At 41.1% G+C, this 72,089-nt stretch overlaps 1 protein-coding gene across 11 annotated transcripts; it reads right to left on the bottom strand.

Annotated features, from left to right (window-relative positions):
- Nucleotides 1-41,484: 41,484 nt before the first annotated feature.
- LOC148037889 (UDP-galactose/UDP-glucose transporter 7-like) lies at nucleotides 41,485-70,754 on the bottom strand. Of its 11 annotated transcripts, none has more exons than XM_087676857.1 (5): nucleotides 70,460-70,754; nucleotides 70,226-70,367; nucleotides 42,811-43,249; nucleotides 42,004-42,714; nucleotides 41,485-41,898 (listed from the first exon to the last, which is right to left on the bottom strand). In XM_087676857.1, exons 3-5 carry the CDS (start codon nucleotides 42,964-42,966, stop codon nucleotides 41,701-41,703), a joined length of 1,065 nt encoding a protein of 354 aa, XP_087532983.1. In that variant the 5' UTR covers nucleotides 42,967-43,249; nucleotides 70,226-70,367; nucleotides 70,460-70,754; the 3' UTR covers nucleotides 41,485-41,700. The 11 variants fall into 11 exon arrangements, with proteins under 11 accessions (XP_087532983.1, XP_087532984.1, XP_087532990.1 ...); XM_087676858.1 differs by lacking the exon at nucleotides 70,226-70,367 and having other exon boundaries at nucleotides 42,811-42,941; nucleotides 43,070-43,249; nucleotides 70,424-70,753; XM_087676864.1 differs by lacking the exon at nucleotides 70,226-70,367 and having other exon boundaries at nucleotides 42,004-42,731; nucleotides 42,811-42,941; nucleotides 43,154-43,249; nucleotides 70,424-70,753.
- Nucleotides 70,755-72,089: the final 1,335 nt, after the last annotated feature.

Here is a 72,089-nt window from a genome sequence, read left to right as displayed (position 1 = left end):
CAAATTTAATATATTTGGAAACATATCATTTCAAGGAATTATTTGCAAGTAAAAAACCAATCTACATCAAACTCATTTTTACAAAATCCACTCACACATGGACATACATAATTAATGATAGAATTTTAGTATCCATAATATTAAGTAATCCATAAAAAGATATGATAGTCTCACACTCAAGAGTACTATAGTCCTTCAACAACCTTTCATGCATAGGGTCAAGGACTAAGATTTTCATACAATGCATTATCAAATTATTCACAATTTTCTTTTCAAGACATCTCCATGGCTCTTTAGCATAAGCAAATTTACATTTCAATACACAACATTAGTTAATTTTTTTTCTATATTTTATACAATTTTTAAACCAAGAAATATATCACCCTTGAGGAGACTTTGTGATGCATATATGTCTCCTTTTTTTTTCCATACTTAAGTACATAGAATAATTAGTTATTAAACCACACATCATAATCATATCCAAATAATCCATTTAAAAGCAACGACTTGAATCTAAATCCTTTTGTAAGATAGTGATAATGCAAGTTTGGACTATATTTTATCACGCATCAATGACTTGCATATTTGTATTGTACAATTTTGCCAACTAGCCTCCTTTATTTCAAAGTTAGTTATAGTTTCAAGACATCACAATCTAATTCTTCTCGCAAGCACTTAATCTTATTTTGCACTTTTGTAAAAATCTAATAAAGTTGAATATATAAGCAACACAGTGAATTCATGTTAACATAAGTTACACTTTCTTAAGAAGCATACAAATAATTTCTTGTTTTATCAACATCAATGGCATATCTATCATAACCAAAATCCATCAAACTATATATATCTAGCTTTGCACTACCTTTCTATGGCATATACATCGATCTAACCTATCATTTGACCTCATCATCCCATAAAAGATAGGGCATTATCTACATCGATTTTCTAAATAAGTTTGCAACAAGTGTATCCATGGAAAAAATAGGGTCCTAGAAGGAGCATGCGTGCAAGATCTTGCAAGTGCAATTCACACTAGAAGATGACATTGCAATTTGCATGATGAGAACAATCTTTAGCTGTGTTGTATTTATTAGTGGTTGAGCATAGGTATGAAAAGTCTTCGCATGATCTCTTGGATAAGATACTTGTAATCTCACTTTACCCTCATCTCATTCACTTATCCACTATTCATTGTAAATATCACATCCAATCTATCATCAAATCCCATATTTCAATTGAGTGCTTTATTTATGACATATACACAATATTTTGCTTGCATTTTATTATCTTCTTGCAAGCTTTCATTTGATTCATGGTATTAGAGCTCTCTAGTTTTTAGGAATAAACACTTCTCTCTAGCATTTTCTTTTTCTCCTTGAGCTAGTGAACTTGTGATCTAGACATTTAGTGACATGAATGGCTCTAAATTTTACCTCTATTGTAGTCTCTCTTTCTTATCACATCAAGGTTACTGCTTCCAACTAATAAGTGTAGAATTGTAAACAAAGATACCAAATCACAGTAGCATGAACTCACCACTTTATATCATCCAAAACAAAATGTAATTGCTAAATGAAAAATCATATTTTATGAAATGCTACTCAAGTTATCTTGGCTATTGCAAATCTACCATATCATATTTGACAAAAAGCTATTGGCTTAGCTGTCCATCTTCAAGATAAGCTATTCTCCAACATAATCCACTTGAAGGTTTTGGATAGCCCAGCACATGTCATGCAAAAAGACTGGCAAACCCTCAACTAATCCCTTCCAAGAAGCCCATTTGATTGAGTCAAAATTAATGTGGCCATAATGGGCATGCCAAAAGGGCTCAAGTTTTGAAGATGAGAGAGTGGAGAAAGGGATGTGAGCTTACTGAGCTCACCCTTTATATGGAACATAGAACAACTCGTGATACAATATCCTCCATGTGGATCCCCCTCTATGTAAGGTCATGTACTGGTATAAGATTGAAACCCAAGTTAGGAACATGAAATACTTCAATTAATAAACTAATTGTGACTATGCTCCCTAGTGTCACGGAGGTGTTGTATCCAATTGCAACAAAATGTCATATAAGAAGACAATCAGTTATCCACAAGTGAAGGCTTCTTTGAAGAAGCAAGAGAGGATTCATCCATCTCATGGAGATGCACAAAAACTAACCATTGTCATGGATGATATAGCCTCAATGCCAAGAAGAGAAATTAGAGATAAGAGAAGAGTGCATAAGAGAGAGAAAGAGTGATAGAAAGAGAAATATTAGAAAGACATGAGAGAAGTGAGAGAAGCCATGAAAGCTGTGAGAGAGAAGGAAAGATAAAGAGATTATAATTTTTATTAATGAATTGATAAAAATTTATGTCTCAACACCTTACATACCTATACTAGTGTGAATGTATATTATTTAATAAACCACACTAAAATGATGTCTCTTCCTAGTTTCTTACATTGCATCCCTACCCTAAGGTTTTTGCCCACAAAAACAAATTAGAAAGTTATTACAATGGCTAAGGATATGGATATAACAAAGTACTACTCTATTTTACAGCCATACAAATGATAGAAAATGGATAGGAAAATTAAATCTTTGATTGAGATGAAGATGTAAATAAAAGTCTCTACAATGTACAATATCTAATGTCTTCAAGAGAGAGTTTAAGTCTTCAAAACTTCAATAAAAGGTCCCTACACTCAATAGACATCTTACTGTAATAACAGATCCTACTGATGGACAAAAACAGTCATAACTCCTCAAAGAGTAGTCCAAACAGGGCGTGCCAAACATCAATACAAAGCTCTCAAATAGTGCTTTGATCCCTATGTAAGTGGCACTTTGCTGAAAATAGGACAGAATAAAACCTATTCTAAAACAAACTATTATCTAGGTCTTATCCACAACCAATGTAGCCCACCAACTAGAGTTATGCTTCAGCTAAAGCATCCTAAAGATAGGGAAACTCATCTAGAATATAATCACGCCTCCAAAAATCCTCTTTAAGTGGTAATCATCTCCATTTAATCAAGTACTCAATGATGGACCTAGAGCAAAGCCTCTTCTCACACTATTCTATGATCTCCTTAGGGATGTACTATATGAGACCTTCATTAATGGGAGGCCGCTCATCTATTCTATCAACCTGGGTACCATAAAATGGTTTGAGCTAACTAATATGAGACATATTGTGAATCATAGTAGAAGAGGGTAGTTCTAATCTATATGCCAAGTCTTCTATGCACTTTAGAATCTTGTATAGTCTATAAAACCTATGAGTAAGCTTCTTGTTGTAACCATCTTTCAAGGTAGAACAGCGAGACTTAAGTAATTTCAACAAAACCAACTCTCTTCTTTTATATTTAATCAAGTGCATTGATTGATCAAAATGAGAAAATTGAAAATGGAGAATGGGCTAAAAATGAAGAATGGACTGAGGCTTTGATTAATTTAAAGAGGCATCAATCTCTAATCTATGGTGTACTGGCTCTAGGGCTCTAGGTGAGAGCCTCCTATGCTCATCAAACCACCCTCACAACCTCACGACCAAGAGCTTTTGGAGGCTATATAGTAATTTAGCTAAATCATGTGTTTGTATCAATTTGTAGTCCAACAATTTTTTCCATCCCAACTCCAATAGAGGGTGTATCCCACACATACAAAAATCCATAGGAGTATCCCAACTCCAACAGAGGGAGTATCTCACACATACAATTATTTAGTTATTTTAATATTAATTACTAGTTTTTTTATATCTAGAATTTTGAAGCTTATATGGATTATGCTTCAACGTTATATTCAATACAACTCCATAAGAACACCATTTTGAACCATAAAAATCCACAAAATTATCATTTTTCTATTAAATTTCATATTATGGATTTTATCATTTAGATTTTTATTGTGTGAATTATTAAAAATTACTAATTATTCTATAATTTTAAACATATTCAAGCATATTCAACCAGTTCTAATCATTTTTCACGACAAGAATGAAAGATTCATCATAAAAATTCAATAAAAGACGCTTACGCTATAATTTGCATATGCATGCATCATACTTCAAAAATGAGAAACCGCTGATGCTCTTTTATAGCCCCACTAATGTCTCCTTTTTGCACTTTCTTGATATGTCCCTTGTATCTTATCAAATGGACACCCATTCCCCCTCTTTCTCTCAACCCATATGAACCATCTTTATGGCAAGAGAGAAATATTGAAATCTAAACTTTTCATTACTTGCATTAAATCTTGCATGGTTTGGAGTGAATTAGAGCAAAGAATCGCATCATCTCAATCCCAATATGTAGAAGAATGGTTTGAAAATTTGTAAAAATCTATTTTTTGATGGATTGAGAGGTTGCCAAAAAAATGCTTCTCCCCCTCTTCATCATGTTTTTTTATTGCATGCTTCTTTTAATCAAGCTTAAGCTCTTAACTTACAAAAAAATCACTTTACTCTTTTGTGTTTACACTATCCCACAAGTAGTTTGAGTGCGAAGGAAGGAGCAAACGACCTCGGATTTGCAATTCGATTGGACGGATGACTTTCTTGCATCAAAATCTATTATTTTGACCTTTGTTACTTGCTTTCTGACTTTGGGATCCAGTAGCTGCTTCATAATGCCAAACCTTGCTACCATTAAATAGGGGGTTAAATGGACTCAGATCAATGAAGAACACTTGCGTTGGAATCCCAGCGTCAATATGAATCTTAAAAAACTCTTCCTCCTTGATCTATAATTGTTTTATTTTTCACCAAAATGTATCTTTTATACCTCTCTCACCAGTGTTATGCTCTAAATTTAACTCTAAAATTCAATTCTCATTGGAAACTACGGAATAGGGTGTCTCATCCCATCGAACCCACAAACTAATCTGCACAGAAATAAACCATAAAGAGCAACAAGCTACTACAAATAAATATGCACAATAGAGCACAAATGCAGCTCTCACCCTACCCCTTGACAAAAATCAAAGCATGAAGTCCATGAGGGATAGGCCTAGTATAGTTCGATAGAGATTCAAAGGTAACCGCTAACCAACTACTCCAATATGACGACTCGGCTAAAAGAGCTATCAAATGAGTCATCCTAAGTGGTGGTCTAACCAATCTACCTAACCTAGGACAACTGGACTAGGAACTTCTACTACTGGGTAAGGACTACTATAGCATGATTGATTGAAAATTATATGTTTTTTCATCTTATCACCTTTTTGAGTACTCTATAGTCAAACATGTAAAATGGAGGGAGCTAAACGTATTGTGACCTAAGGAGAATATGGCATTGGTCTTAAATCTAGTCTCGATACCCAATAACCTACCAAGCTCTCACGAGGCGACACTAAATCCTTTTTCCTTCAATTTTTGCTCTAGCCATCATTATTTGTTTTTATTTTTTTTAATACCACCCCCAAGAAAACAAGGATCGGCTCCAAGTCAGTTGACTCATCCCCGAGAACTTACCAGGCTTTCATAAGGCAATGATTATCTACTCTTGGAATTTTTCTTCCCTTATTTGCTTATTTTAGGGGTTAGAACCCTTTTTATACAGCTTTGTATCTTATGTATTTCAAATATATTCATTGTTTTTTCTCTTTTATTTGGCAAGCTTTCCTATCTACCTCAAAGTAATAGTGATTCTTAAAAACAACTACCTAGCAAGCTAACAGAACACGGTCACTAGGACTACCCTTAAAAACAACTCTTAGAATGCCTAATAATGTCTTTATAGGAGATGGACAACTGCTCAAACCTCCCTATATACACCTAACCCAGCCTTGGGACTTCGTTCCCTAAATGCCAACTCCCAACAAAAGAAAAATACTCCACGTACATATACACATACAACATAGAGAGAAAGAACTCATAAAGAAATGATATCACATAGACTTAGCCAGAAGAAGCTTTTGTATAGCAAGAGACTCCCTTCAAGTGTTCCATCGAATCTGACAATAATGTAGCATTAAAACAAAAAACCATTAATGGCACCCACTCAAAACAAATAAATAGCCCTCTTGGCCTAATAAGGTACACCATTTCACTGTAAAATAAACGGCTCTCTTGGCCTAACCAAATGTAACCATAAAGCACACCATTCAGCAACTTATTGCTGAAAGCAAACACTTGGTCCCCACATAAATCCTACTGAAGCACAAAACTAAACCGAGAGGATGGGCCGCTCATGCTATATACGAAATGCATCAAATAGTTAGCTCACCCCCTTGCATAAATGGCAAGGGGGTGTCCGACGAAGATACCGTTGAACGATCCAATGCATCCATGACAGAATAGGAATATGGTCAAATGCTACTTGGCTCATAACCCATACTAACCATCCACCGCTAGAACAAGACATGTTAGCAAGCAATCTCCATAGTAGCCCTAGACTAACATCATGAGACAATTGTAAAAACCCCTCAGGACCACAATTAAGAAAGACATCTTCAACCAAGGCATAGTTAGCCAAGGAGTTTGCAAAGTGATTCCACTATTGATCTGTCTCAAAGATCTTAAGAGTATCTGAGGTTGCACGATGGTACATCCTTAGATCAAAAGGCTTACATCATCTCACTTTTTGTCAAACAAGATAGCTATCTTCATTCATGGGAATAGTATGCATAGCTAGACTAGGAGGAATGCCCCTTAGCTCATCATAGTTCCAAGCAAAAATATCACAGAATTCTTAGATCAAGGACACATAGTCCTTCCTTTCTTTTGAACTGAGCATAGGTCCTTACTTAATCAATCGTGGCTCATTCAATGTACTAAGATCTAGCTTAACCACATCCGTATCTTTTATTCTGTCTCAAGCTTCTATCAGTTCATTCAAAGTCGCTTGGTAGACATCTTCTATAGTGAGCCACTCTCTTGATTCATCGTATAATGAAGTCTCACTACCAAAAGGATCCTCTAATGCATCTAACTCTCTCGAAGATAAGGGTATTCTCTCACTTTAAGGAGATTTAGGATATACATCCACTATTCTGTGTCTAGCATCTCTACTAAAAATTAGATGACAAGCAGGTATATCAACATGATAGTCGGATTGCAGGATCCATGTCCTTCCTAATAACACTTGATAGCTTAGTTGTCTTGTAAACATAATAACCCTAAAGTACAAAATACATTCCACATTAGCAACAGTTACATGGACTTTGGTAATGCAACCTTCCAGTTGCCTTAAATCATCAACCATCCAGAGAATTATGGAGGTATCCTTTTGGATTTCCAGTCCCAGCCTTTCCATCAATTTTGAACTCATAATATTGATGAAGGATCTTGTATCTACAATGGCATAATCCACTAATATGCTATCAATATATGCTGCTATCCTTGGGCAATGCTTTTCACCATATTCAAATCAATCATCTCCCACATGCGCTATTCCCAAGGATTTGATGATGATATACCCAGTGTGATCTTCTTAAACTCTTTACACACTCTTAGAGATAACTTGATCAGTTTTGTAGGAGATTCACATCAGGCTTTACCTTGCAAAGAGAATTGGCTAAGTCAAATTCATGATAATTAGCAATGGTTCTCTTCTTCCGCCAGACAATTCTTTCTCTTGGTCACTGATGAACAGGCTCAGGTACCTCTTTCTTGGCTTTTACCTTCTTCTTTGTAGCTCCTTATTGGAATAAGATTTTCCATTAGCAACTTTTAGAGGATTGGCTTCCACATCAAGGTTAAGGACTTTGCGTGTCCTTATCATCATGTTTAGGGTTTGCCTCAATAGGTTTTACGTTATCCCTATCACCTTCTTTAACCTTCTGTCATCTTGTAACGGCTCGTAAATTGGAAGCCTCAATGGTGTTGACACGCATATCTTCAATAAGTCTAACATTACTACCACTAGGCAGTTCTTCTATGATAGATTTTTCTCTCTACAATATTTGATTTGGTCACTCATCCTATTGAAGGTTATTTCCTTATGCTCGATGATTAATCGGACCTTGCTACCTACTCCTTTGCTAAAGCGAGTTGATCTTACTCCAAAAACTACTAGCTAGATGGCCAAACCTCCTACATATGTTGTATTTAACATTGACGAAGTTTCCCGAAGAGTGTTGACCACCATATCACTTACAACTAAATCTTGATGGACCATCCTCTTCAAGACATTGACTTCCTATTAAGTTTTATTGCTTCTTTAGGAAATTAACATGTATAGCTATTTGTCTATAATGTTTAATTATTATATCAGTATAATGCTTCATCATGTCCTTGACTTCCCCAAGAACATTTGACACACTAGACTCATAACTATGATCATCTGCTTTCTATTCAATTGGTCTAACTACTTGATTAGGGATCGACCATTGATTAGTTGGCATAACATTAGAGTTTGTCATTTAGCATTCATTATTTAGTGAAACCATTTGGCTAGCCATTGACATAGCAATATTAGAAGGAGCTAACAGCATGGACACATTCTACATTGTACTTCCTATTCCGTTTGAATTGGTCATAAGTATACTAGTCACACCTTGACTTCCACTAATTAATGTCAAATTATTTCCATGACCTAGACTTAAATTTAGGTTAGTCCTAAATGTGTAGGCCACTTGTAAGTGCAACTCTATCTCCAATGCTCATGTAATAGTAGTGTCTATATCAACAAGCGCAACACCACTCAATTGAACTTGGATATTGAAGTCTAATCCATATAAAAAGTATTGTAGTTGTCCAACCAATGGAATAGAAATAAAGATATACAATTTGTGAAACACATGCTTTAAATACTTGGCATAAGCTTAAGCATTCTCATGAGGCTCTTGATGTGTTACATTCAAAACACGTAGCCAATATTGACCACCTCTCTCAAGGGAAAACTCTCTTTGGAGGGCTATAAAGAATCAGTAGATCATGGTTATGGTCTCGACTTCCAAGCCATGATACCACATTGTAACTCTTCCTTTAAAATTCATGTTGAAAAAAATCATGAAATGACATTTGTCCTAAATTCAACAATTGAACATTAATTTATGAAACTCACTGATATGGAGCTCCACATCTTCCTCTGCTAACCCATTAAAAATGGGTAGAGGAAAACCTAGGGCTAACAAATCCAATATTCATGTAGGTATTGCAATGGATCGCACCATAACGATGACTGAATTTGCTACATGGATCTGTATCGATGGAACTACACTCCCACTCAAAGTAGGCTGACTTATTGAGGTAAGAGGCACACTAGAGCTTCCCTCTTTCCCTAACCAGTTGGCTCAGATAATAGAGTTAACAAGACCTCGCTTTCTCAAGGATATCAGACTCTTATGCTTAAAAGAATACCTCCTAAGGATCTCAACTCATCGTAAAGCCCTTTCATATCTTTCTTGATGTTGGACCTTGATAATGTCTGATAAGAAATAACGGATATATTTTAATGCTCTTTTGTATACACTGAGCAATTGGTCCCTATTAACCAATATTCAAAAAACCACCACTTATATCAATGGCTCCCAACAAACGCATCACTTGCCTGGGACCTTAAATGGACCCGATACTAGCTTTAGGGCTCTAGCCAAATCTCCTATGCTCATCAAATCACATTCATGGCCTTGCGACCAAGAGTATTTAGAGGCTATATACTAATCTAGCTAAATCATGAGTTTGTATCAATTTTTAGTCCAATGATTTTTTCCATCCCAACTCCAACAACAGAGGGAGTATCTCACACATATAGGTGACTAACACCTTGATTTACATATATACAAAGCACCCCCCCCCCCCCCTAGTTGATCCCCATGTGGCTCCTAAGGTAGTCCTACACCTTGGGGATTGGCCCCAAGATGCACCCTCTAAACATAAAGCACAATTGTAACATTGTCCACTCTCTTCCAAGAGATAATTTTGTTTCCTCACTTAATCAATCCCCAAAGAAAATCATAATATCCTAAATCTTAGGGATTCTCATACTCTCATCATTGGTCAACAGTTTTAACAACCAATTGCAATACATCCAAAAGAATTCTTCTTTCTTGATACCATATTTAAGAATGCAAATGCAAGGTGTAATGCCATATAGTACTCATACAAATTAACCACAAATCAATCAATGTATCATGTGCAAAATATTATTTCAATGATTTTTCTTTCTAACAAATTCATGCATTGCTTAGAAATAATACCAAACTAATCCATACCATTGTCTCTTTAAAAATATAAAACAAATCTTATATGCTTCATTTCAATGCACAAGCACTCATATTTCTATGTAAAATTTTTAACGTTTTTGCTTCTTTATGTATTCATTTATTATGTAGGATGTTTCCTTTATTTCATGATATTTTTTTCATAAAAACACCCTCTAAACAGTCACTTTAATACACAAATGGATGTAGACTTAAGCAAACCTCATACTCTACAATCATTATACATTCACGGACCTTCCTCTAATTTTTAGTAATTTTTTTCACCTTCAAACTAACTTTTTTATCCCAAAAAATTATTCTTTATAATTTATATTATTTATTTTAAGATTAATTACTATTTTTTATATTTATACATTTATAAAGCTTATGTGAATTATGATTCAGCATTATATTCAATATAACTCCATAGAAACATCATTTAAACCATAAAAATTCATAAAATTATTATTTCTAATTAAATCTCACATTGCAAATTTTATGCTTTTGATTTTCATTATGTACATTATTAAGAATTATTGATTATTTTATAATTTTAAAGATATTCAAGTCTATTCAACCATTTCTAATCATTTTTCATGGCAAGAACGAAATATTCATCATAGAAATTCAATAAAAGATGCTTACATTATAATCTAAATATGCACGTGTCATATTTCAAAAATGAAAACCCGTTGATGCTTCCTTGATCCATCCCTCGTATCTCGACACAAAAACAAGCATCCATTTTCCCTCATCCTCTCAACCCATATAAACCATGTTTATGGCGAGAGAGAAAGAGGAGAGAGAAAGACTAAAATCTAAACTTTTCATTCCTTTCATCAAATCTTGTATAGTCTCGAGCAACAAATCTTGTATAGTCTCGAGCAAATCCAAGCAAAGAATTGCAACATCTCAACCCCAAGATGTAGGAGGATGATTTGAACAGTTGCAACAAATCCATTTTTTGATGGATTGAGAGGTCACCAAAAAAATGACACCCCCCCTCTTTGTCATTTTTTAATTGCATACTTCTTTTAATCAATCTTAAGCTCTTAACTTTAAAAAACCAATTTACTCTTTCGCATTCACACTATCTTGCAAGTGGTTTCAGATTGGATGAAGAAGCAAATGACATCGGATTCACGATCCGACTGGATGGGTGGCTTCTTGCCATCGAAAACTATTACCTTGGCCTATATCACTTGCTTTGTGGCTTTTGAATCTAGTAGCTGCTTCATAGCACCAAACCTTGTGACCATTAAATGGGAGGTTAAATGGACCCCAATCGATGAACAGACACTTGCATTGGATTCCCTGTGTCGAAATACATCTGAAAGAACTCCAGCTCCTTGATCTATGATCGTTTCATTTTTTGCTAAAGACACCTCTTTTATGGCTCTCAAACCACTTTTGCGCTTTAAAATTCAACTCTCTCAATCACTTATTCTTTGCATTTATATCATCTTACTACTATATTATTTTGGTTGTAGGTTCGAAAAGCCCCAAACCTCCAGAGGGCTTCCCGAACCTACAACCTTTTCCAAACCTCCTTTTTTAATTAAAACCCCTTCCCCTCCCCTTTCTCTCACGTGACATCTCTCCTTTTCTCTTCCCCCTCCCATTTTTAATTAAAAGCCCCTCTCCCCCCCCCCCCCTCTATCTCATTGTAAGGCCTAGGCTCTCTCTCTCTCTCTCTCTCTCTCTCTCTCTCTCTCTCTCTCTCTCTCTCTCTCTCTCTCTCTCTCTCTCTCAAAAATTAAAACCCCCTCCCCTCTCTCACGTATAATCTCTGTCTTTCTTTTCCCCCTCCCCTTATAATTAAATTCCTCCCCCCTCCTCCCTCTCTCTCTCATATATACTAGGTTCTCTCTCTCTCTCTCTCTCTCTCTCTCTCTCTCTCTCTCTCTCTCTCTCTCTCTCTCTCTTCTTTAATTAAATCAAACTTTTTTTAATGAAATTTTTCTTTGTGTGTATGTGTGTGTGTGTGTGTGTGTGTGTTAGGTTAAACTTATTAATTTAACCTTTTCTTTTAATTAAAATTTTTTAAAGATTTTTTAATTAAAAAAAGAAGAGAGAGAGAGAAGAAAAAGAAGAAGAAGAAGGATTTAAAAAGAGGGAGAGGGGGGGAAAGAGGAAAGATTATAATCTTTTTTAAATTAAATATTTTTCTTCCTCCCCCTCTCTCTCTCATGTGTAGGGCCTATGCTCTCTCTCTCTCTCTCTCTCTCTCTCTCTCTCTCTCTCTCTCTCTCTCTCTCTCTCTCTCTCTCTCTCTCTCTCTCTCTCTCTCTCGTTAAACTTTTATTTTAATTAAACATTTTTTGGACATAGTTTTTCACACACTTTGAGAGGGAGATAAAAGAAGAAGAACAAGGAGAAGGATTTAAAAAAAGAAGAAGAAAAAATAGAAAAAGACGCAGAGAGGGAGGGAAAGAAAAAGAGAATAGTCTTTTTTTTTATTAACCCTTGTTTTATATAGTTTTTGACTTAGAGAGAGAGAGACTCAGAGAGGAAATATATAATTTGAAAGAGAGAGAGAATAGGGGGAGAGAATGGAAAAGAGAGAAAAGAGAAAAATAGAGAGAGAGAAAGGAGAGAATATAGAGAGAAAAGAGAGCGAGAGAAAAAAACTTGAAAGAGAAAGAGAGAGGAAAAGAAAAATGAGAGCGAGAGAGAGAGAGAAAGAGAGAGAAACTGAGAGAAAGATACAAAGAGAGAAAAATAGAAACAAGGGAAGAGAGAATGAGAACATAGAGAAAGAGAATTCTGGAGAGAGAAAGTATAAAATTTAAGAGAGAGAGAGAGAGGGGGGGAGGGGGAGGGGGAAAGGAAAAGAGGGGGGAGAAGAAAAAGGAGAGAGAGACAGAGAGAAAAAAAGCGGGGAGAGAAGAAAAGAAGAGAGAGAAAAGAAGAAGAGAGAATTTAAACAAAGAGAGAGAGAGAGAATTATAGAGAGAGGAAAGATGAAATTTAAAAGAAAACAAAAGAAAAAACAATTAAGAGAGAAGAAGAGAAAAAGGAAAAAAAGAGAAGAGGGAGAGAGAAGGAAAATAGAGGAGGGGGAAGAAAGAGAAGAAAAGCAAGAGAGAGAGAGAGAGAGAGAGAGAGAGAGAGAGAAGAAGAAGAAGAAGAAGAAGAAGAAGAAGAAGAAAGAGAAAAAGAGGAAGAGAGATAGGGGAAAAAGGAAAGAGAAATGTCATTTTAAATTTAAATATTTTTTGAGAAAGGGGAAGGGATAGAGGAGAGAGAAAGAGAGAGAGAGAGAGAGAGAGAGAGAGGGAAAATATCAAATTTAAAAGAGAGAGAGAGAGAATGAAAAAAACAAAATTAGGAGAAAGGGAATGAGAAGAAAATGGGGCAGAGAGAGAGAGAGACGAGAAGAGAAGAGAGAATATGAACTTAAAGAGAGAGAATTATATATAGGGAAAAGATAAACTGGTTATAGATTTGGAAAGCCTTGAACCTCCAAAGGGCTTCTTGAACTTACAACCTTTTCCAAATCTCCCTTTTTTAATTAAACCCCCCTCCCCTCCCCTTTCTCTCACGTGTAATCTCTCCTTTTCTATTCCCCCTCCCATTTTTTATTAAAAGCCCCTCCCCCTCTCTTTCTCTCTCATTATAGGGCCTAGGTTCTCTCTCTCTCTTAGGTTAAACTTTTTAATTTAAACTTTAATTTTAATTAAACATTTTTAAAAGTTTTTTTTTAATTTAAAGAAGAAGAAGAAAAGAGAGAGAGAGAGAGAATAATAATAATAATAATAAAATATGGAGAGGGGGGAAAGAGGAAAGAGAATAATATTTTTTAATTAATTTTTTTTCTTCCTCTCTCTCTCTCTCTCTCATTAAAATTTTATTTTAATTAAACATTTTTTTGACATAGTTTCTCACACACTTTGAGAGGGAGATAGAAGAAGAAGAACAACAAGGAGAACGATTAAAAAAAGAAAAAGAAGAAGAAAGAGAAAAATACGGAGAGAGGGAGGGAAGAGAAAAGAGAATAGTCTTTTTTTAATTAACCCTTCTTTATATATTGTTTACTTATAGAGAGAGGAGAGAGAGATGGATAGAGAGAAAATATATAATTTGAAAAAGATAAAATAGAGGGAGAGAATGGAAGAGAGAGAGAGAGAGAGAGAGAGATAGGAAAAAAAAAAGGAAAAGAGGGGGGAGAAGAAAAGGAAGAGAGAGATAGAGAGAAGAAAAGCAGGGAGAGAAGAAAAGGAGAGAGAGAAAAGAAGAAGAGAGAGAATGTAAACAAAGAGAGAGAGAGAGAGAGAGAGAATTATAGAGAAAGGAATTATGACATTTAAAAGAAAGAGAAAATAAAAAAATTGAAGAGAATAAAGAGAGAAGAAGAGAAAAAAGAAAAAATAAGAAGAGGGAGAGAGAAGGAAAAGAGAGGAGGAGGAAGAGAGAGTAGAAAAGCACGGGGGAGAGAGAGAGAGAGAGAGAGAGAGAACAAGAAGAAGAAGAAAGAGAAAAAGAGGAAGAGAGATAGGGAAAAGAGGAAAGATGAAAGTCTTTTTTAAATTTAAATATTTTTTGAGAGAGAGGATGGGAGAGAGAAGGACAGAGGGGGGAAGAGAGAGAGAGAGGAAAAAGATTAAATTTAAAAGAGAGAGAGGGAGAGAAGAAAAAAAGGAAATTTAAGAGAAAGGGGAGGAGAAGAAAAGGGGACAGAGAGAGGAGAAGAAGAGAGAGAATATGAACATAAAGAGAGAGAATTATATATAGGAAAAAGATAAAATTTACATACTTTAAGAGAGACTAAGGGGGGGGAAAGAAAATGAAAGAAGAAGAAGAAGGAGAAGAAGGGGGAGAGAGAGAGAGAGTATATGGAGAGAGAATTATAGAGAGAGGAAATATAAAATTAAAGAGAGAGAGAAAGAGAAGGAAAAATAGAGAAAGAGAGGAGAGAGAGAGAGAGAGAGAGAAGAAGAAGAAGAAGAAGAAGAGAGAATATAAACATAGAGAGAGGAAAGATAAAATTTAAAAGAGAGCGAGAGAGAGAGAGAGAAGAAAAATTTTAAAAAGAGAATGAAGAGACAGAAGAAAAAAAAAGAAAAAAAGAGGAGAGGGAGAGAGAAGGAAAAGAGAGGAGAGAGCAGGGAGAATAAAAGGAGAGAGAGAGAGAGGAAAAGCAGGGAGAGAAAAAAAGGAGAGAGAAAGAACTAGGAGAGGAGAAAAATAAACTAAAATAGAAGGTAGAGAGAGAGAGAGAGAGAGAGAGAATTAGACATAGGAATTGGGGGAGAAGAGATAGAGAGAGAGAGAGAGGGTGAAGAAAATATTGAAAAATAGAGAGGGAAAAGAGGAGAGAGAAATATTAGAAATGGATTGTTGAGTGAAATTGGCGTGCATTAACACGGCAACTTCGCTTGCCGCTTCGGGGCATTAAAACTGTTCACGAAGCTAGTGGATATCAATGGAACCATTATATTAGACTTTGGCAACGTTGGTAAAACCTAGCTAACAAATTCAAAGTTTACCAAGAAATTTAGAATAGCAGCTATCATATAATAGGACTAGGTTTTTTTTTAACTCGTGTACTTTAATGTTTTGATCCTGCTAAACCTTTCATTGATTTTACATAGCTTCTAGACTTTGCAAGGCCAATAAGCATTCCTCATCTAATCTTACAAGCTCTAATATTCTCTATTTCAATGATTTGGTCTCTTTTAAATGTGATGATAGAAAAGTCCTAAATGTGGACAACTCTTGCTCAATAGAAAATATCACATTAGTTTCATAAACAAGATTAAATGAAATATTTTGAACTATAACTTTATAAGAAGTCTTATACTTAAAGTGCCTCATATAAACACTCATTCCAACCTCACCTATGAGAAGTGATCATTTTAGTTAAAATACTAGATATAATCCGATTGATCACTTTTAATTGTCCATTAGCTCTAGGATACTAAGCTATCGATTTTTTGTGCTTAATTTTATATAATCCATCACTTCGCTAATTACACCATTTAAAAAATGAGATCTCTATCGTTTTCTAGTTTTAATATAATGTGTTATGGTATTTTTATATATAAATTTTGCCACATCAATAGCCTTATCCATTTGGAGTGCTTTTTCTTTTGCCCACTTTTTAATACAATTAATACAACCTAGAATATAGTAATTAAATATATACCTAATGGGAAATTTGATTAGGCCCACAAAATCGATCCTTAGTTTCTCAAAAGGTCCTAACAGTAATATTGGTTTTAGAGATATACCAAAAGTTTTAGAAGGTCTACCCATCCTCAAACATCACATTTCGGTGATAGTAACAAGCATCTTTAAACCGAATAGGCCACCAATAATTAACTAGCCAACAAAACCTTTCATGCTATGAATTCACCAATGAAATGACTATCACAAGCCTTGTCATGTAACGCCTTTAAAACAATTCAAACTTCATATTCTCTTATATACTTGTGATAAATATCCTCCCTCAAAAAAAATTATACAAATAACCTCCTAATAATCCATAAGAGCATGATTGCATTAATATTTTGTCAGTTCTTTTGTTTATCAACTCCAAATAGATATTGAGATGCATTTAAAAAATTAATGATGTTTGTATACCATGGGGCTTCTGTCTCCATAGTAAAAAGTGATGTGTTTGATGAATCTTTTACTTTTTCCTCCTTATTGGATGCTAATAACCATAAAAATTTATATGTTAAAACATGAGCTTTTTTTGTTGAGCCATTTGATAATCACACTCTTAAGACAACAATATCTACTAAATCACCCAACTTAAATTCTATCCTTTATATGAAAATACTTCAACACTTCAGTTTCTAGAAAGAAAATTATTGTGTTACATAGAATTTTTCTTATCAATTCTTATACAAGGAGAGGGCTTATAGTAATTTATCTCCAATCTAGGGGTGTAAGAGAGATTTAAAAGAAGCTTGTATTAGGTGAAAGAGAGACTGTGAGGATCAATTTATTATTTTCCTATCATTAAAATAAAAGTAGAAAGAGATGTAGTAAGGATGATTAGTGGTGCAAAAAAGAGTTAAATTCATAACCATAAAAATGCAACAAAGCAGCATGGTAATACAAAATTAGAGTGGGGTTTTAAATGCATAACAAGGATATAATTTGGGGTTCCTTTATGGACATTAGAATTATTTGATTTGAATTATTTTATTTTCAATATTTATAAAATTAACATGATTGTTGAGGTGGATCAATTCAAGAATGAACTATAAACAAATGGTTATCTAGATCTTCATAATCTGCTTAATTGAAACAATATTTCCAATAGCTAAACACATGTATATTGGATAAACCGCCACAAGTTGATATGGAGTACTCTATGAGAAGTTGTCCCTAAAAGATATGAAGAATCCATAGTTTCCTTAGGTTAGCAACATAGTTTCTAAGTAAAGGTTGACTTGTTATTTATCAATCTAGGTTAGCATTCGTAAAATCAAACTAATTAGACCTTAAGGGTTTGACTAATTGAGAGACAATAGAGTTAAAAGTGGTCTGGTTGGACTTCATTCATGAAAGTGAGATAGAGAAATGTCTTGGAAGGAGTATAAAGGAGTGGAGATAATATTTTATTTAATCTCTTTTAGGTGCAATGATTAGATTGTCGCAGCGAGGCATAGTCTAGTACCCTCTATATGATGACTCCTTTTCTCTTCCAACCGACTACCAATGGCTTTGACTTCCATTGCTTCCAAGCTTTATTCATCACACATAAGCCTACAAATAATAAGAATCTTTGGCATTTTCACTTCAAATACCTTGGATATGACTCTCTTTATGAGTTGTCACATTGTCGAATCATTGAGAGCTTTCTACTCCCAATGCCTATCAACTAGGGAAACAACACTACACACCATTCCCTCAACAATCTAATCATAGAGTTGAGGAGTCCTTTGGATTGATTCACATTGATCTTTGTAGGCTAGCATCTACTACTGCCATTAGTGGAGATATATATGGATGTACTTTTTAAAATATAAATGTTATGCCTTTACATACTTCTCAGCTTGGATGTGTCTAATGCAAAATTAAATGGGTTGTCGTATAAGTACTATGAATGGTGAGCATAACATCTCATGCAACTCATCTCTACCAACTCCCCCTCTCAAAATGGAGGCATAGAGTATAGAAACCAAACTGTGATATGAACATCATGTGCTCTATGTTGTTCACAACAAAGCTCCTCGGACACCTATGGATTAAGGCTATTAACACATTCATATACATGCTTAATTGATGCCCAATGGTGGTGGTCAGGCATCCTTTGGCATTCCGCCTCTCATTTTCCACTTCAGAGTTTTTAATATCATGCTTGCTTACACACTCCTAATGATAAACTAAGAAAACTCAATCCGTGAGTTGATGTATTGATTTTTGTAGGATACTCCTTCGAGATGAAAGCCCGTTGCTTTTTTTATCCTCAATGCATAAGGTGATTACCTAGATAGATGTAGTTTTTATGAGAGATATCGTGCAACCCATTGCATCGGTCTCTGAGCCAATTCCTTAACCTACTTCATCAAAGATAGCATTGTTTGAGTTGGGTCTACTACTTACTTCTAACCAACCTGTAGAGTCTTCAACTCCTAGGCCTCCTCCCAAGGGCCGATTACCTCACTAGTACCAGGAGACCATGTGGGATTCGGATTCCATCCTATAGGGACCCAAAAGAGCTACTCAATTAATCCTATGGCATTGACTATAAAGAGACATTCGGACCCATAATATGGTTGACATTATTTAATTTGTTAATCACACTAGACGCTCACCATAGGTAGTTGCTCTATCAGATGGACATCAAAAGGAACTTTCTAAATGGTTACTTAGAAGAGGAAGTCTATGTGAAGAAATCTCTCCGATTTTCTCTTACAAACTATAAAGATAAGGTCTTTCATTTGCAAAAAGCACTTTATAAACTAAAGCAAGCATTGCATTCTCAGTTCTAGAGGATAAATAAGTTCCTTCGAACTCATGACAACCATTCTCTCTTATATAAATAAAATTTATATGTGAAATCCACTTCAAATGGATTCATTTGCATCCTTTATTTTCATGAGGTGTTTATGACATACTCAAATTTTACTACCATATTAGATATAAAGGTCCAACTTAGCACTACTTTTGAGATGACTATATCGGGCCAAATGTATTTAGTTTTTGAAAATGCAGGTAGTTTGACATGGGGATACATTTTTGCCTCATTGTAGAAGTATGCCCTTTAATTAGTTGAGTAGTTTTGCACATATCAAACATAGCCTATGGCTTATTGTCTTGACCCCATTATGAAACTTTCAAAGGATCCCCAAGGTCAGCTCTTTGATGAGCATACCTATAGATCTATGATAGGAAAACTCCTTTGATTAATTCATACTAGGACTGATTTAGCTTACTTTGTTTCTTTAATTATAGCTTACTTTGTTTCTTTACTTAATCAATATTTGGATGTACCTAGAATATTACATTGGATTGCTTGTTTACGTGTGTTGAGATATGCTCAATGTATGTATTCTTTTATACACACTTATGAATGTGGTTTGATTTCGTAGGATTACAAAGAGATTATGATAGTAGGCATTCCTATGGCCATAAGTATAGTCATATAATTGAAGATACTACAGATATTTATAATTGTCTCTTAAGTATAGATGACTTGTCTCAATTGTTAGATATGCTCAATATTACACCCTTATAAGGCGCCACCAATGCTCCATGGTGCTTAAAGTTGTAAGGCTCCCATTATAAAAAACCAAATGTGAGTTGGGTTCTAACTTGTATGTTAGATGAGGTCTATATGACCAATTGGCAAAAAGGTGACCTTTGTGGGTGTAGCCTTTTGGTTAAATAGAGTAGCAACTCAATGTACTCTAGTAAAGGTTTATAATATGGTAGGTTGGTCAAGCTAATCCAACTATCTTTGTGGGCTATAAAAGGGAGACCTCCTCAAGACCATGATCATCTATCTTTCACTTAGTCCAAGATCTTCAAACTAGCCTTAAGCTCTTCACCTATCCTCTATCTAGATCACCATCTAAGCTTCACAGTGGAAGCACATGGGTGCATGGCTTTACATTAGTTTGTTTAGAATTAACGAAATTTGTGTACTCTAATTTGCTATGTACTTTCTATTTCTTGCTTAAATTCTATACACTATGTCATGTAATTTTTACATGGTATCAAAGAACGAGGAGCTTTAAGAATTAAAGAGTATGGAAGAGGCAAGGGATTTAACAACAAACAAGAGTGATGTTGATATTGGAGAAAATTCTAGTGCATAAAAAGTGGTTTTGGTGCATCGTGAAGTGGTGCAACTATATCTGCAATTTAAACACAAAGGATACATCCACCAACCTTCAACCAAGGCAAGGTAGCTAATAAAAACTATACTTTGTGGAAGTGTAAAATTACAACTATGATTGATTCTAATGAGCTCCAAGAGATGATATTGTCAATTGATCAAGACCCATAATCCACCCCTGATCCATCAAATTCGATTGTAATGATTTCTTCAAATGTTAATCTTCTATGGGCTTAGAAACAAAGGAATACAAATGCAATATGTGCCTTAGTTACAAGCAATTTTAACAATGTTTTAACCTTGATTTAGCATATAACTAAGGCATTAGAGGCTTGAAATATACTAAAGTGTCAGTATAAAATGCAAAACCAAACAAGGATCCAAAATTTTAAGAATTAGTTAGTAGCAAAGAAGTTTGCTAAAAGAGAGACAACTAAAGCATTCATCACTCCTCATCAAGAATTTGCATGGCCAGATAGATGGCCCCGTAGGATGCAAAAGACTAGTGCATGGATCTAGCTCAGTGTGGTATCTTCGAATTTGTCCACCAATCTTTAATAGATTGGTAACTAATTTTAACACTCTAGTGATTTTATTGTCACCATTGCCTTCATCCATCTCTAAGTGGTATCTTCGAATATGTCCACCAATCTTTAATAGATTGGTAACTAATTTTGACACTCTAGTGATTCTATTATCACCGTCACCTTCATCCATCTCTATTTCTGTTGGTGTTGCTATCATCATTTCAACCTAATCTAGTGCCCTCATTGATGCCTCAAGTTGTGTGCAAGGACTGATCAATCCACTCCTTTGTATTCAACATTCTTTTTAGTTAGCGCAGATTTCTTTCTTCGTCTCTTGCTCTCTCATTCTTTGTGTCTCTCTTTCTTTGTTTTTGTGGTTATTTTGTTGAAATATCAAAGTGGGAGCATGAAAATGCATGCACAAGAGGGAGAAGAGAAGTACAAGAAAAAGATCTTGCTTAGTAAGTTGCTCAAGTATAACTAAGATACACTCTCACATCTACTTGAGAGTGACCTTTAAGTTGTTTATAGCCTCACTATGGGCTAGGGTTAGAGTTTCCCCTGCCACCTTTTAGTCCATTCACACCTCACCTTCCCTCATGCACCCTTGCTAACACAAGGTTCCCATGCTATACTTCTAATATATTGATCTTTCATGGAATCCAACTCAATGCAATAAACCATGGTAACTATTGAAATCTAAGGCTTTCTTAACAATGCATCAGCCCGTGTTGATTTGTTTGCACTGTGAAATCAAACCCTAAAAGATAGTGCTCCCATGTTGATAGAGCAAGAATTATAGCAAGTAATTCCTTCTCATAAACCTACAAATTCCTTTTAGTACCATGGAGAACATAACTCTCATAGGCCACAACACGACCATCCTACATTAAAACAACCCCAATGTTGTTACCACAACATTGTAATACAAAAGACTTAATAAGATCAATCAACACTAGCACTAGATTCGAAGTCATCTTTTTCCTTCCATTTTTTCAAATGCTGAATTTTCCATTGTTGTCCACCTAAAAGGAACTCCCTTCTCTTGCAAAGAATATAGTGAAGATGCAATTTCAACAAAGTTGTAAATGTATTATTTGTAATAATAACATAAGCCCAAAAGGCCAAAATCCCCTATGCATTCTACAAGTGTAATAATAACATAAGCCCAAAAGGCCAAAATCCCCTATTCATTCTACAAGTGTCGCCATGACCATATTAACTCAACCTTTGTGAAATCCATTCATACCCCATCAGCCTATACAATATACCCCAAAGAGTGAATCTTATGCAAAAAGAAAGTTTCTTGTCATCGATGACTAGCCAATCCTTACACATCTCATTGAACACTATATCCAAATGCCCTCTATGCTCCTCCTTATTCTTTGAATGCACTATCATGTCATCAAAGGATGTGCTCACAAAAGCTCTCTGGTATAAATATTCTATCCATCATGAGATTGAATGTAGCAAGAGCATATGTAAGCCCAAATGACATGACAAGAAACTCAAAGTCTAAAATATGCCTAAAAGTTGTCTTTAGTACATTCTCTAGCTTTATGCATATTTGATGGTACCCACTTTCCAAGTCAAATTTACTAAAAATGGCTAACCCTTGCAATCTATACATAATATCATCAATCCTAAGAATTGAATGTTGCTTCTTCATTGTGACCTTTTTTAATGTATGCTAGTAAATGCACGTAGATCATGAACCATCCTTCTTTTGTACCAAAGACACCAATGAATAGTGCGGTGATGAGCTTAGCTAAATTAGCTCCTTTTCCAACAGCTCATTGACTCTTCTTATTGGGCTACATTCACCATGTATAGTGGCTTGTTAGACAATGTACTTCCAAAAATCAAGTTTATGCCATGATCTTCTTGCCTTTCAAGTTGTAGCTACCTCAAAAGTGACTAAGAAAGGTAATCAACATACATTTTCATAAATGAAATGCAATATTTATCCAACTTAGACACATTTCCAACATTTTTACCATCATCTTTGTCATTAGCAAAAATTAACTACACTAAATTATGATTTGTTGTTACTTTAGAGATAGCAAAAGCTGATACAACAGGAACACATTACCCTTTCACTTTTATATCAAGAGAATGGAACTTACCCTTATATTGAAGAGTTGCAACTTTGCCATAGATATCAAGATGACAACTAGCAATACTTTCTAGAACAATGCAACAACCATGAAGCCCTCATGTGATGATGTGGCAGTCCTACTGTCACTTCTAGTTTGGCATTCATTAAATCTAGAGAAATATTTAGACACTACAACAATCAACCCTTTTGGGATTTTCTCTGATTTTGCACAATGAATGCTTGTGTAGTGACATTTGGCCCAAAACTTTGTAGACATTGTACACGTTGGCTTTGGAACATTTAAAGCTTTTCATGTATTAGTGAAATATTGCTCAGCTAAGTTGAATTCACTCCCATTGGTGCACATCTAGACCTAAGAAATTTGGGGCTTTTGCAAAATTTGTTAAATTTCTAGAACATTTTTCCCTATTTGGCACTTGAGAACCTATATTAATAGAATTGAGGCAGATTTGCAAGAGAAATTTTGATATTGTTCACATCGGTGATGTATTTTGTGTTAATTCATGCTTTGGCAATGAAATAACACCAAATTCATTGTTGAGTGGGAGAAATTCTTATTTGGGATGTATCAAATGTTGTCAAAAGGCAGCTTTCTTTAGTACAGCAAATTATATGCTTCTTGAGCACCTTTGGAAGTGCATTTTGTGTACTTGCTATTATATCTAGCAGCCTTGCTATTAGCTGACAATATTCAACACTTTATTGCATAAATTTATTTGTGAAAATGGCTGACAGTGCATCCACTTCTCTGACATAGAATCTTTTCAAGATTTGAATATTTGATGGCAATGGCTTTGATCTTTAAAAAGATCATACACAAGATATCTTGTTTCTAAAGGATTATGATAATGCTTTGGAACAAGAGAAGCCTGTTGCTTTGTCAAATAAGGAATGGGCTAAGATGAATAAGAAGGCTATTGCTTATATCAAAATGGCAGGATATCTTGGTTGACATCAATGGACTCTCCATTGCATGTGAAGTTTGGGTAAAACTCAAAGCTTCATATGAGAATACAATTCATGTCAATCAAGTCCATCTCATGTGGAAGTTGGTTAACTTGGAGCTTGATGATTTCAAGCATGGCTTAGAGCATTTGAATGCATTTACCGGGATTTTGAGTCACGTATAAGATGTAGACTAGCTGCCTTTTGATCCCAAGTTGAAGGCTATCTTCTTGCTCATGAGTTTACCAGATTCATGGGAAGCATTGGTTGTCTCTTTAACCAACAACCCCAACTTGATTTTTGATTGTGTGTACGGTTCTATTCTCAATGAGGAGATTAGACACAAGGCAAGTGAGGGCAGTAGTGGATCAACCTATAATGTAAGAGGAAGGTCTGGAAAAAAGTCAAATGCTACAAATAAACACAAAAATGGCAACAAAAGCAAGGAAAAACAACAAGATGTCACTTGACAATACCAATGTGGACACGAAGGGCATAAAAAGCCCGATCGCAGGTTTTTAAAAAAGAAACAAGAACACAAAAGGCAAATAAATGCATAAGGCAAAAATAATGAGAAAGATAGAAAGTCTATCCCTAAAGAAATTGAGAAGGCAAATATAGTATCTAGGATTGTCATCGAAGAGAGAGAAAAATGAAGATATTGCAAATTTTCTTGTTGCATCTTCAATCCACATGCTATGACAATAGAAGACATGTATACCACTAAAAAGGATGTGATAGATTCCTTGTTGTCTACTCGTGATGATTTGTCACAATTGTGGATTCTTGGCAATGGTGCTTCATTTCATGTAACTCCGCCTTTGGAGTGTTTCTCTTCTTATGCAACACATCATCTTGGGAAAGTTTACCTAGGAAATAACTATGCATTTGACGTAGAGGGAGTTGGCATCATACACACCTGGCTCTTGAAAACGGCCAAGAATTGATTCTTCCTAATGTTAGGTATGTACTTGGCATCAATAAGAGTTTTCTTTCAGTTGGGTAGTTAGACAACATGGGTTACTTTACTACTTTTGGTAGTGGAATGTGAAAAGTGCAAAAAGGATCCATGCTTGCACTAGAGATAGTAAAAAAGAAACTTTGTAATATCTACAATACAAGACACTTCCTGGAAATTTTCTTGCAGTTGCAGAAGTACAATCACACATGGAGCTATGGCACCAGCATCTCGGACACATGATCCAAAAGGGTTTGCAACCACTCTCTTCACTTGGAAGAGTTTATGTGAAAGATTCAAAGCTTGACTTGTGTAATGATTATATTTTTAGGAAAACATGTAAAGAGTTCATACTCTCATGGAGCCTCTAGAAAGGCAAGTATTTTGGATTTAGTCCATTCTAATGTATGTACCATACCAATAAAAAGTCATAGTGGTTTTCGTTATTTTGTGTTTTTTATTGATGACCACTAGAGAAAGCTATGGGTTTACTTGCTTTAGTAGAAAAGTGAGGCATTGTATGTTTTTAATAGATTTTATGTGTTTGTTAGCACTCAAAAGGGTCTAAAACTAAAGTGCATAAGAACAAATAATGGGGGAGAGTATGTATCAAAAGAATTCAATCAGCTTTGTGATGTAAAGAGGATTAAATGAGAGCTCACTCCCCCTTATAATTTGTCATTTAATGGTGTGGGAGAGCAGATGAATCGCACTTTATGTGAGAAGATTCGGTCCATGTTATCCACAGCTAATCTCCCCAATCGATCTCCACATTGTGCGCTTGATAGTGGCATACATGAAGAGATTTGGTCTAGCAAACCTGCTTCATATGACCACCTACGGGTCTTTGATTGTGAATGTTATGTGCGTATACGTGTTGATAGTAGAACCAAACTTGACATGAAATCCATCAGTGGCATCTTCATGGGTTATGGAGGAGATAAAGGTGAAATGGGTCATAGAGTTTGGATTCCAAGCGTGAAAAATGTAATTCGTAGCCGATGTGGAATTTAATGAATCAAAGTTGCTGAAAATGCCACATCTAATGACTTAAACCAAAAGAAAGTGAAATTTCAGCACCAACCACTTGAACAGCCATCAACCCCACTGAAGATTCAACCCCATTTGATGTTGGTTTTGATTATTAGTGTATCATTATTGAGCCAAATGAAAAAAGGAAGCAAAGATATGTTGGAAATAAGCTTGGAAAGCATAATCAGCATGTTGAAAATGAATTACAACAGCCTAAAAATGTAGTTCAGCAAGCAAATAACGAGATTATTGACATTTCTTTGGATGTAGACCCATTGCTCAAGAATACAGATGATTGGGTGAGGTCTACTCATGTTAGAAGACCTATACAATGGTTTGATCCCTCTTTGGACTACATTTTACTCACAAATGAGGGTGAACCTCTCACATACAAAGAGACACAATCTTGCGAGTTAAATAAAAAGTGGGAGCTAGCTATGTAGGAAGAAATGAAATCTTCGTATCATAATCACACTTGGGATTTGGTCCCATTGCCCAAAGACCTTCCCTAGTCATCTAGGAAATATTCCATAGTATATTTCCTTTATTGTGTGTAGATTATCAGGGGGCCACTCACCCCTTGATGTTATGTCCATGGACATCCAGATGGACACTAGTAGCATTGCTCACGGTGCTCACAAAGTGAGTTAGTACGAATGCAATAAGGACACTTTGGGGTTAGAACGACCAAGTCCTATTTATGGGACTCAAGGCCCTATTATGCACATTCATTGTGTGATCACCACTCTTGGAGTCTTGGCCCATTGATCAACGTATCCATACACCGGAATGGTATGGGCTAGTGGTATAGGACACCAACTCTTGGGATGTGGTCATGACCCAAAGTGCTACTAGCTCCCAAGCTTGGGGGTGAGCATGTTTGGCTCTATGGCTAGGACATAAGTCTAATATCCATTCCGTTAATAGCTTTATAAAGCTTTTTTTTTAAACAGGAGGGGGGGGTGTTCGATTCCTTTTGACCGTGGGACTTGTCTCTACATTAAATGAAAAGATTATCTCTTTTTTATTTTTCTCTCCTCTCTCACACTTCTTGATCTCTAAATTCTTGTATATATCTCTCTCTCCAAACTTCCTTTTTTCTCTAAACTCCTTTCTCTTATTGTTGATACCATGACTTCTCACATGGTATCTCCTTTTGATGTGTCCATTCCTACTAAACCTCAACACATGGATGATGCTTGCCATCTAAACCTAAACACACGGATGAGCAGTATCTTGAAACCTCTTCTTCCTTCAAATTTGATGGGGATTCATTACTTACATGATTCTCCAAGTTCAATTCAAGGAAATGCAACAACAATTGGCCGAGCGCACTCCCTATTTTTCATTTGTGCTCACATCCATGAGCAGTTGCCTCTCCAACCCAATCCCTTTAAAGGGAAGAAGGAATGTGATGAGACAAACATCAATTTATGGCTAGCCAAATGGACAACATATTTTGATTTGTATCAATTTGATGACCCTCGGTATATCAAGTAAATACAAATCATGTTACAAGGAAAGCAATATGCTTGGGACATGACTACACCCTAAGTTGGTGACATGGACCGATTTTCAATCTGTTTTTCAAAAACGTTTTGTGATTGATACCGGATTGAAAATTTCCAAAATTTATTTGAGCTAGATATGGGAAGAAGAGCTTGTATGCATATTCGCAAGAGTTTAAAGATTTTTTACACAAAACAAAGGCCTTGGATGATCCTCAAGCACTACTCTATATACGATGCCTCTTGAAATTATCGTTGCACTACCAAAATGAGATGCTCCGCAATCTGCTTCACTTGCTCAAGGATGTCTACAATCATGCAAAGAATTTTGATAATACTTTGGCTATAAGTAGAGACAGCGGGAGAGTCCCATCAAGTTGCATCTATCTTAAAGTAAAGAAATCAGCTATCCCAAAAAAAACTCATCAATTGTCTTTGGAGTTACATATAAAAAGAAGAATAGTAAGTGCAAGGTCACTTGCAATGAGGATCGCTGGAAGAGCCATAACTTTGCTTGCCATTAGACAAGTCACTTTTGCAATGATCAAGAGTATTCCGCTGAACAAGAAGACAAAATCTTCCTCTAAGACTTCAATAAGTACTCTTGAAGTTCCAAGGATATCTTCTAAATTTTTCCTTGAAGATTGTTTTGTTAATGCTAGTAATAGAGATGGTAGTTCCATCAATAAAACTGTATTTGGCCTGCATTACCTTTGAAAGATCACTCGACATATCAATGGCCAAGAGATATCTTTTTTGTTCAATAATGGCTTTACTCATGATTTTATTTCTTCTTTTTTACTACAGAGACTATTTTTGCGACTCCACACAGTACCTGTTGCTGCTGCTGTTGACCAAATTTATCATGTTCAATATGTAGAGGGCCCTATTTGTGGATCATCGGATCATGTAGTACCCAACTTGGATCTATCAATCTAACAGTACCATCACCTTATGCACTTCTAATTTATGAGCCTTACCGTATCAATGTCAATCTTGGCATGCCATGCATCTTTGATAAATATTTCTCCTTGTATATCAACTTAAAAAATCATGTACTTTCTTTTGAACTTGATGGTCATTTCCATGTAATGAAGGGCTAGTTACTCTCAGAGATCACGAAGAGTAATCTTCATATGATTTCAACTATAAAATTTACACAATATTTTTCCAATCCAAGTACTACTACTTATAATTGTTTTGTTGAAAAAGTTCAATCATCTAGTTTGCAATGTATTTGAATTTCTTTTAATAATAATATTGATATAAATTCAAATGTAAGTGAGTATTTGGATCCGATATTATATGAGTATATTGATGTCTTTCTATCTGAGCTACCCGATGGACTTCCACCGTCTCGCATAACCTTAGACCATAGGATTGAGACATTGCACGATATCCATCTCGTCTCTTGGTAACCTTATAGATTTAGCCCAAAAGACAAAGACGAGATAGCTAGACAACTTCAAGACTACTTAGCTGAGGGTTTTATTAAGCCTAGTAAATTCCCATGGGGCATGCTAGTATTTCTCACTTAAAAAAAGAATGGTGCAATATGCTTATGTATCAATTATAAAGGTCTCAATAAAGTGACCATCAAGAATAAGTATATATTACCTAGAAGTGATGATCTTATAGATCAATTTTGTAGTGTGTGATATTTTACCAAATCGATCTTAGATCCAATTACCATTAAATATGGATAACTTCATATAATGTTCAAAAAACTGCATTTCGAACGTGATGTGAAAATTATCAATACCTTATTTGTCCTTATCTCAAAAAATGGAGTCATTTTCCTTGAAAATATCCTTATTTATAGTAAGTCATTGGAAGAGCATGCTTAACATTTGCATACCATCTTGGGTCTTTTAAGACGAGAGCAATTATTTGCTAAACTATCCAAGTGTGAATTTTTTCACATGGCGGTGTTATATCTTGTCATGTCATCTCGATGAATAACATTCAAATTGATTCTAAAAATGTTTGAGTAGTGCTTGATTAGCCTATAGAGACTATAAGGCAAGTAAAATCTTGATAGGTTTTACTCGATTTTTTTGGAAGTTCATAGAGAACTATGCTCTTATTGTTGAACCCTTGACATGTTCGCTTAAGGATATTCAAAGCAAGAAAAAGTACGTTAATCCACTGGTGTTTGGAGTAGTGAGCTTGATCAATGTTTTCAAACATTGAAATGGCTAGTTACCATTACACCCATAATGTAGATTATCCATCCAAATAAACCTTTTGAGATTCATACAAATACAAGTGATTGTGCTTTAGATATTATCCTTTATCAAGATAATCGATATATCGCATTTGAGAGCCATAAGCTCACTGATGCCCAAACACATTATACCACCCAATAGAAGGAAATTATTAGCAGTCACTCATATGTTTAAAGTATGGCATCATTATTTCTACAACATCTTATTTGTTATTTGGATGGACCACCATTCATTAAAATGCCTTTATGATTAGCCCGATCTCTGTGGCCACAAGGTAAGATGGGCAGAGCTTATGCAAGAGTTTGACTTTGATATTCACTATAGAAATAGCGCAACTAATATGGTTACCAATACTCTTAGTCAAATTCCTCAAGTTAGTGTCTTATCCTTCTTCAAACTCTTGACTAATTTATATCTTTCTCTCAAAGGGGGTTGTTGAAACAATCTTCACTTTGGTAAGATCAAGTAACTAGTTCAAAAGGGACCTAGTAGCTTGGCAATCCTAGATGCCTAAAAGATGGCTACTAAGAGAAAGATGGCAGAAAAGTATTCCATTCATAATGGATTTCTTTTCAAACAAGGCAAAGTGTATATGCCCAATGATCACAATATCTACAAGAAACCTTTAATGTGAGTGTCACGATGCACCCGATAGCCTAGCATATAGTTAACTTTGACCTTGGTTACTCACTATTTTCATTGGCCGCATATTAAGATTATGGTTGAGTCGGAAATCCAGATGCCTAAAAGATGGCTACTAAGGGAAAAATGGCGGAAAACTATTTGATTCGTAATGGATTTCTTTTTAAACAAGGAAAAGTGTATATGCCCAATGATCAAAATATCTGCAAGAAACCTTTATGTGAGTGTCACAATGCACCCAACATTGGATAGCCTAGCATACAATTTTTGACATTGGTTACTCGTTATTTTCATTGGCCGTATATTAAGATTATGGTTGAGTCTTATGTGTGAGTGCTTGCATGGTCAATATAATAAAGGTAAATGGCAAAGACTGGTGGGGATGTTACATCCTTTACAAATTTCTAATAGAAAGTAGAGTAGTATTTCTATAGATTTTATAGTAGGATTTTCCCGTAGGAATCAAGGTCATGATTTTAACGATTGTTGGGAAAAGTATTAAAACAAACCAAGATCCATATTTATGCTAAAAAACACCATGCTCCGTGAGAGCTCCAAGATGGCATGTCGGTTTACCTTAAAGTCCCAAAGAACTCCAATTTAGTGGCTATCGGTAAGTGTTATAGATTGTCTTCAAGGTATTGTACTCCTTTCCAAATTACCAAGAAGATAATAGCATATCCAATGAGTTGGATTTACCTTCGAAAATCCAACTGCACTCTGTGTTCCACGTGAGTCATTTGAAAGAACAATTGGGACAAGGTGAACTCATTGTTCTGATTGAGAAAATCCTACCATTGGAGGAGTTGATTATGTTCCAATCAAACCCAAATTGGTTCTTAACCTTAGGGCTAAACAATCCCATTGGACCATTTTTTTGAGAGTACTTAGTCAAGTGGAAAAACAACTTGAAGGAAAAGGCTACTTGGGAGTTGATAAGTTCATTAAAGAGTCATTTTCCTCACTTCATCAAGATATTGCTGAGGACAGCAATCATTCATAAGGAGGGAAGTGTTGCATCCCTAGACATCCAGATCAGTGCTAGTAACATCGGTCATGATGGTTACCAAGTGACTAAGTGAGAATGCAATAATGACACTTTGGGGTTATAGCACCTAATTCTTATATATAGGACTCAATGCCCTTTATGCACATTCATTGTGTGATCACCATATGAAGATATGCTAGGGTTTGCATAGAGAAAATATAGTAAGCAAAACTCAAAACCTAAATGAAAAATGCAAAACGCACAAACACAAACACAAACAGACAAGAGAGAGAACTTTGAAGTGAATGAATTAATTATATAAATGAAGGAAAGAATGTACAAGATGCTTAAGAGCATAGCTCTCTAATAATCGGTGACTCTCATGGGAGCGGGCAGAGGGAGGTGTCAATGTGTCTCATCCACCAAAGATGGATCCCAAGTGTAGTAACCACTAGTTGGAGTAAAGCCTCATGAAAAAAAGTGCTAAAAGCACAAAAATGACTTGATGTAGATTATGGAAGCTAATCATCAGCAGCAATGAAAGGCTAGGTGACAGTTATGGACCATGTAGCAACAGTCACTAGGGGTTGGACAGCTAGTGTAAAAGGGTTGATGGGCTGAAACCTGCAAGACAAGGATCAGCTCAATGGTGGGCATCCTATTTGTTTGTACACATGCAAGGATCCTCCCAAATAAGGAAACAAAAAATGTACGACCATGACTAAAACCCAAAGACTCAAATAGTATGTGCAAAACTTAAACAAGGATTGGGCTAAATGATGGATAGCATGTCTATTTATAAACATGAAAGGATCCTCCCAAATTAGGGTTTTTCATGTGGAACAAAGAAACTCTCTAGAACCGCTCCCTATTTAATGAAACTTTTGGTAATTTACTATTGTAGGGTTGTCTTAAAGAGCTAATCAAGATGTAATGAAATTTCAGACATCCCACTCTTGGACTCTTGGCCCATTGGCCAACATATCCATACATTGGGATGGCATGGGTTGGTGGTATGGGACATCAACCCTTGGGGTGTGGTCGTGATTCGAAGTGCTACTAACTTCCAAGCTTGGGAGTGAACACATTTGGCTCTATGGCTAAGAGATAAGTCTAATATCTAGTTCCTTTCATTGTGAATATGACTTGTGTCGTGTGTCATATCTCATATGCAAGTTGAATCCTATGGGGAAGGACCGCTTATGCAACCCCAAAATCCCAAAATAGGGGTCCTTGATAACTCCCACATCCCACAACTTGATACGGTATGCCTCAAGTTGCTACTAGCTTAAGTACTCTATCTAACCCAAAGGCTAAACCCACAAAGATCACATTTTGTCATTCAATCACAAAGACTTCATCTAACATACAAGTCAAGACCCACCAGACTAAGCTCACACATGGCTTCTCTTCATAATAGGGACCCTACAATTGAGCACCATGGATCATTGGTGGCACCTTACGAGGGTGAATCATTCAACATATCTAGCAAGCATACATGTCTTGCTGTCCAAAACCCATTGGATTGGCACTACCAATATGTCCTTAACATCTACATGTCTTGCCATACTGACAAAAGTTGCTTTTGGTCACCAACAACATTTGGAGCATCTTGAGGATGTGATGGCTTTTCCTTGGGAGCTTCTTACTACCTAGAAGCTCTAAAGATTGACAATTTCTTCTTGCCCTTGATGTCCTTCTTCAAAGAGTTCAAGAATTGTGTGAAATGAGGATCCTTAGCCAATTGGGCAAAGATATCAGCTGCTCTCCCTAACTGGGTCATCATATTCTTCATCTTCCTGCTAGTCACCAACATTTTGTGGCATTGAAAGTCCCTCTTCTTGCTCCAAAACCCACATTTTCTCAAGCTAAATGCCTATGTTGCATACCTATTCCAAGTTTAGGCATTGCATTACCCTATTACTTTGTCTACCTTCAAATTGTGAGACATCATCATGAATTGAACCATTGTATGATGGCGTGCCTACTGTAATGCACCCTTCAAATCAAGATTTCAACAAAATGCAATTTCACTAACTTGCACACAAGTTCCTCAGACCCACCTATTGAAGAGAGTTTATGTATCCCAACAATGGAACCACGAAACTAGTGTTCCTTCTCAGCAAGGGTGGTAGATGAGCTAATTTAACTCAAATCACACCACCAAACATCAAATGCACAAAACTAAATGCACAATTTACCACTTAATCTTGGACAACTAACAAGCAATTGTCCCCAACAACCAGCACCCCTTGCAATATTTCTTTGATTTGTATTGCGAAATGTTCCAATACACTAAGATATGGGCTAATCTCCTTCAATCATCATTACAATGGCTTTATGACCAACAACACTTGATTCAATTTGCACCTTGCTTACCCAACAATGCAAGCACAATTGCATCTTCAATCTCTAGCAAGCGAGCCATAAAAAAATGGAGAATGGGGTCACCCCTCAGATCAATTGAATCATTTTCCTTCAACTACTACATTGAGTATGGGACCTTTAGTAATTGGGAAAGGATCCCAAGGTGGCTGAGAAACCCTAATTGCTATTATAAATTAGGGTTACAATGGCAATTTCTTCAATTGCACACCTCCTAAAGCAAGAAATGGTTGAGAACTACTAAGAGAATGTTAGGAGATGAGACAAGAAGCTGTAGAGAGAGAAAATACTGACTTATATTGCCAAAAAGTGCCCGATTCAGCTGCTGCCCACCACTACCCTGGACTCGTACTAACTATTGATGGTTGTTTTTTTTTTTGTAAATGAGTTTGCTGATGTTGAAGGTATCAAGGTCTTGGAGGTATCAAGGCCCACTGCCCTACAAATGTTGAACCAGCAACCATGATACCTCCAAGACCTGTCACTTGTTGTTGGTCTACTTTCTCCTAGCTGGAAATAGCTCCTCCTTGGTGTCATTTGCTATCCACGACCTTCTCTTTCCTCTCCCCACCTCCAAAATGGATGTACCATATTTTTCAGGTACAAAAAGGTACAATACGGTACGATACGATAAAATACGGTACTAAATGGTACCTTATGATTTTATAAGGTACAGTAGTACAATATTAGTATGAAAAAAATTAAGACGATTTTTTAAATAACAAAAACCATAAATCATTAAATGATAGAATACATGTTTAAGGTGGAAATAACCATTTCATTACAAAATAAGATGAATACATGAGGGTGACCTTCGCGATCGCATGGGCTGCGCAAAACATGCAATACAACTATAGTCTAGTGTATCATAGTGGCATCATGCATATGGATACAATGATAGTAGATATCTGATACAAAAAAGAGAGAGACCTATGAATCTATGATGAGGCATCACTATCATCATCATCATCAGTATCATCATCATTAGAACCATTTGAGTGCTCATCAAGAGAGTTTGAAGATGACTCCTCGCCATCAAATGATGAGACACACTCATACTCATCCTCACTGATGAGGTTACCATCATCATCAAATGATGGCTCCCTAGGTGGCGACTGTGTAGGCAAGGGGGGGATGTCATCATGAGGCACAGGATGTGAGCTACTAGAGCCCCGCCTTGCATATCTCTGCAAGCCACTCAAACCACCACCCCTTGATGTTGGAGAGCATCGAATGACCATGCCTCTGCTACCACCTACTCGAACTCCTCGCCCACGAGCACACTAATTGTGAGTGTCACGAGCATGTGTTGCTATAAGCTCTCTATAGAGCTCTGCAAAAATCATCTCCTTCTCCTCATCCACCTCTTGATGTACACTCGGAAGAGTGTCGCCCATTAATTGAATGTATCAACATTCACCTACACAATGCAGTGATACACGTAAGATTATAAATGCTAAAGTCTAAATTGTAAAGTATAAACTTCAAAGTTCAAAGTTTAAAACAACAATTTTTAAATTTTATGGTTAAGTGTTTAAACTTTACATACTTCAGACTACCCATGCTCATCATAGCCCTCATCATGCGTAAGTTAGTGTGGCAATAGACTAGTTGCTCTAACTATCATGTGCTAAGCCGATTGCGAATCTTTGTGTGAATGAGAGAATAGGCACTCCAACTTCTCTCACATGCATTGGAAGAGCAATCCTGGGCAAGGACCCTCATGGCTAAGGGCTAAAGGGTCTCCAATATGTATCCAAAGTTTTGCCACCAAAATAAAGACTTCACAAGTGACTCTCTCCTCCAACAAGTGGGAGCTCCTCCAACACTGCATTGTGATCATCCACAGGGACCACACGAGTCAAATAAGCAAGCTAGTCCAAACGGAACTCTCTATCATTCATGACCATCAATGACTTGTAGGCCGGATGTACCAATGTGGCAAAACCATGGATGGGCTTATGCATCCATGCCCATCTCCTCTCAGTTATCTCTAAAACATGTGCACGTTGTGTCTGTGTGATCAATGTACAAGCATGTGCCTCCACCAATGTCGCTCTAAAGAAGTGAACGAGAAGGCCCATGGTGGACCCCTCGCAATCACTCATACGTAATACCCTATAAAAAGGAGTCATGACAATGATAACGGCATGGAATTTTTGCCAAAACTGCTCATTAAGGCACAAGCGTTGCATGGCTTTGGCCTCATCTATCTCATGCTCATCCCATTCATTCCATAGAGTGGATACCATTGTCTTCTGGTGTAGGGCGGCGGACCACACCTCATAAACGCGCTCCAGCAATAACCACATGTAAGCAAAGAAAATTGAAGAAGGCTTCTTCAACTCCAATGTGATATGCTCGTGATACATTGCAAGCACCTTTACCTTTACCATGAAGGAGGTGACAATTAATGTAGCTTTGCGGACCACCCTCTTCACCTACTTGAGCTTCCCAATGTCCTCCATGAGCAAGTCCAAACAATTACTTATATATGGGGTCCACACAATCGTGGGAAACTCGGCCTCAAGCAAAGAGCCCATGCATTGACAATTCAATGCATTGTTGGTAACAACTTGCACCACATTCGAGGGGGGCACCTACAACCACAATTTACAAATTACAAGTAAGTATACTAACAATACTTGGACATTAGAGAGAGAAAGAGAGAGTTAAGCCTTTCAAGTTTCAACTTTCAAGATTCAAGAATGAAGAGAGATGGGGATTGGGGGCCTTAGGGCCCGGGGGAAAAGAGAAAATCGAGATAGATATTAGAGTCAATTTAGAATACAGAGATAGACAGTTATGCATAAATCAATAATCATAATGAAAGAAAGTGAAACAAATTTAAAAGGTAATGTATACCTCAATGATAGCTTGTCGAATGTGGTGGTAGATGAATGCGGCCGTCGTTTTCCTCCCCCTCTTGTTGGTATGTACGGCCTGCAAAAAGTAAGTGCCGAGTGGTATGTTGATGATGCCCTGTTTCTTATGATCACTCCATCCATCGGTGAGAATGAAGCAACCATATTTTAACCATGTAGCCCGAATAGGATCAAGGGCTCTATCAATCCTCTCTTTCTCTTCATCAATCTTTTTCGTACTCATGTCATTATATGTGACACCAGTCCATCCTTCACATGCGGCCCAAATAGGATCTATCAATCCTCTCCTTCTCTTCATCAATCTTTTTTGTACTCATGTCGTTGTATGTGACACCAACCCATCCTTCACATGGGCCCACATTGGCAATGGCATTTACCATCTTCTTCCATTGCTCTTCCTTTAGGACATTGAATGCAAGATTGCACTCAATCACCATGCGTGCAATTTCAATGTCTGCAAGTTGTTTCCTTTCTCTAAGAAAGGCAATCGATTCACACACATGACCATGAGGCTCCACTCATTGTCTTTTACCGGAGTTGGATGCGGATGTGGAGCCCCCATCACCAATGGTCGAGGCCACTTCCTCCTCCTCTTGTGGATCCCCCTCTCATCTTGGCAAGTATCTCCTCCACGATGTTTTGAGGGATCTCCTTGCATGGACCAGCTTGCCCCCCATCTTGAAAAGATGTTGGAGAAGCCAAGTTGCACCACTTGTATAGCGCTTCCCGCAATACTTGCATGTCCAATGGTGAGAGTTGGCCTTCTTTGTGTCCCTCTCCACATGGATCGCATGCAAATTGAAGGCCTTGTGTTTCTCACGAGTCATGGTGCTGATGACGGATAAAGATGCCCGAGAGAGAGAGAGAGAGAGAGAGAGAGAGAGAGAGAGAGAGAGAGAGAGAGAGAGAGAGAGTGAGTGAGAGAGAGAGAGAGAGAGAGAGAGAGTGTGTGTGTGTGTGTGTGTGTGTGTGTGATGTTTGAGTCTCCACTCATGACACTTGAGTCTTGAAAGTTGAAAGAGAGGGAGACTCAAGAGGCGCGAGGGTTGGGGTAAAGTTGAAAGAGCAACAGTGAGAGAGAGGGGATGGGAGATGAGAATGGAAAATGCTTTGATAGGGTATGGGATAGAGGGGATGGGAGATGAGATTTGGGAATGGCAAATGCTTTAATAGGGTGCGGGAAAGAGGGGATGGGAGATGAGAAATCACAAGTTCATTCAAGATCCAAGAGAGGAAGATGAGAATGATAAATGCTTGTTGAATTGGTGTGGAAGCATGGAGGAGAGGAGCATCTTTTGTAGATGAGAGAAGCAACCGGGGGGGGCATAGTTGGAAAAGGGGGTGGGATGAGGTATCCAAGGCTTCCCACCCCCCCCAAAAAGTGCCATGCAAGCAGATGGAATGCATAGGATTAAAGGCAAGGCCATAGGCAGAATGCGGGACTCCGGATGGGGACGTGCAAATAAGGTGGTCACAAAGGGCCCGTTTTAATGTATGAATACGTATGAATCATATGGTACAAATAGTACCATACGATGTATGGAGACAATTGTGGGCTGCACCATGCTCAGCTAGCCCTCTTTAGCTTGCATGTGAAAGTGACTTGGCAACCTTCTAATTGTAATTTTCAACATTGCTATATTAATTTTCAAATTTTAATTTTTGGCATTTTTGTATTTATTTATTTGACCCTGCCCAAGAACTGGCTAGTGCCCAATCATATTTAATGTGCTAATCCCATGGAACATTTAATTGCTATAACATTAATTGGCCTAGAAATAGCATTGAGTAATTAATTAATGCCTAGTTCCAATATCACTTCTTATAATTTATTGAGACCCTTATAATTCATACAAAGTGCATCATGCCATTCTTCTTTTTTGCGAGACAAGTGCACCCCATGGAGATTTACTAGATTCAATAAAACCCTTTACTAGATAATCATGAAGTTGCCTAGCAATCTCATCCTTCCCTTTTGAGTTGAATTGATGGGACTGCTGAGTGACAACATGGCTACAAGGCAAGGTCTTGATCCTATGATCTAATATACCACGAGATGGCAAAAGTCTAAGTAATTTAGATGGAAAGATATTAAAGAATTCATGTAGAATTGGATCCAAATATTTACTTGCATTAGAATTAATATGAACATTACTATTGAAAAAAAATGAATTAAATTATATAATTGATTATTGCACTTTCTCAACAAAACAAATGTAGATAATAATATCTGGATCAAAAAAACATCTACTAAATTCTAAGGTTGATATCATATGTACACTATATTCGATGATCTCGAAGAGTGAACAACCCTCAATCACATGAAATTGACCATCAAGTTTAAATAAAAGTACGAGAGTTTTACAATCATTATACAATGAGAATGATCTATCAAAGAACCATGGCATGCAAGGATAACATCAACATGGTCCAAACTCATCAATCAAAAGTCTAGAGACTCGTGGTACTATTGAATCAAAAGATTCAATCTCGGCACACATCCGATCCCAATAATCCACAATCAAGCCCTCCAAATAGTGGACACAAAATTCCCGATCAATGGGTATCATGTGGAGTTGAAGTCTCTACACCACTCGAGAAGAAAGAAAATTGGTAGTAGAATTGTTATCAAATATCAAAGTGTAATTGTTTGGCCATTAATATTGCAAGTGCCCTTCAAACGATCATGTGGGCAAGATGTAGTTTTATTTACAAAACAACCATTACAAATAGTCATATTAACAAAGCAATCCCTACTAAAAATTCAAAAGAGATAGAAGTTTTTCTTTGACTTACAGGTAAAGGTGACTCAATGAGAAACCCCCCCAAACCCCCAATCGAGTGGTTGCCCCTACTCACAAGCAAAGTGCTATCAAAATTTTTGGTGTACATGTAGACATCCTCCAAAGAATGTAGAGGGTTGCAAAGCACCTCATTTTGGTAGTCCAATAGCAACCAAAAGAGAGCCCACATAGAGCAACAAGTGGGTCCTCCAAGGCCTTTGCTATATGGAGGTCCTTAAATTCTTGCAAATATATAGACCATCAAAATCCCTTGAGCACAAGCATCTCCTCAAAACCTACCCAAACAAGAGTACTAGACGAGAGACATACCATTGTATCCACCACCTGCAATACATGTCCCCACACATGCCCCTCTTGCTAGCAATGTCCCATACCACCTAAACGAGATAAAAGCATACCTGTCAAGCGTAAACCATCACATTTCTATGAGTGGATACTAGTTACATCATTGAATCTCGTGCCAAATAGCAAGTCAATGCTCCCATACCAATGAAAACGTCCATATACAAGCAAGTCTACATATGAGACATGACACAAGCTATATCCACGAGCATACAAGTAATGGACATCAAACTCACACCCCCCCCCCCCCCCAAAACCATAGACTCAAACGAGCTCATCCCTACGGACATGTTGACCTATGGACCAAGAGGCCAAGAGTGGTGGTCAAACGCTAAGTGTGCACGATAGGGCCTTGAGTCTTATTTGACTCTACCACCCTAACCATGAAGTGCCTTAGTGCATTTGCATTAAGTTACTTCATGACCACTCTAACCAATGCTACTAGCACCCATCCAAACATCCAAGGATGTAACACAAGGTGTGGAGGGAAATATTCAATGGTCACTTTTGGTTGCATGCTCAAAAAAGCATCCATGCAACACTCTATTTAGCATGTCACTTTGTGACTCATTTTACAAGCTACAACCATGATTTTCTATATAAATAGCCTTTGAGCTCACCTATTTCTTGTATGCTATCGAAGCTTCCTAACAGAAGCACATGGTTGGGAAGCATCAACTATTATTATGTTAATCTGTAATAAGCAAAGTTTTTTATTCTCCATGTTCTCTCTTCGCCACTTGCTTACAAATTTCTTGTATTCTGCCGCGTTTTGCTTTCTTTCATCATTGCTTCAAGCTATCTGATTACACTTAGGGGCAACACTAGGCCAAAAGCCCATGCCAGCCAGTCAATATTACTGATGGCGCTGGTTGCTTGTACCCATGCGTGAGTCAGTTGAGGCTCCAACCTCCCATTATGAGGGTGCAGACTCGATTTTTCACAAGCTCACCAGCCATAACCCTTGTAGGGCTTTTGCTTTTTGGAAATTCCTGCACCAAGTACCAGTGACGCTACTCTTAGTGGCAGGTCCCATACATATATCCCGAGCCATCCAACGAGGACACAGGGCAGGCACAGGCCCTTTGTCATGCAAACCCTCGGGCATGGGCTCTGCCAACTCACACAAGCCCCTCACTATTCTAGATGAACGTATACCAGTGCACAGTCTAGTGAACCTTTTACCTTGGCCAATAGTCATTCAAATTCAAAGGTTGTCAAGTTACCCAAAAACTACTATTACAGGTGGTAGTTGATTTCATAGAGATCAACTTCCCAGCTAAAGGATGCTACCAAAGAAAACTATTGACTTGGTGATGGCAGAAATCGCCATTCAAGGACAACAATCAAGGAAACTATGTAGCGACCGTGGCACATTGCACATGAGCAGTCTCACTCTAAGTGTATAAACTAATCACTTATGAGATCCTTGTAAATGCATTAATAAAGAGCTGTACATATTTAACAACTCTAAATGCATTACATAGAGTTGTAAATGCATTAAACTTATTCTTATTTGTTAAGTATCAGAAATAATAGCTACCCTTTACACATTCACCGCATTATATACTGCACGCACATTTTGCAAGCACAAAAAAGAACTCGATTTTACTTGCTATGGCAGGCTGCACATGCCTAACCTAGTTATAATAATGTAATTCATTCACGCACCGACAATAAGAATATTCATTACAACCAAATGATTTTGGGAAGCATAATATTGTTGCATTAAAAGTTGAATAAAGATCTATCAGCCAGCATACAAGACTAGTTTTTTTTTACGAGGGCAACCAATGCATGAAAGAAGGTCAAATGTACATTGTTGCTCTCCAAGACTTTGCACAGCCTTTTCTTAATATATAAAACACCAGAGAGATTGGAAGAATCATATTATCCCAAGAATCATTTTATCCCAGTAGAGCCTGCTGTCTTATCATGAATGTACATAGGGAGGGACCATTTAGAGCTAGTGGTGCAGGATTGCTGCTTCTGCCGATACTTTGCAGCTGCATAACAGATTCCCCCAACCATGTTTATGAAGACACCAAGAATTACAAGAAAGGTAAGTTTAACACCTCCAAGAACAAAGAACCCAAGCACCTAGAAAGAGAAAAGAAATGCTATGTTAGAAGTGGTGAATGTGGTTCTTAATTAATTTAGCAGCCCCAAGTCCATAACAAAAGAAAACCAAAGTTGAAAACTTACAGAGGATACTACAGCTTTCATTGCCCCAACAACAGTTGTCGTCAATGCGGAATTCCATAAGGTGCACAGAAACAAGGAATAATTCAGCAGTGACCCCATTCCCAGAGAAAAGACCAACAAAACAATGAATGAATTAGAGGATTCTGTGAGCTCTTTAAAAGTAAAGAAAGCTTTAAGTCCCTCTCCAGAGAAAAGAATAAACACCATAAGCACAGGCAGTGACAAGACTGCATTATATAGTAGCAGTTCGTGCGAATTGTAACCTTTCTCTTTGCCACTCTTTTCGACAAGAATCAAGTAAGCAGACTGCAAGCCACAGCTGCTTAGAGCCAGCATATACCCAAGAAGATCAAAATTTAGATCCCCAAGGCCCGCAATAACGCAGCCAACTACAATTGTAGTAACAGAGCAAAGAACCTGCCTTGATGGCAGCCCATCACCCAGCAGAAATTTTCCAATTATTACCAAGACAGGTGTTAGCCGTTTCAATGAATTGAATATGGGTATATTGAGAGCTTGCAGTCCAGCCAAGGAAAAAGCTACATTGGCATTGTAGAAAAACACCAGTGGAAACAAGCTTCTTGCAGAACTCATTTGAAGAGGCCTTGCATTTAGTGTCTTCAAATATTTCCCGCCATACACAAAGGCAATAGAAGCAACCATTTGCAACGTCAGTAGCGTGTTTGAGTAGGGCCATATTTGAAGAATTCCCTGAGCAAGTAAGCAAGCTGATTTTGAGGTAGTGGAGACACTTTAAGATTACAAGAAAACGTGAAGCAGTTACAAAGGTGATTACCAAAGTACTACCTTATTCACAAAACCCATGACAATTGCAACCACCCCATAAAGTAGACTTGAAACAATACTCTTTATTCTTTGACAGTGAACTTCATCATCTTCGGCTGATATGGAAGGTTCTGATTTGAACCAGGCTGTAACTGTAAGAGGCAAATATACCACCATCACACTAAGTTTTGTTTCAAACCACTCGCGAAAAGGGTTATCACAATCTGCCCTAAGAAGGGCCTATGTTACCCAAACAGAGCAAACAAAAGGTACTAATTACTGTGGCTTGCTTCTCATTTCTTGCAATCAACAAGCTATTCCCATTCCTTCCCTACTGAGAGCAGCTAGACAGCTGGGATAGTACTTTCAATTAGCCAAATTTCAGGTGGTCAAAATGAGTGCATCCCGATGGATGGCTGGATAGCGGGAACACATGACCCGTCGACCCAGCCCTAATGGCCTGGAAAGAAAAACATGTTAGCACAAGTTAACTTAGAAATTAAAATAACAATCACAAAAGGCAAGATATGACTATCAATTAAGGTTTGAATCTTGATAGCACAAGCCTAATCTCAAAACAAAATATAGTACATTGCATATAGACATGCATGTACCAGAAATTGTCAACAAATTTCATGAGTTGTAATGTGATGGAGTGAGTTAAGCCAACAAGATTTTTGAGTTTTTACTGAACTTTATGACTGGTGCCATTTAAACCAAAGGAAAACACCGGGCAGCATGAAAAGAAACTTGATGAAACTACAAATTCAAGAAACCAAATGGGAGGGTTAAGCATACTCAGAACTAAGAAACCCACAAAAGCAATGAAGAACAAGCTGAATGCAAGGTGGACCTAGGCTCCATAAATGAAGAGAAGACCTGGCAATCAGCCATACAGAACGCCAAAAGTAACTTCAAGGGTGATTGCGGCTGAGAAATAAAGATCCATGGAGGCAACTGAAAGAACTCCAGACCAAGCAAGAGAGAAAGCCCAAATCTGTTTTGTTTTGTTTTTTTTTTTTTTTGGGTGCAAATAAAGTGTGGCTAATTATATTACTTCAGGAAAAACCTGAATACAAGGAAGTGCTCGTGCTCAACAGACTAGCTGGAGCTGATGCAGAGTCACAAATATATCAAGTGTACAAGCCTCTAAAGGTGGTCTAGGGGAGATGGGGGCAAGAAGCCATGGAGGGGTGTATCGCCATCTGGGGCTGCCTGCCTGCATCGTGAAAAACAGAACCTGGCCACCCCAAGTGCGCATGAAATGAAAACAGAGCTCCTGACGAGCTCAAGACTCGCCCTACACCTAGTCCCATCGGCCACCGAGGGAGTGGATGATGGAGGTCCAAAGCTCTGCTGAAGTCGCTTGTACTGAAAGTCTCTCTCTGCCTAAACCTCCTGACACCACGCCTTCCAGATATGCCATCCAATAAGACTCCCTATGATCTCCCATACCTCAAAGCGGTCTGTTGTGGGCTCCAGTACCTGGCGTATGGGTAGGGCCTCCAAATGGGTCACTACGCACGACCTTGCCTCAATAATGAATATCATGTCCTACATCCCAGCCTCATACAAAAGGTGATGGCCCTAGCTGACTGCCTGCCAACAGAAAGCTCCCATGAGATACATCCAAGGCTAGGTACTATATGGCAAAGGATGCGGCATGCTCCTCTCCACACGAGCTACGCCGCCTCACATGACCAAAGGCAATGCTTTGGAGTTTCCAGAGGCTGCTGTGTGCAGCGTTTACAACCACCCTCCTACATTTGGGCTAATCAACTTCCCACCGCCAAGCCTCCATGTGCCACCAACCATAAGAAATACAATATCCTCCTTGACCTCCAGCTATCCCATAGGCGACGCTAGAAGGTCCGTCGAAAAGTCTCCGTGATGTTGTGCTTAGCCCAGTACCTTCTACGCAACGGCGCCCAATCCATGTCCACCTGCATCAGTACGTGTTTGCCAATCCTGACTGTGTACTCCAAGAACCTCAGTGCCTTCTTGGCAATCGCAATGGCCAGCCATAGCCACTCTCCCGAATCCCACTCCAACTCGTCAAGTGGTCTACTCTCCCAAATCCAGAGGTGCCACTCCCTGAGCTCCTCCTAGAAGACATAGGAATCTAGCCGCCATGTCTTCCCCTGAAGGCCAACCACCCGAATCCTCCTCCATGAAAGGACAGCTATCCCCTCATCCTACTGCCCTCCATCAAGGGCCAGACACCCCCCCTCCTGCACGGTGAAGAACGTCCCATGTGGCGCACCGTCCACTCTACCTACCACCTATAGGGGGATACGTGCTGCTGAAAACCTAGCAGCCCATATCTCCCCAAGCTCTACCGGCTCTCGTATCAGGGAGGAAGCCACTCCTGAGGTATTGCTGCGTCTATCTCCCTTCTCCTCAATTCAACTCCTCTCTGGCAACCTGATGCTCGCTGTAGCACCTCCTTGTCCACCATCCTATACACCTCTCGCCATGTCCTGATGGTACGTGCCGGGCCAACCTCCCAACTAGCCCACTGGATGTGGGGGCGCTCGCCAATCTATACCCCATCCCGATCTTTGACCAGGGGTTTCCAGATTACCAGTTGACGGTCTATCTCCTCCTGCAACCTAGGGGGAACCAATAGGACCTTCTAGGTCTGCCCTTTTGGTGTGAGGCCACAGACTAGCCGCGGACTACTAGCTTGCCCAAGAGGGCCATACTCTGATATTCTGGGTCTATGATCCCAAGCCCTCCCTCTGACCGATGTCGGATGATGGTCGCCCACGCCACCTTGTCCCGGGAATCCCTGGAACCGTCTGACCCGGCCCAAAGGAAGCTCTGCACTAGGCAGCGAAGTTGAACAACACAGGACGAGGAGAAGCACCAACACGAGGCAGTGTACCAAGCCGTCACTAGAAGGACCCGGTTAACCACCAAGGCTCGACCTGCTAGGGAAAGGCGAGCAGTACTCCAGTAGGTCAGCTTCCTCTGAATAGAGTCAAGGACTGGAAGAAACTGCTAGGCTGGGGTGATATCAAGTCCCACCTAGAACCCTAGGTAACAAACAGTCTGCCCTCTGCACACCCATCTAAATCCCAAATGGTCGCCCCACTCTGTGCTAGAGTCCGAGTCTGTAAGGAAACCAACCAACTTTCACCAATTGATTTTTGCTCCCGCTACAGTACAGAACACCTCGAGAGCCAGTCTCACTCTCTCCAGCATCAACTCATCGTCCTCTATGTAGAGTGTTGTATCATCTGCATACTCTGAGTCTAACAGCTCCATCTCCTCTCTCACTAGAAGTCGGAGACTGCGTAACCCACTCACACGTGACCTGAGGAAGTGAGACATCACCTCTGCAAAGAGTAAGAACAGGTACGGGGATAGGGGGCAGCCCTGCTGGACCGATCTCTCCAACCGAAACTCCTCCCCTCGCTTGCCACCTATGAGAACCCTGCCGGTAACCGATCTGCAAAGTGCGGAGACTCCGCGGATCCATGCCTAGGGGACCTCACCATGGTGCCCTCTAAGAAGTCCCAGTCCACCCTGTCATAGGCTTTCGCAAAGTCCAAGAGTGCCACTGTGCTGGGCCCACTCTATCACCTCAAAGAAGGTGAAGACATTGTCTAGGATGCTCCTATCCTAGACAAAGCCTGTCTATGTGTCATGAATGATGTCTAGAAGCACAAGGCGAAGTCGCCTACCAATCATCTTTGCCATTGCCTTATAGGCCACTGACAATAAGATGATCGGTCTCCACTGGGATAGCTCCAACTGGTGGTCTTCCCCTTTGGAGAGGAGACTAATAAGACCTGCCGAAAGACTCCCTAGCATCTGTCCTGAAATGAAAATCTCCTGAAAGGCCAATAATAAGGGATCCTTCACCACCTCCTAGTAGGTAGTGAAGAAGGCCTTAGAGAGACCATCCTCTGCCAGGCATTTTTGCCCGTCCTGTGTATGGAAAGCCTTCTCTAGTTCCTTCTCTGTGAAGGGGGCTAGGAGGGAGCATCCCATCTCCTCTGTGACGAGGGACAGGATGTGATCCCAGACCTATTGTCTCCATCGTTGTCCTCTAGCTAAGGCTGTCTCCTACTGGAAAAGGCGTCTGTAGTACTCGGTGGCAATCTCCATCACCTCGTCTGGGCTAAAAAGAGTCCTCCCATACTGATCCTGAAGGTTGCGTATCTGCTCTCCTGAGGTGCAGGGCTGGTACACCTGGAAAAACTCCTTGCACATCATGTCTTTCTTCCGCGCCCAAAAGGCTGCTGAGGTGCGGAATGAGAACTCCGAGCGCCTATCCTCTAGACCGGCGATGGCTGCTCGCGTGCACACCTCCTATGCGTGGAGGATGGGATCTCCTGGTGCCTCCTGTAGTAATCTCTGTGTGGCTGCTAGGTCTCGCCGGAGTGCTCTCTCCTCCTCCCAACTCTGCTACCTAGCCTATAGGGCTACCTCCTCGCAGATACTGCTTGACTCGGCTAGGACCTCTGCAACCTCCTCTGCGATCCGGTCCCTCCCCCCCCCCCCCCCCCCCCAAGTCCAATTTTGCTCAATCTGTCTCTTCACCTCCTCCCTCTTATAGATTGAGTCATGGATCCAACAGGATCGTGTATCTAGGGTAGATGGTGGGGGATTAAGTGTCAGGAGAACCAGTCAGTGATCGGACAAAGTGGTGCCCGCCAGACTCTCCAACATAGAACCTGTCCAACTACTCCAACAGGACTCCACTCAGCCACCTGTATTCCCAAGAGAAGTCCAGTGACCTCTCCCTCCTACGGAAATTTGGGTCTCTCCAAGTATCGCGTGCTCCTGCTGCCAGTAGAAAGACCTCCCATGTCTCCTGCTCCTCCCTAGCCATGCCCTGGTAGTTTCCGCCTCTGCCCTGCAGGTCCTCTAAGGCCTCCAGGTTGTTGAAGTCTCCTCCAATAATCCAAGAGTCCACCTCTAGGAGTCCTGCTGCGATCTCCACCCAAAACTGCGCTCCGCAACTCTTAAATAAAACCACGGCCCACTGCAAAAAAACTCATGAGGTAGCAACTGCGCCTGTCTCGGAAAAGTGTGACGAGCGGCATGGACGGATAAGTTGGTGGCTGTAGGGGAAGGGGGAGGGCTCAACTGCCGACGAGTGGAGGATGTCGGCAAACGGGGCTTCTCCCCTCCTGTGGGGGGTGGGGGGCGGTCACCTATACTGGGTGGGGATCAAGGGGGGTGGTCGGCGGGGGTGATGATGGGGAGGGGGAGACTCGAGGGGTGGTGGGGTGGTCGGGGGCACGCGTGGGTGTGGGATGGCCGATAGCTCTGGAGGGGGAGGCTATGAACTAGGATCGGGGAAGGGGAAGGGGAAGGGGAGGGAACCGTGGAGAGAGGGGGAGGGGATAGGGGATGTGGGCCCTCGAGGGAGGTGGCCTGTGATGCCTCCGTGGGGGATGGATGCGTAGGCATGTGGTCCTACCGGGTGGAGCGAGGAGGGAGTGGTTGCGTGGTGTTCTACCGGGGGGGGATGCTGGCCCTCTTGCTCCCTACTGCCGTGGCTGTGTCTGAGGGGCGACTGCGGCCCCCCTGCCGTCTCCCTCTCTATTGCCTCTAGACCCGTGTGAAGCCGTCCATGTCCACCTGTGGGCTTGTCGGAAAAGCCACCTTGGCTCCGAAACGCGTACAATCCAGTGCATGATGCCCAAACTCATGGCAACGCAGACACTGCCCTAGCTGCCCAGTCACAATAACCTGCTGCCTGAAGGAGTGTCCACCTGCCTCAATCTCCAGAAACTGTGGCATATTCTCTCTCTTTCACTGCCACCCGTACCTTCGGGACTCATGTTGCTGTCACTGCATCCACGAAGGAGGCCGGAAAGACAGTGCCGAAGAGCCGTCCAAAGTCCTCCACTAGTTGGCGATACTCTACTGCCAGTCCAGGGAAGAGTAGGGTGACCGGATGTTTGAGGAACCTATTGTGGAGCACGAATGCCTCCACTGTGAAGCCATTGTACCAGGAAACCATGTAGATGACCCCCTACGTGGAAGCATAGGGTGAACTGGCCACTAGCTCACGGGTTGCGTCTGCCAAGATGAGTCGTACCATAAAGATCCCTTGCCCCATGAGAACCACCTCCACGATGTGCACAATGCCAATGCGCAGTGTGGAGTGAAGCCAATCCCAAAGCTGGGCCCTGGATGCGGAGTGTCCTACGACCTAACCGAAGATCGTTATTTCTTTTAGCTTCAACTCTGTGGCTCAAACTGCTAAGAGCTGTTCCTCAGAGAGGACAATGCGCAAGGTGTTTGATTGGGAGGCACTCGTAGAATGTGCCGGCATCTAACCAGAGGTTTCCATTGCGCGTCCCTACTGAGAACATGCCAATCACATTGTTGAACTACCAGAGGGGAGGGAGTGTTGCTACAAATGGAGGAAGCAACAAGGGGGGGGGGGGGGGGGGGGGGGGGACTGGGGGGGACTGGGGGGGACTAGGTGGGGGTTTTTCTTTTCTGATGATGATGGAGGCACCGAGCGCCACGAATGATATCGTCCGACTGGAGCCGTGTGGGTGAGGGGCCTGGAGCTGCAAGGTAAAGGAGATGGGGGACAGCGCGGGGGGGGGAGGGCCCTGGAGGGTGGTGGGCCTGGAGCAGCAGACAGAAGCCGTAGGGTGGGGGAAGACAACGCGGGGGTGGAACCAAGGCGAGGGGGAGGCCAACGCGAGACCTGGAGAGTGGTGGGCCTAGAGCAACAGATAAAATCCATAGGGTGGGAAAAGACAGCACGAGGACAGAACCAAGGCGGGAGGGGGGGGGGGGGGGGGATGAACGGGCGTGGGACAACGCGGGGGGGAGGCAGCTCAATGGCAAGAAGGTCTGGTGAGAGGAGAGGCTCAGCGCACCGCAGGGAGGGACAGGTGGCCGAAACAAGTGAGCCGCAGGGGGCACGGTGGTAGGTCCATGGTGGCCGGCGCGAGAGGGGGGGGGAGGGGGGGAGTAGCGGTGGTAGGTCAGTGGTGACAGGTAGGAGCCGTTTTTTGAAGAAGGGATTAGAAATTCAACTCATGGACTATAGAGATCAAAGATCCAATGTCCCATAGCTAGAAAGCCCAAATCTGTTATCTTGATTTCTCGGGTTTTATACGAGCTGTATGCTTATTATGTTCCCAAACGATCAACATAAAGGATAATGAAAGTATGCAACCCACCTTCTACCCACAAATAAAAATTATGATCACCATCAAAACTCCAAAATAATGTAAATTAAGGATGTGTCAATGCTCTAATGTACTCAACTAAAGGCATCTGCTTCATCCCATAAAGAGCACTCCACAAGTTATAGACTGCACAAGAAAACCAAGTGGCTGCTCAACATATGCATCATCCTAAATGATGCCACTTCAGGAAGGATAACTCCAAATATGGTTAGGGTGGTAAAGTGAGGGTGGTGTTGAGAAGGCCATGATAGATAGGATACAAAGGCAGAGTGTTAGTACTTGGATTAGATTAAGCTAAGTAGAAAGTGCTTCTTGGATGAGAGATAGATAGGACAGTACCAAGCATGTGGCTGGAATTTCAATATGAGAGCTTATTCTAAATGAAGAGAGAGACTTCCAATATATAGGTATCAGGCTTGGATACTCAAAAGTTAAAAGTAGGGGTTACAAATGACAAGTATTGCTGAAAATAACAAGTGTAAGGACACTTGTCTCTTCGAAATGACACATGTTCTATTCTAGATGCCATATCTTACTTTTCTAAAAAAATAAGCTTCTAAACCTTCTACTCTAAAAATCTCTCAAATGGTTAAGATTTAAGATAGCTACTAAAGATAAAATTGTTCCTTGCAAAGTTCCGTAGCCTTTGACGCGAACAAAATTTCCATTTGAGCAACTTCCAAAAACAGTAATCTCCTAAATTTTAGCAATCACCAAATTTAGATTCTGGAGAGCTTCATTATATAGATTCACCGGTTCATGGTTTGTTTCTTTGATCATGAGCATCCGGTTTCACTTTCTGAAACCACTCATTATATATATTTCTAGTCAATTTGACTATCTAAGTATAAAAGACTTAGTTATTCTGAGTTTTTTGGTTAATCTAACCACTAGATTATACTTTTAATTTCTCTTATGCATCTCCTCAATGACAACCCAACAATAATTATAGGCGTTCTAGCAATTGGCCACCCTTAAATACAAAAATGAACAATTAATCACATTTTGAAATACTCACATAATACAAATCGCCTTTCAAAGTACATGAGCATCAAATTAATTGAATCATTGAGTCAATATGTCTTAGTAGCAATTTATATACAAAAGGTTGATTACAACTAATAGCATTGATCACAGTAGTTATAAAATGACTTAGTGCATATGCACTAAAACCACTTCGAGGTGAGAGCAACCGAGCCCTATTTATAGGACTCAAGGCTCTATTGTGCACATTATTGTGTGATCACCACTCTTGGACTATTGGCCCGTAGGTTGACGCATCTGTATACCAAGATGGTGTGGTTTGGTGATATGGGACGCCAACTCTTGGAACATGGTTGTGACCCAAAATGCTACTAGCTTTTAGATTCAAGGGTAAGCCCATTTGGCTCCATGGCTAGGAAGTGAGTCATCATTGTATGTTCGTAGATATGGCTTGTGTCATCTCTCGTGTGTAGGTTGGAGCCTAGGTGGGCATTATATCATCCATTCTCAAAACAACAAAAATTTGAGACATACTATCCTGATCTGTTGATTTCTCCATATGCCTAACAAATGAAGTCTCCTTTGTTCTACCATTCTTACGTAAAAAGGTGTTGCTAACAGCTTTATAACTTTATAAGCCAAATGCACAAATTCAAGTAATATATCAAACCTAAATCATTCATTAAAAAACACATCATCAAAAGTCTTAATTACATATTAAACTTGAATTATAGGAACTTTATGATTAACAATATCAATCTGAGATGCTATCACAACTTATCAATCAAGATCAATCCAATTTACTTCAACATTACTATTGAGTACCTTTTGTTGTTATTCTTGAATCCTCAATAATAGCTTCTCTTTAAACCCAACAAAAAGATCTAATAATTCCTCTACAATTCGCCGCAATGAAGAACTTACAAATGCTTGAAATAATTCCTCATGTCCACTAAACTTGATGCAACTCCTATTCTTCACGGATGGCCTGTTGGATTTCCTATATCAACAATTCTTCATATTGCTTTGATCTCTCCTTCATCTTCTACTTTTGGACTTGCTTTAGTAAGCTTTTCTTGCTTCTTTCCAAACCTCCCAATCTACTTTTGCCTTGGACTAAGTCTTGGTGTTGCTGATACTAGCACTTGCCCTACACATTCTTACTATACAATTTGAATCTTCACAACTTATATGTGGTTCACCATTCATTGTATGCTTGCATTGCTACTTTATGTTTCACTTGCACTATGGATTCTTCACGATGACTCTCCCTACAAGCTCCAACAACTCTAATTTCATGGCCTTGCAATTTTTCACTTTGCTCAATTCTCTCCACAAGTACCAATGCTACTAGGGCAAGTGCGTCGTTGCTTATGAGGTGCTCCTACCGGCCATCCTTCTTACGGTTCCATGCTATCAACATCCTTCTCTAAGCCCTATGCCTTATCAATAGTCAGTTGGTATGCACAAGGAACAAAGTCTCCTCCTATGGAAAACATGACTAGCTATCCTCCCCCCCCTCTTTGAGTGTGCGAGCTGTTGCCACCTCCCTTACCACCTGATATCCATTTCCTCCACCTCCCACACCGCCCCCTCTCCTACACACACTATTCTTGCACCCACCGCCCTACATACTACCCCTTGTGCTCTCCCCCCCTACCCAACAACCACCTTATCCTCCTCTCCCTATTCCTCACCTCTCCCCTCTCTACCCTTCTAACTCTACTCCCACTAGTTCACCCTAAACCAAAACCCCCTCCCCTCGGCTCTGGGGTACACCACACCCCATCGCTACCCTTCTCTCCCCGACTTTCAGGCATAAACCAACTGCTCCATTCCTTCAAAACAACATTCCCTTGGTGGCCAACAACTCATCCAAGAGATCCCCACAACTGAGCACATGCAATGGAAACCTCTAGTCCAAGGGTAGCACCATGGGTGTCTCCCCCCAATACACACCTTCTTGTCATCCTCGCTAAGGAACAACTTCAATCTATCCGCAACACTAAAAAGAAACTAAAGGAGACTTTGATCTTCAAAAAGGTCATAAGTTTCCCTCTAGGGCACAACTTAGAGATTGGTTTCATTCCACCTTGCACATTGGCATCTCACTGGGCAAGGCACCTTCATGGTTTAACACACCTCTATAGGTGCAGCACAAGAGCTTATTGATAACTTCCCAATTGTATCCTCAAAGGGATTCATTTATTCAATTCTACGGTACAACAGCTTCATGGTCGTGGACTTCACACTTCATAAAAAATTTCCTAGTTATCTCATTACCCTCCTCTTCCATGGTCTTGAGATTGACTACTATCAACCGGTGGAGATGATGTTGAGTGACTTTTTGGCGCAGCCCTCCACCCATCGTTCGCAAATGCAATGATGTGCAAGGGTACCAAAGGCACGAGCGGTATTGATGGACACACAAAAAAATCTCTAAGTTCCTAGAGATTCAAGTAGGAAGGCAAAAACTCAAGTAACAAATTGTAGCGATAAGGCAGCCCGACAATGCCTTCATTGCCATGATTTTGGGTACAATGCCTCTAAGTGCACATGCTTTAAGGCTAAGGCCACACAACAGGCAATTTGTAATGAAAGAAGCTGAGGGGAGAGAGGAGAGTTGAGGAGAGAGAAAGAGAACAAGGAGGAAGAATACTAGAAGAGGAGAGAGAAAGAGAGAAAAGAAAAGAGAAAGGAGAAGGAAGCCATGGAAGCTGGAGATGACGGTGAAGAGTGTGATCTTGATAATAATTGGTTGCCCTAATCTGGGGCTCTTACACCTTAAATACCCCGGTCGATGTGACGGGGTGTCTAAACCCTAGTCGGTGTGTATCCCGCTTGTTGCAATCCATCCCCACTCGAAATGTTTTTGCCCTCAAAAACAAGGAGAAACAGAGGGGAGTGATGGGCGGGCTAAAGGAGGATTGCAGAGTACTACTCAGAGCCCTTTGACAATGAAGAATAGGTGTGGAGAGACTAGGGACAGCATGCAGTCCTGAACCGGTCGACTGAAGTAAACTGGTCATAACTTTTGATAGGCGGCTCCAAACAGGGCGTACTATATGTCGAAACGGAGCTTATGATGAGTACTTTCAGCCTATGTAGAATGCACATGCATGTGATTTGAGCAAGTACAAAACTGTTCTAAAACAGTATGCAGTCTGCAGGCGAGAAGTGGGCAATTTGGGGCATGGCCGGCTAGTCTTCCAGCCATTGGGGTTCAAGATGTAGGGAAATTCATCGAGGATGGTTGCTGGGCGCCAAGAGGCTTCTTCCAAGGGTAGGCCTTGCCATTTGATGAGGTATTCTTTGATGGATCGGGATCGTAAGTGCTTATCTCGCTGCCCAATGATTGCTTCAGGAACATATTGAGTGATGCCCTCTTCATCGATGGGGAAAAGTTCTTCCACATAGTCCACTGAGGAGCCTACAAAGGGTTTCAACTGACTGACATGAAACACATTGTGGATTTTGGTGGTAGGGGGGAGTTCTAAGCGGTAGGCCAAGTCGCCAACTCTCTTCAGGATGCGGTATGGACCATAGAAGCGGTGGGCTAGCTTGTTATTGCTGCCCTCTTTGAGAGTGGAGTAGCGGGACTTAAACACTTTCAAAAGGACCAATTCCCCCTCTTGGAATTCCAAATGCCTGCATCTTTCATCACCATAGAGTTTCGTGTGTGTTTGGGCCTTCTGAAGATTCATTTTGCATTGCTGAAGTAAAGCTTGCATGCGATCCAATTCAGCTTGACTCTGAGGATTGATCTTATCAGTAAACAAGACTGTAGGAAGGGAAACCTTATACCCATATAAGGCCTCAAAAGAGAAAACTCCAATGCTAGAGTGTGTGGAGTTATAATATGCAAACTCAGCCAAGTGAAGCCACGTATCCCAACTGTGCTGTACATCATGGCAAAAGTGCCTCAAGTATGTCTCAAGCCATTTGTTCACTCTCAGTTTGGCCATCAATCCGAGGGTGGTATGCAGTGAATGAAGCAAGCTTAGTCCCCATAGAGGTGAAAACTGTCTGCCAGAAGTTGCTCATAAACTTTGCATCCTGATCATGTACTATGACTTGTGATAAGCCATGCAACTTGAAGACATTTTCTATAAACTGAGTAGCCACCTAAGAGGCAGTATATTAGACCTTAGTGGGGATAAAGTGGGCAGCTTTGGTGAGGCGATCAACTATCACATAGATACTGTTCCACCCTTTCTTAGTCACGGGAAGGCCGGTGATAAAGTCCATTGTGATGTGAGTCCATTTCCCTTCAGGGATAGGGAGAGACTGCAAGAGGCTAACGGGCCTAAGTGTACTAAACTTATTTTATTGGCATGGAACACATTTGGTCACAAAGTCCTTGACATCCCTCCATAAGCCTTTCCAATGAAAGCTCTTGGCAATCTTGTCATATGTTTTGAAAACACCCAAGTGACCGGCAGTGGAGCAAGAATGCATTTCTTCCATGATCTTCTGCGTGAAGGGGAAAGTATGTGGGATGGCAATCTTGCCATGGAACCAAATAAGGTCATGCTTGAGCTAATATTGGGAGTTTTCAGCCATAACCCCATGCTGTAATTTCTGAAATATGTGGCTGAAATGATCATCTAACAAGTAAGCCTCCTGGAGCTCTTCAACCCAATCACTGTGCAATTCTGAGATAGATGACACTCTGCATGCCCACATTCGAGAGAGAGAATCAGTCACAATATTATCCTTGCCCCGCATGCGTGAAATGTCAAAGTCATAGTTCTGTAAGGTTACCACCCATCGCCTTTGCTTAGGAGTCAAAGTAGACTAAGTCAAGAAGTATTGGAGGACTCGGTGATCGCTTTTCACTTGGAAACGGCTGCCATACAAATAGTGGTGCCATTTCTTGATGGCATGGAGGATGGCCAACATCTCTTGGTCGTATACATTCATTTGCATCTCATTCTCATCAAGCTCGCGGCTTTCAAATGCAATCACACCATGCTCTTGCAACAATACTGCACCAATACCCCGGCTACTAGCATCACAATGAATGGTAAAGAGCTTAGAGAAGTTAGGGCAAACAAGGATGGGGGCTGAAGTAAGTGCGTCCTTTAACTGTTTGAAGCTATGATCTGCAGTGGCATCCCAAAAGAATAACTCTTTTTTCAAGCGATCAGTCAAAGGTGCTGCAATGGTGGCGTAGTGCTTAATGAAGCGTCTGTGGAATGAAGAGAGACCAATAAAGCCACGCAAGGAGGTGGTGGTGAAAGGAGTAGGCCAATCCTTAACACATTGCACCTTTTTGGGGTTAGCCTGTATACCATTTTTGCTCACAATGTGTCCCAAGTACTCCACAGATGTCTGCATGAATATACATTTGCTCTCCTTAGCAAAGAGTCGATGCTCTCTCAATATGTCAAACACCCTCCAAACGTGTGTCAAGTGCTCCATAGATTACTTGCTGTAAATGAGGATGTCGTCAAAGAAAACAAGCACGAACTTGAACAAAAAGAGCTGTAAGATTTTGTTCATGAGGCTTTGAAAGGTGGCAGGGGCGTTAGTCAACCCAAAAGGCATCACAAGAAAATGGTAAAGTCTACGATTAGTCCTGAAGGCCGTTTTGACCTCATCTCCTGCCTGCATACGAATCTGATGGTAGCCAGAGCACAAGTCAATCTTAGTGAAAAAGCATGCCCCTTTTAACTCATCCAGCAAATCATCAATCCGTGGGATGGGGTAGCGGTTCTTCACTGTAATTTTGTTCAAATCTCTGTAATCAATACACATGCGAAAGGAGCCATCTTTCTTTTTGACTAAGAGGATAGGGATGCAGAGGGGAAAGAACTCGGTTCAATGAAACCCATCTCCAACAACTCATTGATTTGCTTTGCAACCTCTTCACGCTTGCACTTGGAGAGTCTATAGGGGGGTTTGTTCACTGGCTTGGAATGGGGCTCTAGGTCAAGTGGGTGGTCCACTTGTCTCTTGGGAGGGAGGGATGTAGGCATCTGAAATAAGTCATTGTACTCCTCAACCAAGGCCTGCAAGGCAGAGTCATGTGATACTGTAGAGGGCTGATCAGAAGTGTCCTTATTTAATTGCAAAACAAAGATCTGTGAGCATTTCTTAAACTCCCATTTGAGTTGCTTTGCTGTAATGAGCTGAAAGTCAGCATGATCTCGAACTCCCTCTAGGTGGATAGACTGTCCATGCATCATAAACTCCATGTAAAGCTGAGAGAAGTCCATAGCAATTTTCCCCAATTGTCTCAGCTAGTCACAGCCCAAGACAACATCAATGGGGCCCATATCTAGGGCAATCAGATCAATCAGTGCCACATAATTTTCAGCCAAGCATAAGGGAACTACAGGACATACATGTGTGCTGATTTCTTCTTCTCCGTTTGCTACTTGGACCTTTAAGGGGTGGTGTAATGCCATAGGAATACATTTCAACCAGTCAATGGCTGATTTATTGACAAAATTGTGAGTGCTTCCACTATCCACAAGGATAAAAACATGCTTCCCATTGATACTGCCTTGAATGAGAAGGGTACTGGGGCTACGCGAACCCGTCCAAGCTATTAGCAGTCATGTTTGTCATGCCTTGTCATCTCCTACCTGTGAGCCTCAGTCTGAGTCAGACAAGGACATTAGGAGCTCTGACATATCTGTCATGTGTTATGGTGGGGGAGGCTAGTCACTATTGACTGGTTGTCTTAGGATGTGCATTTCTTTTTGGCCTCTTTTAGTGGGCAGCCACCGGCTGCCCGGCCACTTTTTTAGTCACTGATGTGGGGCACCCATTTTAGGGCATTTTTAGGGTTTGGGGCTGGTCCCCCATTTGGCTGTCCTTTTGCCTATTTATAGGCAGCCCCCCTCCCCACTTGATCACTTGTCTTCTTGCAGATTCCGACACTCCTCTCCCATGATAGTGATGCCATCATCATCAGCCTGATCTGGTGCCCTCACTAACGTTGTAGGCTGTGTGCAGGGACTGATCAGTCTCCTTCCATCTTCCCGTTTGTATTCAGCATTCATTTCAGTCAGTGCAGATTTCTCTTCCTTATTTTCTGCTTTCTCTCTCTATCCCTCCGTGTTCATATTCCTTCGTCCGCAGCGCACTCTCACATGGTATCAGAGCCAAAGGAGAGTACACAAAGCTGAGATCTACGCGGGAGAACACCCACAACCTTGCGTTTGCTGGTCAAGACGTCTCCAGCAGCTGAGGCGTCACCTTCTGCACCATCTCCTTGATCAAGGCGGCCTGTTTTGGTGTCAACCTACTTGCGTTTGCTGCTGGTGTCATCCCCAAATTTGAGTTTTCAGCCTGGGCGGCCCTCCTCTAGCTGGGCGACACTCCACCAAGTTGCGTTTTCAGCTTCTGTGACTGCGTTCAACCTCTGGCGGCACTCCTCCAAGCTAGCGACCTCATTTCCGCTTGCGTTTTGAGGCAGGAGGTTGTTTTTTGTGGTGATTGCATCATTAGCACTTGCGTTTGACATCATCCTTGCGTTCTGTGCAAGGCGGCCAGCTCAAGAGCTTCTAGTGTTTGTGTTTCAGCACCGACAACCTTCCCTTGTTGTGTTTTGGTGTTTACAGATATCGAAGATGTCTTATCATCAGTTTACGGGCTTTGATGACTTAGATGACGAGCTTTTGTCTTGACAGTCATCTAAACGGAGGCGTGATTTCTATCACGAGGACCGTCGTCCGGAGTCTATTCCTCTTTCCCATCCCCCTTCTATTCATGTATCTCAGAGAGCCCCTTCCAATGGACCGAAGATGCAGCCTTTGGTACCCACTATACAGGTACCCGTACTTTCTCAGCTGCCCAAAGAGGACCGGTTGGATGGCTCCAACTTTTCTCTATGGTCCTGCAAGGTCGAGTGTATCTTGGACTCCTTCGATCTTTGGGAGCTTGTTTCTGTTCCTATTCCCCGGCCTAAGGTGGATCCCACAGATGGGACATCTATGGATCGTGCAGCCTTATGGGATCGGCTCAATTCTAGAGCCAAATCTTTTTTCTTTCTGAGGTTGCAGGATTCTGTCCTTGTTCATGTTCACAGGTTGAAGACTGCAGCAGACGTGTGGAGAAAGCTCGCGTCTCTCTATCAACAGAAGACGTTTGCCCACTGGATATCTCTCGAAAAGAAGTTGCGGATGCTCGCTATTGATGATAGTCCTTCCATGAAGGACCACATCAACAGATTACAAGATATGAGGATAAGCTTGCATCCCTCGCTCGGACAATATCTTCTGAAGACATGGCTATGATTCTCTTGACTCAGCTACCATCGCCTCGGTTTGATGTCTTCTACACCAGCCTTCTTACTTCAAGGACCCGTGCCAAGCTTCTCTGGGAGGAGCTCTCCCCACTTGTCTTGGAGCATGATGAGCGACTTAGAGAGGTCAGTGCTAGTGGATCCGACTCCACTAGAGCCTTTGTTGCAGGTTCGGGAGGACAGAAGAAGAAGAAGAAGTCAAAGGCTAAGAAGAAGGACAGTTCTTCAGGCTCTGACTAAGATTCAGAGAGACCGAAGTGCCCACATTGTGGGAAAGGGACACATCCCGAGGAGAAATGCTGGAAGAAGTACCCTCACCTTCGTCCGGGAGCGAAGGGTGGATCTACATCGGAGTCTTCTTCTACCTCTACACCAGCTGTTACCCATGAGTCAGTGTTCCTTCATATCCATGCTTTGGAGGAGGATCCTTCTTCCGTGGCTGCAGTGTCTTCTGCGCAGCCTTGGTTAGTGGACAGTGGTGCTTCGAGTCATATGACCCCCCGAGGTGATTTGTTACAGGATCTCCGTCCATCAGAGGGTTCAGTCACTGTTGGTGACATTTTATTGGTGCCTATTAGTGGTGTTGGCACATTGCCTTTGTTTACTGGCCGACCTTCGAGCTCCTTTTCATAGGCCCTACATGTTCCGGATTTGGGCCTTCCCCTCCTCTCAATTTATGGCCTTATGAGGCTTGGCACACGAGTGATCTTCACCGAGCATGCCGTTGTTATTGAGGATTCTTTTACAGGAGCTGTCTTATCTACAGGTTGGCAGGAGAGCGGGCTTTACAGTCTCCATTTCCCTTCTTTGATGTAGGGTCCTCCGAGGCAATCTATTGCTACACCCGTTCCCGCTTGTGCACCTTCTATTCCACAGGTTCCTTCCCATCCCCCACCTTCTCCTCCGGTGGTTCCCTCATACCCCCCATCCCTTTTAGCGGGGGACGATCTCGGTGATGCGGCTGTGGATTCCCTGGCCCCTAGTGTTTTAGAGGGGGATTCCCAAGATCGTGAGGAGCTCCTTCAGCGGTCGGCAGTCTACATCAACGGACTTCCTCGACATTGGCATTTCTCTTGCCACCCAGGATCTATTTCTTCTTCGGCCTTCAGCCACATCCAAGATCTCAGAGGGGGTGTTAGCAGTCATGTTTGTCATGCCTTCTCATCTCCTGCCTGTGAGCCTCAGTCTGAGTCAGATGAGGACATTAGGAGCTCTGACATGTCTGTCGTGTTATGATGGGGGAGGCTAGTCACTGTCGACTGGCTGTCTTAGGATGTGCATTTCTTTTTGGCCTCTTTTAGTGGGCAGCCACTGGCTGCCTGGCCACTTTTTTGGTCACTGATGTGGGGCGCCCATTTTAGGGCATTTTTAGGGTTTGGGGCTGGTCCCCCATTTGGTTGTTCTTTTGACTATCTATAAGCAGCCCCCCTCCCCACTTGATCACTTGTCTTCTTGCAAATTCCGACACTCCTCTCCCGTGGTGGCACTGCCATCATCATCAGCCTGATCTAGTGCCCTCATTGACGCTGTGGGCTGCATGCAGGGACTGATCAGTCTCCTTCCGCCTTCCCGTTTGTATTCAGCATTCATTTCAGTCAGTGCAGATTTCTCTTCCTTATTTTCTGCTTTCTCTCTCTCTATCCCTCCATGTTCGTATTCCTTCTTCCGCAGCGCACTCTCACACAAGCATCTAAGGAGATCGAGCAAAGGGAAGTGGGAGGTGGATGGGATGTTAAATCAAGTATCTATGAGGGCGCACCGCCCGGGTCAAAGGGAAACCCATCCTCCAAATCATAGAACTACTCATGATCAACATCCTCCGTGGGCTCAGTTTGGTCAATGGCCAAGTCATCCTCCTCATTGTGCCAATCTTCCATGACATACATGCTATGAACTTTGACCTTAGCTGTCTTGTACGGGCATTTGGAAGCATAATCAGCAGTGTACTTATCTCCACATTTAAAGTATAGGCCCTTTTCTTTCCGTTCCTTCACAACATCTAGGGAGATGAACCATTAACTACTAGATCCATGGGAAGGTGATGCAATGGACTGTTTATTTTCAGCATACCGATCAGCAATAGAGCCCGATGCTGTCCCAAAAGCGCCCATTTTTCTTTCAGTATGGAAGGCGGGGTAAGTGGGTACTTTGGGGCTGTTATTCGGCATAGAAGAGCCTCGAAAACCACCTCCGTACAAGGCTGATCGTGAAGGGATGCGGGGAGGTCCAACACCTTGCTGAAAATGCTCATTCTTACGGTACTTTCTTGCATATCTCTCAGCCAGTTCAATTGCATCAAACAGTGTAATGGGTTTTTGGGCCATGACATCAGCCGATAGATTCGGTTCCAACCCATAGATGTACTTGTGCAATTTAGCATCGTCACTAATGCTTTCCACATACATGGTCAAGTTCATGAATTGATTGGTGTAGTCACGTACAGTGAGGTTACGTTGGTCAAGAGTGTACCATCTTCTTGCCAACCGTTCTTTTTCCACAGGGGACACAAAAACTTAGACCATATGCATTTTGAAATCTTCCCAATCAATGAACTGTTGATTCTCCCAATTGATATAGCGCCACCAAGTGTGGGTAAAACCTTCAAAGTGGAGAGAAGCAAAAAGTATTTTCTGATCATCAGTGCGGGGATAGATGTTGAAGTAGGACTCCAACTTGGACGTCCATTCTTCCAGGTCAGATGGTGAGGGGGATTGCCCATTGTACTTTGTGAGGATGACCTTGTCACACAAATCATAGGGGCCATGCTGCCCATGAAATCCTTGCTGTCCATGCATCCCGTAGTGGCCATACATGCCCTGCTGTCCATACATCCCTTGTGGTGCATTTAGCCCATGTTGTCTATTATAGCCATGCTGTCCATGATTGCCAAGCTGGCCATTTGTACCATATTATCCTTGATGGGGCTGATTCATATGTGGTGCATGAGGGCTCCTAGGTAGAGAGGGTGAATTCGACCCAAGGTAGGAGAAAGCCTCAAATGAATGTTACCGGCATGGTGGACAAGGGAATGGGCGTCTAGACTCATGTCTAGAGTCATTGGTCTTCTCTTGGGATGAAGCGGTCGCTAACTGAGCAACAAGAGCAGTGAGCTGTTCCGAGGTCTGTTGGGTCTTTGAGTTTGAGATAGCTATATACTAGATCACTTCATCAAACTTAGACTTCATCTGGCGGTGGTTGGTGACCATATCATTATGGCGTTCCATATGACGGAGCTCATGTTGACAAAGGGTGTGATTAAGAAAGCCACACGGGTCCGTTTCAAGCAATTCCTCCTGTATGTCACCATGGTAATCTTGCGCTGAGCTTGGTTCCTCATTCATGGAGGTCCCGGAGTCTCTAATCTCCCTCTGGAGTTCCTCTTGGGCCTTACTTTTGCCTTTCTGGCCAGCCATCTGGATGTGGTCCACAGGACCTACTGTCAATAAAAAGGGCGTAACTCTTAGTAGAAAACTCCAATTGTTGAGGTTTCGAGCTCAAGTCGGAGGGGACGACGGCCTCTTTGAGATAAACCTTTATGACAGAAAATGATCATAATTTTCTGTAGGGGTTTTACAGTGCCTGTCCTGGAGCGGTCTGCAACCTGTCCACAATGACCCTAGTGCACAAAAATGGGCATAACTTTCACACCGTAACTCCGATTGGGGAGATTTTTTATTCAAACCAGAGGGGACGAAGCCCTCTTCGAGATGAGTTATAGGGTTCACCCCCAGATTCAGGACAGAATTTTCTGCAATGGGATCTTTGTGACAGTCCTGCAGGACTGTGACCAAAAACACTGCCTGTCCCTTAGTACCAATGTCTTACATGGGTAGAGCATAGATCAAGGGGCCTGATCTGACACATCAATAGCATCTTGAGCATACTGAACATAATCCCGAGCATCATTGCATACCCATCAACTCTGCCATTCATGCATAAGTACATTCACTGCCATACATCTCCATTAAGTGCATGTACCTCAAGTGGCATACATGGGTGCCATTATCATTGCGGGGTATCCAAGAGGGATCATTGGAACAGGGAAGTGGGCCTTATGGAAGTATCTGCACCTGCAAACAAGTATTGGGCTCCGGATCAACGGAAGATGGGCAAAGTTCCCCCCAGGCCGGGTTGTGCACCCCTTCAAGGTCTTAGGTGGTAAGGGAGGGTCACCACTCTTTTGTCTTACCACCTCGCCTGGCATTGGCCTTTTTCCTCAGCCGAAGTATACATGACAGACATTTTTAATTAGCAATCAGCATGAGATGCATTGGAAAAAAGATATTGGGCTTTTCATGATATGCAAGGAATGATGAAGGTTGGGGTAGGGGTTACCTTGGCAGTCCAGTGACTCACTGGCTGCTACTTACCCAATTTACAATGGCTAATATTCATCCAAAATCATAAGACAAAGTGAGGGTTAATGTCAGCCATTACAATGAAATTCGGGAAGAGGTATGATGCTTGTATGCAATCTTGAATCTCTCCAACAATGGATTAAGCTCAGCAAGTGGCTAAATTGAGAGATTAAGATCAGAGTGACATACCTCTTTAATGCTTGACGACCGTTGAAGCCCGAATCATCATGATGCTGCTTGCTCCATTGATCAAGTCCGGTTGTTGGTTGGGCATCCGTGGAAGAATGCTTCAGCATTTGAGTGCTCTTGTTGATGAAGAAGGCTCCCAAGCTTATCCGCGAGCTTGAGCTTCAAGAATGGGAAGCTTCAAGTGAAGCTTTCATGGCTGCCCGCAAAGCTCCCATGCATGCTAAGTTCAATGGCTTAATCAGGGCAAGAGGAATCCTTCACGGGCTGAAGGGGCTGTGTGGTTGAGCTCTCCAGGTCAAAGAAAGCTTCAGTTAGGAGAATCCATGGCTGCCCCAAACTGTTTCAAACAGTTCCAGCTGTTGTCCACCAAGGAAGATGATTCCCGGGTCAAAATGCCAAGGGGGAGAGAAAGGGGTATGATGAATCAGTGCCCAAGAGTGCTGGGGAGGCGGCAAAGCAGGAGAAGGTGGGCAGGGGTGCTGGAAGAGGCAGGCAGCTCAGCGCAAAATGCGCCGCATTTTGCGGATTGCTGCCTGCTGTCCCTGATGGGCTGAAGGTAGTCACCAGGGTACTTGCCAGGTAGGAAATGGCCCTGGGGAGCTTGTGGGAGGGCTGAATGTTGAGGTTGAGGGCTGGGTGTAGCAAGAAGAAGAGATTTGGGGGCAGTCCACCATGGAAGCTTGAGGGAACAGCTTGATAGGAAAGAGAGAGAAGTTTGGAATAAAAAATAACTGTGGTTTTTCCCTTCTCTAAACTGTTGAACCCCCAACTTGCCCTAGGACTCCTAAAATTTGCATGAAAAGAAGTGACAACCTGCTACTTTAACCGTTTTACCTCCAAATATGTCTGAGTCTCCAGCCATAGCTCCTGCTTGCTCCAAAAAGCTAGAGTTAACTGTAGTCCTTCTTGCTATACCTGTATCTCTAAGCTGAGTAACTAGGGTTTTTGGGATTTGAAAAGGAAGAAAGGGGAAAGAGGAAAAGGACCAAAGCCTGAAGCTTTGATACCAATTGTAATGAAAGAAGCTGAGGGGAGAGGAGAGCTGAGGAGAGAGAAAGAGAGAAAAGAGGAGAGAAAGGAGAATAAAGCCATGGAAGCTGGAGATGAAGGTGAAAAGTGTGATCTTGATAATAACTAGTTGCCCTAATTTGGGGCTCTTACACCTTAAATACCCCGGTCAGTGTGACGGGGTGTCTCAACCCTAGTCAATGTGTATCCCGCTTGTTACACAATTGCACGTGGAGGATGAGCCTGAGGGTTTCATTAGAGACCAACAATGTCAAGGTAGGTGGCAATTAGGGCACTGACAACTTACGCACTCTCAACAATCACATCTCCAACAACCTCAACCAAAGGCAAATGGTCAAGCTAGTATCCCCCACCAACAAGGCCCTCCGCAACAATTGTCACACCCCACTAGCCCTATTGAGAAAACCTTCACCCGCAGTTTTGCATTCTATGTTTTGCGTTTAGGGTTTCGCAGTGGACAGCCCCAGAAAGGGACTGAGTGCCCACAGTGAACCACCACCCTAGACAGCTGACACCCTCCCTCCAAGTGCCACCCTAAACAGTCTCTTGCCTATTTATAGGCTGCCTCTGTCACTCATTCTACATGGCTAATTCATTCAGTCCGTCACCTCTTCTCTCCAGCCTCTCCACTACCCTCACACCCCTTCAAGAGGACATTGCGATTCGTGGTTCGTGGCTATCTTCATCATCTTTCTTGTGCTACAGCACCCTTGTTCCCTTGTATCACATCATTCCATTCATCGAGTTTCTTCTCTCTTCTTTTCTCTTCTCAATGTTTGCTAAGTTCACTCCGTGTTCCTCCCTGCAAACCCTACTGTCTTGCTAGTACGTGGTCTTTTGACATGGTATCAAAATTGGATCTGCTCAAACAGTAGCAAAGATCCTCCACTCTAGAGAAGGCAAAGACCAATAGCGGGTTCGGCATCCACTTCTCTTCGTTCGCTACATCAACATCCTAACTGGCAGCTGCTCCCTCCTACATTTGTTGTTTCCCAGCCTGCGTTCAAGGCTACTGCTATGCCTCCACCTCCCAGTCAACTGGCAGGTCCTCCCTGTTGCTAGCAGCTCAGCTAGACTATTGGCGGCCATTCTCTACTGTTGGTGGCTCAGCCAGGCTGCTGGCGGCTCCTCCCTACTGTTGGCGGCTTAACTACACTGCTGGCGGCTCCTCCCTACTACTGGCGGCTCAGCCACACTGCTGGCAACTATTCTCTCCTGCTGGCAGCTCAACCAAACTACTGGCAGCTACTCTGTGCTATTGGTGGTTCAGTCAGACTACTAGCAGCTCCTCCCTACTACTAGCAGTTGTTCTCTCCAACCTGGTGGCTCAGCCAGACTGCTGGTGGCCATTTTTTGCAACCTGGCAGCTCAGCCAATCTGGTGGCTATTCTCTACGAACCCAACAGCTCCACCATACTATTGTACCCTGCATTTTTCTACTGGTTGCAACCTCTTACTGCTGGTGGCATCCTCCTTCCACTAGCAGTTCACTTCTAGCCCTTCCATTGCCCTCCCACCCCTTGAGGCAGACATTGCGGTTCGTGCTTTGCACTGTCCTCATACCCCTTGAGGCAGACATTGCAGTTCATGGTTCGTGGCTGACCTCTTCTTTCTTCAGCAAGGCACACTAATATCCATGGCTTCTTTACCAACAGATGACCAACCTACTGGGTGCTCCTATTGTGGCATCACCGAACACACCATCGATGCTTGCCAACTTCGACCTTTGCTCCCCATTCCCCCAAAGTATATGCGTCTCCCACCCGGCACTACCTTTACCACCACTCCTTTCTAGGCCACAAAGATCGTTCTGCATCAGCTATAAGAGTACTATGCTCAAGGCAATAAGACGCATCCGATGCACACTAAGTCCTTTCGAGCACATGGAGAATCGATTGACACTACAACCTCTTGGAGATCGTCGCAATGCCAGCACCAGTCTTCTCCCACCTCTTTTCGGATACAGTGGCTACCACGACCCGCAATTCTACAGTCCGCTCCATTGAGAGACAATGATTGTTTGATACCATCAACCAAGATAGTGGCTGCTCAACTCCTTTCTCTTCTTCGGCTTCCCGGTGCGCTCCATTGAGAAGCAGCGACTGTTGCCCACTCATTACTCACTCTAAGCCCAACCCTTCACCCTCGCCTACTTAGGTTCGAGAAGCCACCTTTGGGAGTTCTCACCGCCCCAGATACCTTCTTCAGTATGACAGGCGACACTTCCTTCATCCTCAAACATTTCAGATTCCATGATCCATGAGTTTTTGGACTCCCTATCTACCTCAGAGGGAGATTCATATGGAGATGATCTTTCTTTGCCCTCCAAGAGGCATCTACATCTGTTGCGACTTTAGAGGGAATTCTATTTCTCCAATTTCAAAGGGGATCCCTACCCATTGCTCAATCCTTCGCACACCTTGGTGGAGACCTTTTCATAGTTACTAGGAACGGGGAACGGGAACAGGAGCCCCCAGAACGGAGGGAACGCCTAAAGTTAGGGAACGGGAACAGAGGTAACAGGACACACACACACACACACACACATATATATAGAGAGAGAGAGAGAGCTCATAGATTAAGTTAGTTGGAAGATTGCAAATTGGTTTATCTAGTAGCATGGTGGAAGTGAGAAGGGTGGCATGATATGCTAGGTACAATATGGGACAACTAGATTATGGGTAGTAGTATGGTAGGCATTGAAAAGGTCATGTTCGACGTGCCAATTTAGTGACCTAATGGATCACGCTTATCGAGGGGGGACCAACAACACAATTAGTAGCAACATGATTAGTAATCCTATGTCACACACACCCACACATGCACACATGTTTGTATATATGTGTGTATGTACTATATGTATCTATCTCGTGTGTGTGTCTCACCCACTCACTCACTCAGGTGGGCAAGAGACGGGGGGCCGCAAGCCAGGCGGACAAGAGAGGCAGGAGTAGATAAGGCCCAGACGAGGCAAGCGGGAGCAGTCGAGAGGCAGACGGAGCAGGTGACAGAGGCAGGAGCAAGCGAGTTCCAGGAAACGGCCGTTCCAAATAGGGAACGGCTGCTGGAACGGCCCGGAACGGTGCGAAACAGGGCTGGGAACGGGCAAGAACGTTCCATGGGCGTTTCACTTGTAGACACATGCCGGAAGGCATTAATCCATTCCTAAGGCCCGGAACGGGCATTCCCTATTTCTATGGACCTTTTACCTTTTTTTTCTACCCTTAGATGGGGTGGCTTCCTTCCAGCAGTCATCTCACCTATTGATACCCAGGATCTCGAGGATCTACCTGGATCAGGGCCTTGGAGGTTCAACCACGACTTGGTGACGAGACCTTTGTATTCCTTGCATGGATGCACGGAGCTAATAGCTTCTCTCCCGAGGTTGAGTTTCGAGTTCTCCAGTTCACTCTATCTATTGTTCTTTACTGCAGCTTACCTTTTAGGTGGAAATCTTGGATCTTAGGGATCCTGTACATCTTCTTCCTCCTCTTCTTCTTGCCTTGGTCACTTGGTCAGCATGGAGCCAACTCCCGAGATCGAGTACGGGCATATCCTTATGGCTCTCGGCACCACACAAAGTCCGACATTCCTCCTATACATTGCATGTTTTCATCATCTTTGTACTAGGGCACTTGGGTAAGTGAACAATTTTCCCATGAGGGACACTGTCCAAGTAGCACTTGCTGCATGAGCATTCTTCAGTATGTAGCATTCCATCTCCACCTCACTCTTTTCTTCTTCCCCTTTTTGGGCCTCCATCCTTATCCATCCACATATCTATCCATTCTCTTGAACCCAATTTCCACACATACGCATCAAATATGCTAACATCATCACCAGAACACTGTCTCCTACTGGACTGGCTGCTGAAATGTTAGGTCTAGGTCCAAATAAACCCAAACACCATCTCCTACTTGTTAATGGCAAAAGGGAAGTTGAAAAAGAAACTTGGTGACTCTCACACAATAGGAGTGTACAAACTGTCAGACTCTTTATCATCCTAGCACAAAGTACTCTACTACAAACACATATCTTCTGAGTACTCCAAGGTGTAAGAGCTGGAAAAAAGAATACTTGCAAGTTAGGCCAAGAAAGATTACTAGCTACTAATATCACGAGAAAGAGGGACACTCGTCAAAGAGGCAACCCTTCCACCTCCTAAGTGGTGCTTTGCCACATGTACATGTGTCAACCACTTGCACATGGATATATGTCAGGTACTCCATAAGCAGCTCAAGCTTGTGTTTCTTCTCAGCTACCTCCATATTGGTTCTACAGCAGCCCACAAAATTTGAGAGGTCCAACTTTCCAAGAAAATGCTCAAAAAGGCCGTGTGTTCTGCACAGACACGCCATCAAAACATGTATGCATTTTTCCCAGCAGTCAGTTCCAGCAGGACCAGAATTAACCAAGTATAATCAGTGTCATCTCAGACAACCTTCCAGGCCTGCTTTGGAAGTTACTATCCATATCAAGTTAGCTTGAATAGTAGAGTCTGCAATAATCTAGCTTATTCCAATTTTGCTATACAGTCCTTCCACCATCTGTGTAGCTAAAGCAACCCAATCACTCTGTAAAGTCCCATTGCTCTGTGCAGTCCATGCTTTGCCATTTAATTCATGACAATTTTTCAATTTGCATTATTGCCTATAATCAATTCCAATACATTGGATCCAATTCCATGGTTCTCTTTTTGGTGAGTGGTGTCAGTTTAGAGCTGTACCAATCCCAACCAAGTGTTGGCCCCTTGTTCCATGAATGGCACTCTCTGCTCTATCTTATCTAGGTAAAAGATAAAAGAACTAATTAAACACATTGTAGTTCGGCAGTGTGTATATCGGCCTACACTTTCCTATCACTGATATGTGCAGTTCCTCTCTACATGGATCTTCTCTGTTTGCCACAATGGCACTCTCTTCCTTTGCTGGATTGCATGCCTCAGTTGAGAAGATATTTAATCTTTATACCCATCTAGGTGGTATTGGTTTTTAAAGTCCTGTTGTCCTCCAGAACTTGTTAGCAAACCAATCTGGTTCCATGTAAGAAATCACCACAATCTCGAGATGAATACATGAATTGCATCATCAGATGAACACACTGCACTTGGACAGTGTTTCATTGGATCCTTATCTGAATGGATCCGTATCTGAAAGTTCAGAACTGCCAGCAGAGGCTCTATTTGGCCTGGTTCACGGGGCTTTGCCCTTTCTGAGTAAATACTCTTCTATCTTTGATAACAAAAATTTGGTCCCACGCTTTCATTTTCGGTAGGAATTATCACAATCGCAGTTTATTAAACCTCAACGATTCAAGAAACGATCCAGTTTCAATCGGAGGCTGATAAGCGGCCTATTTACTTTCAAGTCTTTGGCTTGGTCTTCAAAAATATGAAAGAATAGGTAAGTAGCTACCAGAGGCTACTAACATGAACAAACAGAGACCTTCAAAAATGGGGCTAGAAAGTTTGCAGAACGTGTAGATATGGCTTCAGCCATCGGATCCCTCTGCAATGTTACATGAATCATGGCCATCCGTGCACTACTTCTGATCATACAAAGAGCGCCTGTAGAATAGGCCAGTTACCTACATGAAAGCAAATGCACGCAAGTGAACCAACGAAGAAGAAAAGGAGATCACACCTGATAAACACAGTTTTTCAGGTAAAGACAGATCACCAATCAGTCATGCAGGAAATCCCGAAGAAGGCAGTATCTTCCAAGTTAACGTCAAAATAGTCTCTGTGCACGCAGCAGCTGAAAAAGTTCAAATGCCTACAGTAGCACCACCCTCCTCTGTCAAAAGATTCGAGCGTCAATCCATCATGACGATCGCGCCGGGAGGTGGGGGAGAGACTTCTGTCCCATTCTACCTTATACAATAACTTGTTTATCACGTGCGATTTAAGAGTCATCGACGAAAGCCTTTCAAGTTTCCCGCCTATCCAATGGAATCAAGGTAAAGGTTGAGACTAATGGAATCAAGGTAAAGGTTGAGACTGAGACCAGACTTCCTTTTGGGGGGGAGGGCACCTCTGCTAGTCACGACAACTTTGCTCAACAATCCATTTTTCATCTTTCTCTTTTTTTTTTTCCTCCCTCTCTCATTTTTTAATTCTCTCTCCCCCAAAAATTTCCTATATCTAATTCTCTCTCTTTCTCTCTCTCTCTCTCTCTCTCTGCTTTCCATTTTAATGTATTTTTTCTCCTCTTAGTTCTCTCTTTCTCTCTCCTTTTTTTTCCATCGCTTTTCTTCTCTCTCTCTTTCTCCTTTTATTCTCCTTGCTCTCTCCTCTCTTTTCCTTCTCTCTCCCTCTCCTCTTTTTTTCTTTTTTCTTCTTTTTTCTCTCTCTTCATTCCTTTTTTATTTTTTTCTTCTCTCTCTCTTCTCTCTCTCTCTCTCTCTCTTCACCCTTGCGTCTTTTTTCTTCTTTCTCCCCCCTCTCTCTCTCAACCTTTTATCTCTTCTCCTCTCTCTCTCTCTCTCTCTCTATTTCTCTCACCTCTTTTCTTCTCCTCTCTCTCCCCTTTTTATCTCTCCTCTTCTTCTTCTTCTCCTTCTCCTTCTCTCTCTCCTCTTTTTTTCTTTTCATTTCTTTCTCTCTCCCCTTTTTATCTCTCCTCTTATTCTTCTTCTCCTCTCTCTCTCCTTTTTTAATCACATTAAAAAATAAAATATCTCTCTACACTTCCACCTCCCGCCTTTTTTTTCTTTTCTTCTCTCATTCTCTGTCCCATTTTCATCTCTCTCTCTCTCTCTCTCTCTCTCTCTCTCTCTCTCTCTCTCTCTCTCTCTCTCTCTCTCTCTCTCTCTCTCTCAGATGCCAAGGCTAATGGCACCCGCACTGGAAAAAGAGATGGAATGTCTTAAGAGGGACATGCATATGTGGACCAACGTAGTTGAAGGGGCAAGAAAGAAGGTAGAAACAATGGAACATGTCACTAAAGAAAACACTCAATGGATTGAAGTTGCAGAAAAAAACAAAGGAGGGCATGCAAGCAAAGTGGAAGTGATGAATGCTACCATAGAAGAAGCAAGGTAGAAAATCCGAGCACTTTGATTTCGTATAGTAGGATGGGCTAAAAAGGGCACCCAACAAGAAGATGTGACAACCTTGAATGAGAAAATGGGGGCAAAAGAGTTATCCATTCTAAATGCATGGAGAGTGGGAGAATGGACAAGAGAGGGTGTGTCATGTTGAAGTTTGAAAACATGGACACACAAAAAGCATTCCTCACAAAATGTGGGACCCTCAAGGGAGAAAAAATATACCTTGATGAGGATTTAACACCTACTCAACCAGAACAT

Source organism: Lygodium microphyllum, chromosome 4, assembly GCF_053477565.2.
Source record: "Lygodium microphyllum isolate KBCC chromosome 4, Lygodium_microphyllum_v1.1.10, whole genome shotgun sequence".
Lineage (NCBI taxonomy): Eukaryota > Viridiplantae > Streptophyta > Polypodiopsida > Schizaeales > Lygodiaceae > Lygodium > Lygodium microphyllum.
The sequence above is the reverse complement of the archived record's forward strand: the minus strand, read 5'-3'. Positions and strand labels throughout refer to the sequence as shown.

What these genes read in the sequence shown, in the direction of transcription:
- LOC148037889 (XM_087676854.1), bottom strand. Translation starts at nt 42,966, where the DNA reads ATGGTGGTATATTTGCCTCTTACAGTTACAGCCTGGTTCAAATCAGAA. An exon ending in TCATGGGTTTTGTGAATAAG is followed by an intron (nt 42,715 to 42,810) that starts GTAGTACTTTGG and finishes TTACTTGCTCAG; the next exon opens with GGAATTCTTCAAATATGGCC. An exon ending in TGAAAGCTGTAGTATCCTCT is followed by an intron (nt 41,899 to 42,003) that starts GTAAGTTTTCAA and finishes TTCTCTTTCTAG; the next exon opens with GTGCTTGGGTTCTTTGTTCT.